At 54.8% G+C, this 69721-nt stretch overlaps 1 protein-coding gene across 1 annotated transcript; it reads left to right on the top strand.

Annotated features, from left to right (window-relative positions):
- Positions 1 to 42217: 42217 nt before the first annotated feature.
- On the top strand, positions 42218 to 67793 carry ELN (elastin). Its single transcript, XM_049788158.1, has 39 exons — positions 42218 to 42353; positions 47676 to 47726; positions 48853 to 48897; positions 49445 to 49477; positions 50824 to 50850; positions 51887 to 51925; positions 52233 to 52325; positions 52487 to 52618; positions 52707 to 52769; positions 53258 to 53305; positions 53873 to 53944; positions 54188 to 54217; positions 54535 to 54606; positions 55797 to 55838; positions 56071 to 56133; positions 56351 to 56395; positions 57691 to 57771; positions 57858 to 57911; positions 58219 to 58366; positions 59583 to 59641; positions 60028 to 60135; positions 60343 to 60381; positions 60691 to 60795; positions 61146 to 61205; positions 61394 to 61495; positions 61594 to 61653; positions 62013 to 62096; positions 62993 to 63187; positions 63279 to 63525; positions 63750 to 63874; positions 64027 to 64137; positions 64213 to 64260; positions 64514 to 64642; positions 65288 to 65326; positions 65510 to 65560; positions 65799 to 65840; positions 66031 to 66060; positions 66387 to 66437; positions 67000 to 67793. The coding sequence occupies exons 1-39, from the start codon at positions 42275 to 42277 to the stop codon at positions 67014 to 67016; spliced, it is 2919 nt and encodes a 972-aa protein (XP_049644115.1). The 5' UTR covers positions 42218 to 42274; the 3' UTR covers positions 67017 to 67793.
- Positions 67794 to 69721: the final 1928 nt, after the last annotated feature.

Below are 69721 nucleotides of genomic sequence, written 5' to 3'. Positions count from 1 at the left end.
AGGTACACACACACACACACACACACACACACACACACACACACACACAAACTGTCTGCCATGATGCATTGCTAACCCAGATGACCTCACAGGCTACATGGGGTGGACTTTAGATCAGTCAATCACCCTGGGTTTCTTCTGGGGCAGCATGGGGCACACAGACACAGCTTCCCAGGTGCCCATGGCATCTCCCAGGGCCTATCTGTGTGTCTGTGTGTCCTCCCCTGAGCTATAGTTGAATGACTAAGTTCTGCCCTGTAAGACCCTCCTGGTCGTATCCCTGAAGTACTTATCACCACCACCTTCAAACATTCCAGGGTCTTTGGGAGAAAGTTTCCTCCGAGGCTGAACAAGGCCATCCTGGGTTCCAGAGGTAAGGCCCTTGAGGGGCCCCAAGACCATCAGAGACCAGTGGTGCCCCTCAGGCCTAGCTGTGCCCTGAAACTGTGGGAGGCAGTTGTGCCCCCGCCATGAGGCTGGTTGGCTTCTGTGACAAAAGGAAGCTCCTCTCTGTCTGCCCCCTCTAGAAATCAGGCTCCAGAATCCCATGGGCTCTTTTGGGCCTTGGCTGAGGCAATAAGGGGAGGAGGATGGGAAGAGCCTACGGCAGTGCTTCTCAATTATTTTCTGTCATGCCCCCCTAGGAAGAAGAAAACATTTTCGCCCCCCCCCCCTGCATGGCTGTAAATAGTATCTTTATTTAAAAAAAAAAACAACTTTAACCTGCAAAACAAAAATATATAAAATAATTTGAGCTGATTTTTTTAATCAGAGGTGATGCCTGGATTAATGGCTACAATGAGCTGGTTTAGCAATGCATAGCTTTTCGAAGCGGAGTTTGAAGCAGGACGCAGCAACTCTTAGTTCCAGAGACTTACAGAGACATAAACACTGGGCTTAGCTTGTTATGACAGTGTTAGCCGAGGTCAAAAGAGCCCCCCTTTACGGAGCCTCGTGAGCCCCCCTGGGGGGCGCACCCCACTATTTGAGAATCACTGGTCTATGGAAAGAGGATGCTGCAGGTCTCTGGTCACTTCTGTCATTTTTAGAGTGTCCAATAGCATTTTGGCTCTTCTTCGGGACCTGAATATCCTCTGTCCCAAGGCCAATGGGACCTCTCAAATGGCCACTTCTGGGCCCCTCAAAGCAGACCTGGATGACTGGTTACTTCCTTAGACATTAGCTCCTATGGGCTGGTCCCCAGATCCCCTCTGGAAAGCCATGGCCACTATGTTTCTGGGGTCCCCCAGACTCTCTGGGTAGCACCCCTGAGAATATGGAAATAGGTGTGCTGCAGTGGCCCTTGGGAGCTGGCCAAGGAACTGGCAGGCATGCAGACTCCGGAGAGCTCTGGAGAAAGACCTGGGTCACCCCATGGACACAGACCTCAGGGCTGGGCCCCTTTATGTCAGCCCTTCATATTTACCACCAGGGAGGGACCCTCAAACCCTAAGGTGCCAGGGCCCTAGATAATCTCAGATTCCTGCACACCTCTGTCCACATCAGAGCCACGTGCATCAAGGTCACTGAAGAGCCAGAGCTATAGCACAGAAGAGACGGTGTTTACCTTGCAAGCAGTAGACCCAGGTTCAAGCCCCAGCATCCCATCTGGTCCTCCTAGCCTGCCAGGAGTGATTCCTGAGTGCAGAGCCAGGAGTAACCTTGAGTACTGCCAAGTGTGGCCCCAAAACAAATAAATAAAAAGAAGGCCCACAGGACCCTACAGGGACAATGGGTCTGAACCCACCCCAACACTGAGGGGCTGATCCCCAAAGAGTAGTGTGTGTGTGGAGAAGCCACTCCCTGATCCCAGTTCAGGCAGGAACAGCTGTTACGTGTGCCTGAGCCCCGCACTGGCCCCGGGTTCCAGCTGGGAGTCAGACATCTGTGAACCGGAGGCGGGTCGGGTCATGTCACACAGCTGAGTCCCCACCCCAGCCCAAGACAGCCCCACCCCTCCCTGTCAGAGGCCAACAACCCTCCCCTCCCTGGTGGGCCTAGGTCTCAGAAATCTGGGAGACCCCCCAAAAGCACCCATGGCCTTCTTTCTTGTCTGTGCCATGGACACGGAACAAAGCGTCCGGCTCACTGAAGCCCGGCCCGCCGCCACCCATCTGTCATCTTTCTTGAGTATGAGAAGCAGCCACATCTCTGAACCCACCCCCGGCCCCCCACCGGCCTTGCACCAGACGCTCATAAATCTGTTTGCTTGTTCCATGCAAGCTGCCTGGGGAAAGGGCCCGTTTGCCGCGTCCGCTCCTCGGTCCAAGCATTCAACGCCTTCAAGATTTTATGGTTTCGGATTATTGTCTTGGCCTCCCGGGTCCCCCGTGGTAGGCGGCTGTTAGAGAAGAGTGAAGAGTAGCTTGGGGGTGACCTGAGGTTCACCCCTTTGCCTGGCCCTGGCCAGGGAGGGCTAGGAGTATCATGCAAAAGGTCTGCAGCTGCTGGGGAGGGAACAGGGGTCTGCAGCCCTTTGTGGGGCTCCTGATCCTGATCCTGGACCCTTTTCCCAGTCTAAGTTCTGGGCTGTATTTCTGACATTTTACCCTGCCTAAGGGGCTATGTGGGGGTGATGGGTGGGTCAATCCACACCATGACCCAAATGCCCTTCTTTACTGCTGGAGCAACCTGAACACTGGTTTTGGAAGATGGGGACTCTGTCACTGAGCTGGGAGGAGACACTGAGTACCAATGGGCCCTGAAACCCCCCCCCCAATAAATAAAAGTGAATCTCTTTTGTGAATAGAAGGGACAGGGTTGGGTTTGTAGGGGTGACTTGAGCATGTGTAAACCCTGGAGGCCTGGGAGGGGAGGGGAGATGGAGAGGGGGGGGGAGAGGAAGAGGAAGATAGAGAGAGGAAGAGAGAGAGGAAGAGAGAGGAAGAGTGAGGGAAGGAGAGGGTGAGTCTGGGAAATAGCCTGCAGTGGATCCAAATCTGGGGCACAGACAGGGGAGTGGGGTGGATGGCAGTACTGAGCATAGTCAAATGCACAAAGCAGGATGGGAGCCCGAGGCCTGAGGCAGGAGAGTGTCGTGACAAGAGCTGAATGTTGGCGAAGCTTCCATGGAGCCATGACGGGACTGCTAGACTGACCCCTCCCTCACACCACACACCGAGAAAAAAAAAAGTGAGTTGGATTGCAGACCCGCCTGCACGAACAAGGTTGTGCCACTTCCCCAGAGAACACAGGGAAAGCCGGTGATTGCCTGGGGGTTTGGCAACTAGTTTTGAAATGCAATACAAAAGGCACAAACAATACAAAAAAAAAGCAATTGGGTTGCTCTAAAATTCAAAACTTGCGCTCTTTTAGGGCATGGTTAAGAAAACAATAAAGGCGAGACATAGACAGGAATGTGGATAAAAACCTGCATTCAACCAAGAGCCTGTATCTAGAATATATGAAGGATGTTTATAGCTCCAGAGACAGAAGGAAATGGCCCCTTTTCAAACAGGCCCAGTCTGGGACTCTGGTTCATGTTAATGGGAGAGTAAGTGGTGGACAGGGCATGGGAAGGTCTGTGCTGGTGTTGCTTGGAGCTCCAGAACTCAGCACCCCACTCCCAGGTCTTTCCCAAGAGAAATGAAAGCATTTTTACCTACACCCCCACATTATACATGGATATTGGCAGTTGGTTAACTTGTAAGAACCAATAACTGGAAACTGGAAACAACTCATTGACCATCAAGAGGTAAACAGAGGAGTCCTGGGATGTGGAACTCAAACACTCAACTCAAATCATTAAAAAGGAGAAAGAAGTTGGAGAGATAGCATGGAGGTAAGGCGTTTGCCTTGCATGCAGAAGGATGGTGGTTCAAATCCCGGCATCCCATATGGTCCCCTATGCCTGCCAGGGGCGAATTCTGAGCATAGAGCCAGGAGTAACCCCTCAGCGCTGCCGGGTGTGACCCAAAAAACAAAAACAAAAACAAAAACAAAAGGAGAAAGAAAGAGGGGCCAGAGTGATAGCATAGCAGGGAGAGGTCTTGCCTGCTGCCAACCCAGTTTCGATCTGTGGTATCCCCTATGGCATCATCACTCCTGAGTTTGCCAGGAATGATTTCTGATTGCAGAGCCAGAAGTAATCACTGAAAGCCTCTTGGTGTGGCCCAAAAACAAAAAGAGAGAGAGAGAGAGAAAAAGAGAGAGAGAGAGAGTCCTCAGTGAAAAGCATGCTTTGTGGAGGGTCTGGGTTTAATCCCCAACACTGCACGGTCCTTCAAACACCTACAGGTGTGACCCCCCAATCTTGGAGCTGGGAGATCTTGAGCACTGCCAGATGCACCCTTCCCCAAGAAGAATCAACTTCCCATATGATACTGACTTATTTCTTACTAACTTCTTTGAAGGAGAGTTGCTAGGCCAAACAAAAAGTATATAAAATCCTGGGGCCGGAGAGATAGCATGAAGGTAAGGCGTTTGCCTTTCATGCAGAAGGTCGGTGGTTCGAATCCCGGCATCCCATGTGGTCCCCTGAACCTGCCAGGAGCAATTTCTGAGCATAGAGCCAGGAGTAACCCCTGAGCGCTGCTGGGTGTGACCCAAAAACCCAAAAAAAAAAAAAAAAAGTATATAAAACCTTACAAAATTATAGGGCTGGAGAAACAGTGGGTAAGACATTGGCCTAGCACACAGCTGACCTGGATTCAGTCTCTAGCAGCTCGTATGGTCCTCTGAACACAGTAAGGAGTAATTCCTGAGTGCAGGGCCCAGAGAAACCACTGAGCACCACTGGATGTGACTCAAAAAAAAACAAACATGAATCAAAGTGATAGCACAGCAGGTAGGGCATTTGCCTTGCATGCAGCCAACTCGGGACTAATATAGTTTGGTCGCTGGCATCCCATATGATCCCCTGAGCCTACCAGGTGAGATTTCTAAGCACAGAGTCAGGAGTAACCCCTGAGTACTGCATGTGTGGCTCAAAAACCCAAAACCAAACAATAATCCTACAAAATGCCAATGCCTTTAAGGTGACTTGTTTGGAAATATTGAGGTATAGTTCAGGGGTATCTGCCTTTGTACATAAAGCTACAGATATGGTTTCTGTTTTTGTCTGGGGGATACAGATATGGGATGGGGGATGCAAGACAAACGCCTCACCGCTATGTTATCGCTCAGGCCCCCATCTGGAGATCCTCTTGACACAGTGCTTAGGGCCATTCCTAACAGGCCTGAAGGACCCTGAGGTGCCAGGAATGGAAGTCAATGTATCTCCATTCTACTGAGCTCTCCCCAGTCCTACTGGGGATGCTTAAAGTATAGCCAGAGTTGAGCCTGAAAATAGCCATAAAAGTCCTGGGAGATGAGAACCCAAGGATAGGGGTGCAGGAAGTGAACAAAAAGGACCTGAGATGGAGCCTTGACTTTAAGGAATGAAAGGGGAGAGTTGTGAGAAGTGAAAAAAACTGGAGAGAAAAGCCAGCCAGTGCCCATTCCTAAGAAGGAGAAGAAGGGGCTCACAGGAAGTGTCACTAGTGTCCCTGATAACATGGAAGCATAAAACGGTCCATATGAACTAACCAGGACACCTGGGGAGCCCACAGGACTTTGTTAAACAAACAGGGGTGGTGGAAGCCAGACCAGAGTGATTGTGGAGAAACTGGGAGATGAGGCTTGAAAACTGTGAGCTGGTCCAATAGCTTTGCTGGGAAATAGAAGGTAGTGGGGGAAAGAGGAAGGTAGGGACCTTGTATTGGGTAGGGGGCTCTAAGTGGGGGTCCTTTGGGCATATTTAATTGCTGATGGGAAGGAACAGACCTAGAAGACCCATTTGGGCACTAGATTGAGGATAGAGTCATCCATGCTATTAGGAAAGGAAGAGCTGGCCAGTAGATGCTGGGGAGCACTTGAAAATAATCGTTATCTGGAGGGATAGCATGGAGGTAAGGCATTTGCCTTTCATGCAGAAGGTTGGTGGTTTGAATCCTGGCATTCCATATGGTCCCCCGAGCCTGCCAGAAACGATTTCTTTTTTTTTTTTTTTTTTTTTTGGTTTTTGGGCCACACCTGGCAGTGCTCAGGGGTTACTCCTGGCTGTCTGCTCAGAAATAGCTCCTGGCAGGCACGGGGGATCATATGGGACACCGGGATTCGAACCAACCACCTTTGGTCCTGGATCGGCTGCATGCAAGGCAAACGCCGCTGTGCTATCTCTCCGGGCCCAAAACTTCTTTTTTGTTTTGTTTTGTTTTTTTTTTGGGGGGGGGGTTGGTTTTTGGGCCACACCCGTTTGACGCTCAGGGGTTACTCCTGGCTATGCGCTCAGAAATTGCCCCTGGCTTGGGGGACCATATGGGACACCGGGGGATCGAACCACGGTCTTTCCTTGGCTAGCGCTTGCAAGGCAAACACCTTACCTCTAGCGCCACCTTCCCGGCCCAGGAACGATTTCTGAGCATAGAACCAGAAATAACCACTGAGCGCTTTTGGGTGTGACTTAAAAACAAAACAAAAAAACAAAAACAAAAACAAAAAAAAGGAAAAGAAAAAGAAAAGAATCATAAGCCCTGACCCCTGCCTCACACACCACAGACACACACAGACACACACACACACACACAGACACACACACAAACACACAGAGAGGATCATTTATGTAAATGAGTTTTCAGTGAGAGCCATTCTGATGGGTGGAGTTGTCAGTAGTGATAGATGGGGCCTCAATCAGCTGGTCTTTGGCCTCCCTGCCTGGTTTTAACCCTGAACTGGGAGGTACCATCCAACTGTACTTGTGGCAATCGCTGGATGCACAAGGAACCCACTCAATGCTGTCACTCCTAGGCATCTAAGAGAATTGAGGTTGCACTTCTTTATAAGCCTTGTCCAAGCATATAGAAAGTCTCTCAATCATAAAACCCAAAGTGGGAAACAAGTCTCAGCAGAGACGATATGTTCATAAATTGACTCTTATCCATACAGTGGAATCCAAGACAGTATAGACAGAAGGGAATCACCAATACAAGCCACACAGAATCAACTGAACAAAATAAACCTGGCCCAGCAAAACAGTTATTGTCTGATTCTATTGCAGGCACATAGTCAAGGGGCTCTAGGCAATGTACTATTGAGAAATAATTATAAGAAGAAATGCCTAGCCTTGCAGGTATGAAGACCTTATGCCCTTTGGCACAGAAATCCAGAGTTCTTTAAAGGGGAAAAAGAAACTGAGACACCACCTCACTGCAAAAATCCAAAGCCCCACCCAGAGAAAGGAAGAGGCTCAGACAAGGAGGATCTAAAGGTTATGATGAGTCTAAAAATCTTGATGAGAATAGGAAAAGACCATCAACAAGGCAAGAGAAGAGGTTATGAAAAGACCACGGTAGTGCAAGGTGTCCCCTGTAACAGCATCCAGATTAACTTTTATGTATGCAGACAATTCTAGGAAAAATCATTTGGAGTTCTTTTTGTAACTGCCTCCAGAAAATCATATGGACCTTGTTCTCTCAAGCCTCACTTCTCCTTTGAACATCTCTCTCTCTCTCTCTCTCTCTCTCTCTCTCTCTCTCTCTCTCTCTTCCTCTCTCTCTCCCTCCGTCCCACTCTCTTTCACTCACTCACTCACTCACTCACTTTTTTCACTCTGGAGAAGTTCAGCTTGAACACATATTCCCCTCTTTTTCCCTCATTTTTTTTCCTCAGGAAATTTCATTTAATAAAAACTACTTCTCAGAGCCAGAGAGATAGCATGAAGGAAGGGCCTTGCATGCATAAGGAAGGTGGTTCGAATCCTGGCTTCCTATATGGTCCCCCAAGCCTGCCAGGACAATTTCTGAGCATAGAGCCAGGAGTAACCCTTGAGAGCTGCTGGCTGTGACCCCCCAAAAAAAACCCCTACTTTACAGGGGGCCAGAGCAATAGCACAATGGGTAAGGCTTTTGCCTTGCATGCAGCCCACCCAGGTTTGATCCCTAGCATCCCATATGGTCCCCAGAGCCTGCCAGGAGTAATCCCTGAGTGCTGCTAGGTGTAGCCCCAAAACAAAACTACTTTGCAGAACTGGAGTGATAGTATAGCAGGGAGGTTGTTTGCCTTGCACACAGCTGACCCTGGGGTCTATCCCTGGTACCCCATACGGTTCACCTAGCACCACCTCGGCGTAACCTCTGAGCACCCCTAGGTGTGGCCCCAAAACAAACAGAAACAAACAAACAAACAAAAAACAAAAATTACTTTGCTTCACCATTTTACCTTCTCCTGAAATTCTTCTCTGCAAGGCAAGTGGAAAGCCCCAGAAGGTCTGTGCTGAGGTTAGAACTATCTTTCCTTTCCTGCAAAGAACAGTTTCTCTGCCAGCCTGCGTGAGACCTGGGCTCTATGAGGAATAAGGGGCAGGAGGTGGGGGGGGGGGGGTATTTTCCACACTGTGTGAAAATGGTAAATTCCAGATCCAATTTGACAGCTGCCACTGGGCTGTGGGCATGTGTCTGAACCTGGTGGAAGTTCATAGTGAACCTGGCCCATCCTGACCCAAGCCACGTAGTTCCCAGTTGGCCGATGGTCAAGGAGGGTCAAGCAAAGGGGGGCACCCTCTTCTCTTGAGACTGCCTCTCTTGCTCCCCATTTTACAGAACTACCAGCAGCAAGTCCATTTAATAAAGTTCAAAAACAGACACAACAGGGAGAGTATTTGCCTTGCACACTGCCAACCCGGGTTCCATCCCTGGATCCCATATCGTTCCCTGAGCACCACTAGTATTGATTTCTCAGCACAGCACAGAGCTAAGAGTAACACCTGAGAGCTATTGGGTGTGACCCCAAAAAAACAAAACAAACAAAACCAGACACAAGCAAAAGTGGTGCTAGAGGGCCCGGAGAGATAGTACAGCGGTGTTTGCCTTGCAAGCAGCCGATCCAGGACCAAAGGTGGTTGGTTCGAATCCCGGTGTCCCATATGGTCCCCTGTGCCTGCCAGGAGCTATTTCTGAGCAGACAGCCAGGAGTAACCCCTGAGTATCACCGGGTGTGGCCCAAAAACAAACAAACAAACAAACAAACAAACAAAAAGTGGTGCTAGAAAGGGATAGGTGTTCCCCTTTCTCCTTCCTGATGACTGGGATAGAGATAGAGATATGATAGCTGAAACTCAAAGAGCCAGTTTGGGCCAACAGTGGGCTTCTCTCCTGCCATCCAGGGTGTCCTCCCTGCCGGGCCATCTCCCTTCTTCTGCTGACTGTGTCTGCCTCCAGCCCCTTTTCTTCCTCTGCCCCACATTACCCCAGGCAGTTCAGTCTCTACCCCACAGAGGGGGCCAGCCAAGCTGTGAAGCTGAATCTAGGGATTGATGGGGCTTGGAGAGTCACAAATGCACACCAAGATTGAGACCCTCAGGCTCAAGGGGGTGCGTGAGAAAGGGAAAAGCGAAGGGAGCCAGGACAGGAGCTGAGATCCCAACCAGTACCTTGTGGGGGGCTGTGATCTACCTGCTCCAGTCTGGGAGGTGCATGGAAAGGGGGTGTCATCAGTACAGCCAGAGAAGAGGCCCCACGGGGTTATCCCTACACGTGCCATGGCCACGGGGAATGAGAGAGACACACCACTGCTTTCCTCCCACAGTACCTCTGTCGGGGTTCTGCCAGGGTGGTTTTCGGGTGTCTTCAGGGTCAGGGAGGTTTTAGACAAGGAAACTCAGAGGCAGGTGGGTGAGAGCCCTAAGGGAGGAGAAGGGGGGGGGCCTGCCTTTTCGGGGACTTGGCTTCCAGGCCCAGAACCGCCCAACAAGCGATTACCTCAGCTCCCCCTCACCCCCTCCCTCGGAACCAGGGCCCCAAGCGGCATCTGGCCCCTCCGGTGCTCCCTCCAGGCCCAGTCCAGACGCGCTGACAGATCTGGTGTCTCTGGTGCCTGCTGCTGCAGCTAAGTGGCTTCCTGGCAGGGACTGGGGGCCACCTCATCGCCACTGAGCTGAGCAGGCTGTGGCCTCCTGGGATTCCCTCGGCATTCCCTCTGACATTGACCCTGACATCTTGCCCCACCCAGGGTGTCCTAGGCAGGCACCCTCCAGGCCAGGCCCTGGTGTGAGGGTGAGAGGTCAGGGGCCACCATGTGTGGCAAGCAGGCAGGCACATGCAGAGGCAAACAGACACACATGCATGCAGGAATTAACATAGACACATGCAGGAATTAACATGACACATGCTCTTTGCTGATTACACTGTGCTCTGGGCATAGGTCTGATAAGCCTGTCTTCTGGAATTTTATTTTGTTTTTGTTTTGGGCCACACCCAGCTGTGCTCCGGGGTTACTCCTGGCTCTGAGCTCAGGGGTCACTCCTGGCAGTATTCAGGGGACGAGTAGAAAACCAAGGATTGGGCCCGGAGAGATAGCACAGCGGCGTTTGCATTGCAAGCAGCCGATCCAGGACCAAAGGTGGTTGTTTCGAATCCCGGTGTCCCATATGGTCCCCTGTGCCTGCCAGGAGCTATTTCTGAGCAGACAGCCAGGAGTAACCCCTGAGCATCGCCAGGTGTGGCCCAAAAACCAAAAAAAAAAAAAAAAGAAAACCAAGGATTGAACTTGGGAGAGCTACATGCAAGGCAAATGCCGTACCCACTGTGCTATTGTTCCAGCCCTTCTTCTGGAATTTTCTTTGTCTTCACACAAGTGTCACCAACACAAGATCTCCTGGCCAACACTCTAGTAGTGATCACACTCTGGTAGTGTGGTCTGGGCTACAGACCACCACTACGCTACTGGTAGTGACCCTGAGCTTCCCTCCTCCTCCTCCTCCTCTTCTTCCTCTTCCTCTTCCTTTTTCCCCACCTCAATTCGTGGGTGTCTGGGCAGGTGGGCTGATCTGCCACGAGCCTGTTGGCTGGCCTTTAATAAGAGGTTCAGACTTGGAGGTGAGGCCCAGTGTGATAAGTGCCCCTAGAGCAGATGTTGAGGGAAACAGAGACTCAGACCAGGTAAAATAAAGGCTCTTCGGCTGGGAGACAGCAAAGGACTGAAGTACTCCAGGTTTGCGTGTATGGCTGTGGTTTGAGCCCCAGCATGGCAGGGCCCCTCGGTACCATGTCAGGAGCACCCCAAAGCACTGGGGGGAACTGCCTTCAAAGGCACAAAAGGCCAGTCCAGTGATGTGTATGTCAGTCAAGTGTGAGAAAGGGGAAGGATGGGCTGGTGGGGTCTCGGGGCTGGAGAGACCACAGAGGTCTCCTTAGTCTGGGAGTGACTTAGGGCCAACAAGAGCACCCCTGGAAAAGTGGGCAGCAGTCTGGGATTGTCTGATACTCAGCAGACAGTGAACATCGCTCTGAGAACTAGGGTGGAGCTGAGGGCCCAGGACAAAGCAGGAGGCTCGGATCTTGGGGAGAGAGGGGTTCACCCAAGATCCCAAGTTGTAATAGAGGCAGAGAACGGGGGTGGAAACAACCCATCTCAACCTGGACAGAACCGTAAGCAAAGAGCAGTAGAGTCCAGGGGCGCTATGGCAGGCCTGGGAGGCCCAGCCTAAGCTCATTTATGCCAACCTCCTGGCACAGGGCACTGGTGGGCACTCAGCACACAGAGGGTCCATTTACTCCACCTCTGCCTTGTGAAGTAGGAGGGGCCGGGCCAGGTCTCTGGGGTCACCATCCGGTACCCCACTGCAGGCTGCAGGGCCTTGTCTGGCAGACACTTACTCTTTGTCTGAGTCTCTGCAGGGAAGGTGCCAGGTTGGTGTCCAGGCTGGTCGGCATTGCCAGCTGCACCCCCCACCCTCTGCCCTACCCAGGTCCAGAGAGCAATGGGAAGAACCAGTGCTGGTCCCAGGGGTGGGGAAGTCTCTGAAATAAACAGCTTTTGCCCCCCTGAGGACCTGGCTGGGGTGCCCGGGGAACTGGTAGTGCCCAGTTCTGTTGACCCAAACTCCCTGGGGGATAGCAGCATTTGCACATCTGAGTGAGGCGCACCCCAGACCCACCCAGGCTCTGGGTTTGAAGCACTCCCAACTCAGGGAGGGGATTGAGAGGCCAGGTGGTGGTGGGACCCAGGACGGATGTGGGGGTGCAGGACAGGGCCCAGAGAGGCTGCTGGGGGCCATGGGGAGATCAGCTGATCCTAGGCTGGGCTAGCTTTGTGCCAGGCTGCAGGGAGGCTTCTTCCAGACGTTCCTTGTCTGCAGGGAGGCAGAGGGGGTTATGGGGTTTGGACGTGGCCCCTCCCATCTCCCCACTACTTCATTTGTTCTGTTTGTTCCAATCCTTGTTGATCTCACTGGGAATGCAGGGGAGGGTGGAGTTGAAGCCCAGCAAAGGCCAGACTCTCCCGGAGGACCCTAGTCTCACTCACCACATCCCTCAGTCCAGGGCCACTTGGGAAGGGTCAGTCCCAACACACACACACACACACACACACACACACACACACACACACACACTGGAGCCCTCTCCAGGCTGAACGGGGCTCAGCTCTCTATGTCTGTGAACTGGAGTTGGGCCAATGCTTGTCCAGACATTTGTGAGCCCAACACAAAAGGGGGCTCGGGTTCACTCACAGGGCTCAGCTCAGAGCCCCGCATGACCCTGACTGCCCTGCACTGCTCAGCATGTCCTCAAAACCATAATGATCAGAATGAGATGAACACTGGCCCGAGCAATAGCACAGTAGGGAAAGTCCTTGCCTTGCATGTAGCCCACCTGGGTTCAATCTCCAACAGCCATATGGTCCCCAAGCCCACGAGGAGTGATTCCTGAGTGCAGAGCCAAGAGTAAGCCCATAGCATCACCGAGGGAAGGAAGGAAGGAAGGAAGGAAGGAAGGAAGGAAGGAAGGAAGGAAGGAAGGAAGGAAGGAAGGAAGGAAGGAAGGAAGGAAGGAAGGAAGGAAGGAAGGAAGGAAGGAAGGAAGGAAGGAAGGAAGGAAGGAAGGAAGGAAGGAAGGAAGGAAGGAAGGAAAAAATGAACAAAATGACCATTTCCAAAGCCCCTATCAACTGCCCCAGGGCATTGCCAAAGCTTCCTACTCCCCTAGGACAGCCCCTGTCATAGTAACCCCCACCTCAAAAAGGAAGTGAGCCCTGGGGATGAAGATGAGGGAACTGTAAGGGCCAGCAGGGGTCACATCTGAAAGACCCTCAGAAACAGGGCTCTATATGGGTACCGAGCTGGGGCTGCTGGGGAATGGATGAGGTGACCATATTCCCCACCCCTGAACAGACCTCTCTCACTCTGAAAGATCACCCCCACCTCCATGGATGAGGTCAACAAGGGCCAGAGAAAGGACTCCGCCCTCAAGGTAGCTGTGGAAACTGAGGCTGGCAGGGACCCCCTCTAGGCAGCCCTCCAGTCCAGCGGCCAAGCTCTGGCATGGCTCCAGGGCAGAGCCCTGGTCCCTCTGCACCGTCTTGCCCAGAGATTCAGTTTTCCTGTCTGTGGACTGAGGGGGCCCATTCGCTGTCTCTGGAACCTCCTGGAACCTGGGAGGAATGAGGTCATGTTTGTCTAGGGCTGGAGAGGCTTGGAAGGCAAAAGCTCGGCAAAGACAAGGCCCCATTGTCCCCCCTTCCCCGGCCCCCCGCCAGCTCCCAGCCCAGTCACCAGACAAGGCCGGCCCTGTCCGCCGCCCCAGAGACCACCGAGCGCCAGCAGGCCCTGACTCAGGGCTCTGCTCTGCAGTGCCTTCATCTAAACCAGGTCCAGAGGGACCAAGACAAGGCCCAAGGGAGCCCAGCCTGGTTCCCCACTCATAACGGGCCTATGTGAGGGGCCAGCATCAAGGAAGAAGCCCCCATGGGACAGGGATGTGACCCAGGTCACAGGTAGGAGCATTTGCCCTCGACCTCTGGACTCTGCTTAGAGTGGAGTCGGTGCATCCAAAGACCAGCTGAGGCTCCACCTGGAGCTCATACCACACAGGGGCCTTGCAGAGATGGTCTCGAGTCTCGTGAGTGCAGACACAGGTTCCAGCCCACATTGGCTGAAGAATGAAGAATGGCAGAAGGGCCAAAGAGATAACAGAAAGGCACTTCCTGTGCCTGCGGCAACCCAGGCTCAATCCCCAGCATCCATATGGTTTCCAGTCTACCAGGAATGATTTCTGAGCTCAGAGTCAGGTGTAAGTTCTGAGCATTGCTAGGTGTGGTCCTGCCCCCACCTGCAAAAAGGAAGGAAGAAGGAAGGAAGGAAGGAAGGAAGGAAGGAAGGAAGGAAGGAAGGAAGGAAGGAAGGAAGGAAGGAAGGAAGGAAGGAAGGAAGGAAGGAAGGAAGGAAGGAAGGAAGGAAGGAAGGAAGGAAGGAAGGAAGGAAGGAAGGAAGGAAGGAAAAGAAACAGATCTGCCCCTTCCCCATAGATGTGGAAAGTCCTGAAATGGGGATGCTCCAGGACTGTGAAAGACCAAATGAGCCACCACTGGATAGGGGTTCTAGGGCTGGGACACCCACTCTTTCTGGCCTCCCTGTCCCTCTGAGGCTGCTGGCACAAGTGCCACCCACAATTCACCGCATTTTAGCTCAGGTTAATGTATCTTAAAATAAGCCCCCCTTGGGCCCTCCAAGCTTCTTGGCTTGGGGTCTTGCACACCAGAAACCAAGGAGTTGGGCTAGGGCTCTGATCCTCATCAACCATAGTCTAAACTCCTCTATCTGGTTATGAATCAACTCCAACTCACACCCCTATGTCCAGGCACAGCCCACCAAGGCTAGCCCACAGTGGGGGCCTCCAGTCTGCTCTCCTCAGCCCCAAACCTGCCTATATACTACAAGAGACAGAAAAATGGTTGAAGTCAGGGAGTCGAGGCCACAATAGGGAGGGCATTGGCTTGGCAGAAAGGCTCTAGCCTTGCAGGGAGGTTGCTGGTCTTGCGTGCAACCGACCTGGTTTGATCCCTATAACCCCATATGGTCCCCCAGCCATGCCAGGAGCGATTCCTGAGCTCACATTGGGTGTGACCTTCAAATCAAAGATAAAAACAGATTCTCCTCCTGCAACACTTTCTTCACTCCCTGTTGGTGTTGGAGCTGAACTTGTCACCTGTCCAATTCTCTTTCTTTTCCTTGGCTATGCCTGTATGTGTGCGCATAAGTGTGCATGTCTGTGTCCATGTGTGCACATGAGTGTGTGCTTATGTATGTGCCCTGTGTGTGCGCACATGAGTTTCTGTGTCTGTGTGCATAAGACTCTGTGTGTGTGTGTGTGTGTGTGTGTGTGTGTGTGTGTGTGTGTGTGTGTGTGTGTCTGTGTCTGTGTCTGTGTCTGTGTGTATGCCATCTCTGTCAGGAAAACCTTCCCTGCAGACCCACCTCAGCCAGGTCTCCTCAGTGGTTTCCCTCACCCGCTTTGCTTCTCTCCTTCTTGTGGAATCCCTTAATTCACCATTAGTTTCCTGTCCCTGTCCTGCTGGGCCCCACAATGATGCTGATTGGGTACCTGCTGGTGTCATCATTATGGGCAGTTATCAGCTCACCTCAGACAGGCCTGGTTGGTCCCAGAGCCACCCAGTGACTGTCCAGGGCTTGGGAGAAGGGCTTCCCTTTGCCTTGAACAGTCACTCTCACACTGCGCCCCCTTTGGTTAAGGTCAAGGTCCCTCCTAGCTAGGACATTACAGCCCTCCTCAGAGTCTCTGCCTGTGGAAGATGTTGTTCAAATGTGAAAGGGCGATAAGGCAGGCAGGAGAGATAGTATGGAGGTAAGGCGTTTGCCTTGCATTGCAGAAGGACAGTGATCCGAATCCCGGCATCCCATATGGTCCCCCAAGCCTTCCAGGAGCGATTTCTGAGCGTAGAGCCAGAAGTAACCCCTTAGCACTGCCGGGTGTGAACCAAAAACAAAAAAAAATAAATAAATAAAACAGGTGATGAGGCCTAGTGGGGTTCATTGTGCTCTGATGCTGGGTGTGTGGGTGCACAAACATCACAGAAGCTGGGGTTCGCTCTCCAGACTGTGGTAGCAGAACCTGCTGCCTTGGTCTTGGGGAGAACCACAGCTATAGTCCTCACAGGCCCTGCAGGCCTCCTTGCCTTTGCCAGCAGGGCCAATAAACCAGACACCCAGAACCCCAGAACACTGGACTATGAGCAGCTGTGAGGAAAATGTTTGGGGGAACTGAGGACAGGCAGCGTCAAAGGGAACCTACTCACTTGGGAACACCCAGGATGGGATCTCCATGGCTGTGACTGGTATCTGAGGACACTGGGGAGCTCCGAGAAGGCCCTCGAGGCCCCCAGGGAGCTGAGTTCAAAGCAGGACAAGCTAAGATGCCTTTTGGGTGCTGCGGAGAGGGAGATGAGGCCTTTGGGAGAGGAGGGACCCCAGCCATGCAGGAGATAGAGGTGTGGGGACAGCATGCTGAGGATATGGGAGTGGAGAACCCCAACATCTGGGCATACTTTGGTCCCCTTGGTGCTATCAGTGGGGTCCCACCAGCATAAGATGGAAGTGGGGAACCAAGTGGCCCTTGTGCCCTCCAGGGAGGGTGTGTGGATGCGCAGGAAGCCCAGCGGCCCCGAGGAGGCCTGGGAATGAGGGGAACATACTGTCAGCACCCCACTCCTCGACACCCTCAGGCAGGATGGGACAAATTGCTGGTCACACGCTTACACGTAGGGGCGCCCCAGTGGGTGCAGGGAGAAACCCGGGCAAGAGGGCAGCCTCCTCCGCCCAGGCCTGGGAACGTCCGGGCCGCTGCGAGCCCTCGGGAGGCTGGTGAAAGACCCACTTACCATGATGGATGGACCCCGTCAGGCCGGGCCAATTAAGAGAGATGGATGCCAGGAACGCGCTATAAATATCCCGGCCTCCAGGCCCAGGAATGTGTACGGTGGAGGGAACAGGCCTCGAGAATGTTCGGTGCAGACAAGACTGGCTTGATGTGTTTTAAAAACATGTTCTGGCCTCCACAAGGACCCACACTAGAGCAGCCACTGACCTAGGTGTCCATGGGCTGGTCTGCCTTAGGTCTGGTTGGTGTCCCAAGCCAAGGTGCCTTGGAGCTATACCTTGGGGCAGCTGGAGGAAAACCTGCTCACCACCTGAAGTTCCTTCTCTTGATCAGGAATTTGGGTGTCTTCCCTAGGTTGAAGGGTATTTGGGGGAACACAACTAGGCCAGGTGTTGGAGAGTCCCGGAAGTAAAGATGCCTCCCAAGGCATTCTAGGTTTCCCCCAGAATGGTGCATTCTATTGGGGCATCAGCCAGGACACCCCACACAGGGCTGGGACCACACTACAGCTGTTCTCTGAGGCCCAAGACCCCAATTGGAGTGTCCCACCTTAACCCCAATTCTTTCTGGAAGTCCAAGTATGATGGGGACGCCCCAAAAATCCAGACTCCACGGGAACCCTCAGCTGGTTTCAGACCCTGAATACCTAGGAAAGAGGTTGGGGGCAGCAAGGCCAGCTGAGAACCCCCCCACACCTTAATCAGGGCCCTGGGGAAGTCTGAGCCAAGCTGAATCTGAGAATGAAACACTTGAACAACCCCTCAAACCTTGAGAGACACCAGGACAGTAACTAGGACAGAGAGTCCTAGGCATGGGGCTAAGTGGAAGTGCAAGGGCAGCCTCGGGGTCCTCACCCCCTGAGGGGCCGCATCCTAGGGTAATGCTCCATTCTTCAATGAGTGGCCTACAGTTACTCCATACCTTCACCAGCTGCAGCTCCAGGAAGCTTTTTGGGAGGAGATTCTGGGATGTGTGAGGCCAAGGATAGGCTTGTCAGGAAGTAATCCAAGGGCATGGGAGAATCAAGGTTGGGGGATGGGTGTCCGGGGATGTGAGCTACCCTGTAGGGTGTGGCTGAGCTCCCATCCAAGGGTTGCCAGGCCCTGATATGAGAGATCACAATGTCAGCTCTGTGGCCTTCCATGTTGGTTTTCTCAGTGGCTTGTTCCCCACTGTCCACACCACCTTCTCCCACTTCCTAACCTGACCCCCCCAAACCCACATCCCATTGCCCAAAGAACCCACTTCTTGCTAGGTTCCTTCTACAGCTGGGAAACAGCTGGGTCCCTTCTACAGCTGGGAAGTTGAAGGGAAACTTACAGGCACCTCTAAGTTGAAAAAACGTCCAGAGGCTTCTAGAAGTGAGACATCTTGACACTGTGGATTTTTCCTATTGATTTTAAATGCATCATCTTTGCTCTGTTGTTTAGAAGTGGCTGGAGCCCTTGTTTCAATCTAATTCTTGCCCCTCTCCTGCTATAGACACCCCAGTCCATTTTACAGCTTTTGTTTTCCACATCCTGTATTTCACTCAGTCCACGTATAGAATTGCCACTTTGTCTCTTCTTCCAACTGCGTGTGTTTCTCATCACCACTCAATTATTGTTCTTGTAGAACACATTTTATTAGAGACTTTATAGTCTAGTAGTTAAGATCGGGGACTTTGAAGTTCAGTTGACTAGGGTTTATGTGGGAACATTGCCACCAAATGAACCTCATGGCCCCAGGGAGTTACCTCCCAGTTCTACCTCTGTCACCAAGAGTGTTAAGAGAATATTGATCATTTCTCTCACATGAGTTGGAAGGAGAAATGCCACAGGCATCAAAAAGAGAGAAACACACACTTTATTATTTGTCCCTGGCCACCTCTGCATTATCATATTGGCGATCCATGCCATTGTGATAAGGCAAGAAAAGTAAACAAAAGGTGCAATTGTTGGAAAATCAAGCCAAAAAACAGCCTCCTTAGCAATCTTGAACTTTATGTCATTTTGGGTCCCCTCAGAGGGGGTGACAGATACACCCATCCTCCCTCCAGTCCTGCCAGCCAGCCACTGCCCCTGGGAGGTTATGGCAGACTACCCAGATGTCTGGAGGTGCAGAGAAAGGATAGGAAAGTTGTCTAGTTGAAATTCACATTTAGAAATGTGAAGTGAAAAGAAAGGAAAAAGCAAACAAAGAATGTGAAATGAGGTGCCAGAGAGATAGCTCAGTGGTTGGTTCGAATCCTGGAATCCCATATGGTCCCCCATGCCTGTCAGGAGCTATTTCTGAGCAGACAGCCAGGAGTAACCCCTGAGCACCGCTGGGTGTGGCCCAAAAACCAAAAAAAAAAAAAAGAAAGAAAGAAAGAAATGTGAAGTGAGGATGAGGGTCTCCCCCAACTCTTAAGGGACAGGACAGAGCACAGAGGTGTTACCTGTCGGCTTAGGTACTTGCTTTTCCTATGTCCAGCACAAACCAGGTTTGCACACTGCTGGCCCAGGTTCAAGCCCCAGCACATAAGGGTCACTCCTGAATGCAGTCAGGAATGAATGGTCCCTGAGCACTGCTGGGTGTGGCCCAAAGCCCCAATTAAATTTTTAATTAATAAAATAAAATATAAATAAAAATAAATCAAATCAAGCATTTTCACTCTAGATATTAGTTCTGTCTTATTTTTTTAACCACAGCTGGTGGTTCTCTTGGTTTATTTCTGGCTCATTTCTCAGGGATCATTCTTGGCAGAGATCAGGTACATATACGGTGCTGGGGATCCAACCCAGGTCAGCTGTATGCAAGGCAAGTGCTCTGTCTGCTGTATTATTCCTCCTGTAGCAATTGTTCTTCCTTATAATTTAAAGTGTGATCACTTGGGGGGCCTGAGAGAGGAAGGGGGTTAAGGCACTTGTTTCCGAGCATCGATTTGATGATTCCCACACTCCTGAGTCCTGCCAGGAGTAACCCCAGAGCACAAAGCCAGGAGTCAGCACTAAGCACTGTTGGATGTGGCCCAGAATAATTGTGCAGCAGCTCTATGGGCTCTGACGCTGGTGCTGAAGCCATTTCTGGCTGTGAGCAATGGGTGTGGGGTCAACAGAGTTTGGGGGACAAGTAATGGCAGCCTGACTGGGAAAGGGGAGGGCTGGCAGTGAGACCAGAGGAGATGGAGTACAAGGGAATGTGGGATTGGAGGGCACAGAGCAGGTTGTGAGGCATTGGGGTGCTGGGTAGTGGCTGGATGGGGGCACAAAGGATCCAGGTGTACAGACCACATTATTGTCTCAGCTGTGTGGACTGCAGGGATATCAGTGGGGAGGAAGTCAGGATTTGCACCTCTGAGGAAGGTCTCTCAGGGACAGGCAGGCAGAGTTGAAGGTGGGGGCCTGAGTGGAGTTCCAGATCAAGTTCTGTCATATCCCATTGACTTGGGAAGGTCACAGGGCAGAAGCAAATGGATCAGAAGGAAGTGAGACAGGAAGTTGATAGGGCTGGAGAGATAGCAGAGCTATAGGGCATTTGCCTTGTCTGCGGTTGACCCGGGATAGACCTGGGTTCGATTCCTAGCAACCCGCATGGTCCCCCAAGCCTGCCAGGAGCACAGAGCCATGAGTAATCCCTGAGCATCACTGGGTGTGACCCAAAAATAAATCAATCAATCAATAAATAAACTGCTTTGAAAAAAAAAAGAGAAAGGAAGGTGAGCAGTGCACCCCGCTGTGTAGACAACTTTGGGGCACTATGGCTAGAAATTGAAAGTGAGGGGGCTAGGCAGAGGGGAAAGGGAGTGTTCAAGGTCAGCTACTGCCTGAAAGGTAGGTAGAGAAGGGAGGTAGGAAAGGGGTGACAATTGTGCCAGAACCTCTGGGCACAGTAGAGACCCTGGAGGAGGGGAACCCCACAGAGGTCACTTCAGGACCCTAGAATAAGCTGGGCTTATGATGGAGACACTGGGGGACAAGGTCAAACTAAGAGCTTCAGGTCAGGGGGTGCTGAGGTCAGAGGTAACATAGAGCCAGAGTTGGGGACCAGATTAAATATGAATCAGGGGCCTCTACCCTGCATGCAGAGCTGACAAAGACCCACAGTGACTCACCCACCTTAGGAGGACAAGGGGTCAGACTTGGGGTCCTATCAGCCTAGTATCCCCAAGGAACCTGCAGCCAGAGAGGAAAGGCCAGCCTGCCCCCGCCTTCCCTTCCCTCCAGCCCCTCAGACTGTGTCCCCACGGGGCACGGCCCGTCCTGCCCCACCCGTCCAGGGTGAGAATTCCAGCCACACGTCTCTGTGATGTGGTCACGTTGGAAAAATGTTAATCAAATATTCTCCTCCGTGCTTCCTTTCTTTCCCAGGCTGGATTCCTAGAAGACAGGAATTTATGGTGTGAGAGCTCCAGGCTGCTAGGCCCGGCCAAGGTCAACAACACCAGGGGGGCCGAGGCGGGCAAGGCGCCCGGCCCAGGACACGCGGTGAACATCCCTCTCTAGAGCTCTTGGTCAGCCCGAGGAGCCCCTGCTTGGGAAGAGCACCCTCTCTGGGCAGCATGTGAGAAGATGAGACCCACCCCTAGCGGGAACCCCTAGCCATGACCCCCTTTGGGCTCTGCCTATGCCCCATCCTGCTGCCAGCAGGGATAAGATGAGAGGAGACACTGGGACTAGGTCTCCAAGGCCCCAAGGGCATCCAGGTTTAGCTTCTCCCTCTGCCTCTGGGTCTTGACTGCCCCATCTAGTGCCGTGGAATAGGGGTGCCAAAGGCTTAGGAGATCCCTGAAGTTAAAGTCCAGAGTCTTGGACCATGCCCGACAGCCCCACCTGGCTGATTCCCACTGGGTGCCCCTGCCCAGAATACAGCTCAGAACCCCCCAGCCCAGGGGATAGTGGGAAGAAAGACTTGGGAAGTGGGGACCCCAGAGACAGTAGGAAACACATGGGGAGAGCAAATGCCTCCACAAAAGTGCCCCCCAGGGTGGCCCCAGAGCGGACAGAGATGAAGGAAAGGTTCCAGATGAATCCTCGTGTGTGAAGCCCAGAGGTTTACACTTGATACTACTTTCCACATCAGTAAGTGCTCAAACCCAGATGAGAGAGGGGGGCCTGGGGCTGAGTCCAGCTGTGTCTGGGGTCCGGGTGCCCTGTGTGTGTGCGTGTTTATGCGTGTGTGTGTGTGTGTGTGTGTGTGTGTGTGTGGTCAACACGTTCCTTTTCCCACCCTGTCCCCTCATAGTTCTACAGTGCATCCCCAAAGGGCCCCCTGTGCCTCATCTATAGGTCTGGTTCCCCAATTTCCTTCTAAGAGTCAAGAGGAGGGTGGAGGCCACTGATTGGTGTCCCAGGTCCTTCTGAGATGCCACCAGCAAATGTTTCTACTTGTGAATGTCTTTATGATGCCCAGAAGACAGGTCTCACCCCTTTGAACCCTATTTCAAGGCAGTTGGGTCTCTAATACCAGAATTTGGGGGCTCCTCTTACAGTTTATGAGCTTGGTCTCAAATTGGGGGGATTTGAGCCACACCCAGATGTGTTCAGGGGTTACTCCTGGCTCTGTGCTCAGGGATCCATCTTGGTGGGGAACGGCTAAATTAGATGTGGTGCTGGGACTCAAACCCAGGTTGGCTGCATATAAGGCCAGTGCCTTGATCCCTGGGCCTCAGGTGGTCAGGAAGCACCAGACAGGTCCCCCAGATATCTTCACCCCATCCACAGGGAGCAGCAAGAGGATGCTGCTCCCAAATGGAGGAGAGTGACCACAGGTCCCAGCTCACCCCAGTATGGAGAAGCATGGCATGCACAGTCCCTTAGATCTCGCAGAGGGCCAAGATTTCTGGAACAATCCCTCATAGCACCAAGGCGAAGGCGCAAACAGCACAGCTCAGGCCTTATCCAGAGGAAGTGGCGTTTCCTCCCGGAAGCCGGGCCCAGCCCTGCCCACCATGAGTCATGGGCGCTCTCGAGGCGGCCGGCCTGGCCCACCCTTCCCGTCAGTGCCCACAAGGTTGCTGAGAGCTACGCCACCTTATCTTGCCCTCCCCGCCGCCCGCAGACATGAGGTCAGGGCTGGGCAGGGGTTACGGAGCGGTCAGGGGTCCCTAGCAAAAATGCTCTGCCCAGGGCCAGGGGCAGGGATAAGGGGACCTACGCCAAGTGTGCAGGTCAGTGGGGCAAAAGGCCCCAGGCACCTGGCACCCAGCACCCTTCCCTGCCGTGCCCCTCCCAATGTCCTCCAGGCCTCTCCCAAGCTGAGTGGAGGGACCCACCTCTCCCATCTGTGTGGGTGCCAACGGGTGTCCCCAGGAAACTAGCCATTGCCTTGGTCATGTGACCAAGGGGCAGAAAATTAGCTCTGCTCTCAGAGGCCTTCAGCACAGCAGGATAATTGTGTGGGGGTGACCGACGTGTGGGTTCTGCAGCTGCCCGTTGCTGACGTCCAGTCCACATCTGAGTGTCCCAACATCCATCTGATCTCTTTCCATGTGTCCTTGAGTTGGCTGAGCTGGAACAGTTTTTTCCAGAAGGTTCCAGAAATGGACAAGCTGGTGCCCCAGGCCTGCCTTTGGGGTCCTGACCGGGGCTGGTTCAATATTTCTGGAGCTGCAGAGTCAGTCCTGATACCCTCTCTGGTCTCTCTGGGGTGTCTGGACCATGGGTCTTTGGGTGGGAGTCCTCCTCACTCCATCCACCCCAGAAGCAATGGGAGAAGCTGGAGGCAGGTTTGTGGGTGCCCCTGTTAGGCGATGGAAAGTTCCAAGTGGGAAACCTCATTGTTTAACAAGAGAAACATACAGGTCCCCTCCGAGTGTCTGGCAGCCCCAGAGCGTGTCCATGATTCTCCAGCGAGCAGTGCCAGCCCCACATATACCCAAGCCAACTCCCCTTGAAGCTACCCAGGCCTCCTGGCCCAGGCAGGGGTGCTTCTGAAGTTGTGTGGGGTGCGACCCAAGAACCAGGTCACCAGGACGCCAATTAGTGGGGTGTGTCCCAAGAACCAGGTCACCTGGACTCACTCTGGCAGTGCCAGGAGCGCCCAGACTGGCCTAGTGCACGGGCCCTGCTGGCGCCCACGCTGGGTGGGACCCGGGTGGGGTGGGAGGTGTCAGGGCAAGGCTGATTTAGGAGGTATGTGGTGATGGGACCACTTGGCAAGGTGGGCGCCCACGACAGACCCTCGGAGATAAGAACCCAGAAGTATGTGAGCGATGTAAACAGTGGGGGGGCACCCAGCTCCCCCGTACCAGCCGGAGACACTCAGCCATGCTGGGCCCCAGAGGCCTCGTGGCCTTGGGGATTAAATCTAACTTCCCCCATGCCTTGGCCTAGCCACCCCCTCCCCATAATGTCATCCCATACTGTGCCCCACAGCAACCTCACCCATGACCCTTCCCCATGCTGCAACCTCCACGGCCAAGGCTGTTCTGGAAGTTTCTTGGAGTCTTTAGGTCCCCCCACTGTTCCCAGCCCAGGTCTGGATGACGGGGTCTGTCTTCCCTTCTGTGCTTGCAGGAAAGCAGGGGAGCTCCCTGGTCTTGCCTGGCCTAAATCCTCTGGGTCCATCACTGCTCTTTCCTGACTTCTAGCCCTTCCATCAGAGCCCCGAGCTTCCTGCCTGCTCTAGGTCTTTGCGTCTGCTGGTAAACTCCTATTCAACCTTCAAAATCCATTCCATAGGGCCACTCCTTCATATTTATCCCTCTAGGTCAGATATGACCACCTCAGCTCCCACAGCCCAGCACTCTCAGCGATGGTCTCCAGCACTCTCACCAGTCAGCTCCTCAGAGCAGAGGGGTTCATCTTTTGCTTCTCTCTGGGCCTCTGACTTCCCTCTCAAGCCATTGAGGACTCAGAATTTCCTAGTTCAGGACTTAAGGCTCCTTCTGTGCACAGGCTCTGCTCAGAGAGGCTCTGAGAATCCAGCCCCACAGGCCCTCTCACAAACATGCTTCTCCTGAGCCCCCAGCCCAGCCCTGGGCCCTGGGACCTAGTGTGGGGGGGGTCTCTGCCCTTTCTCCCAGTCTGAGCAAGACAGACCCCTTTGAAAAGGAGGAAATGGGCTAAGCACGGTGCAGTATTGGGATCCTTGGCATCCCTCTGAAAAGTCCAAACTGGGCCCGGAGAGATAGTACAGCGGTGTTTGCCTTGCAAGCAGCCCATCCAGGACCAAAGGTGGTTGGTTCGAATCCCGGTGTCCCATATGGTCCCCCGTGCCTGCCAGGAGCTATTTCTGAGCAGACAGCCAGGAGTAACCACTGAGCACTGCCGGGTGTGGCCCAAAAACCAAAAAAAAAAAAAAATCCAAACTGGTAGACATAGATGGTCCTCGGTGCAGAGTAGACTGAGAGCCCAGCCCCACACTAAGCAGGCACTTGCCAGGGGATGCTCAGGCTACACAGAGATAAGGGAAAGGTCATTGTGGCCAGGGCAGGGCTGCCCACCTGCCCACACCCCTAGGCCATGTGGCAGGTCAGACTAGCTGTCCAGGCAGGAATGGGGTGGACAGCTGGGAGCCCAAAGCAGGGAATGTGTCGTAAGGCGGGAGGCTTAGGCCTGCTTGTGTGGCCAGAGGCAAAGCCACCAGGTGTGAGACACACTCTTGGGGCCCCGTGTACAGACAGGCCGGGGCATGAGGCCCCCGGCATCCTTCCACCCCACCCCACAGGACAAGGCTGTATCATCCAAGAAACATTCCATGTTTTCCTTGGTGCGTGCTCTGGGAACCAGAGGCGGAGAAGAGCCAAGTAACGGCCACACTCGGGCCACAGACTTGGGCGGCAGCCACAGCCCTGAACTGGCCCAGTCTGGGGCCTGGCCCAGCAAGCAGGTGGGGGGAAAATGGGCTGGAGGCAGAGTGCAAAGAAATGGTCATCCCCAGAGAGACTACAGAGCCAGAGGCTAGGACCCCGGTCCAAGCAACGAAGACGGTGAAGTTCATTCAGTCTGGTGGGCGTCTCCCACCCCCTTTCTGCAGGGTTAGAAACTGGGCCATGGGGCTGGAACGATAATAGAGCAGGGAGGATGCCCACCTTGCATGTGGCCAGCCTGCGCTGGACCCCGGCATCCTATCTTGTCTCTCAAGCCCACCAGAAGTAATACCTGAGTGCAGAGTCAGGAGTAACCCCTGAGCACCACCATGTGTGCCCCCCCCCCCCGCCAAAAAAATAAACTTTGGGCCATTCACACTGCTAAATAATAAGGGGAATCCCTTCTCCTCACCCATCCACCTTTGCTCCCACAGCCTGCAGAATGCCTCTACCCCCTTTTAGTACAGGCTCGTGGACCCCATACCCCTCTATTGAGGTCCCTATCACTACTTAGTCCCTGCTCTGTACAAAGTGAGGGCCCTGGGGGAGCAGTCTCTGGGCCCCCTTTCCTGCAGGCCCCTTTCTAGCACCAGACCCAGTATCACTTCAAGCAGGGGTGCGTCCTTCAGACCACTATGGTGGCCAGAGACTCCAAAGCTCTCCTTCTGACCCCCTCTCTCACCAGCTCCCAAAAGGGAGCTGAAGGGCACAGCCAGCCAGTTGCGGTCATGCCTGAAGGTCCTTTCTCCTGCCCCTCAGCCACCTGTCAGCCACTACGCAGGAGTTAATAGGGTCTCTGGATCTTTCAGGGTCCCCCCTCCAGGTGGCCATGGCAGAGCAGAGACCCCAAACACCACCACATCATCACCATCATTATTGTGGCAGGGCAGAGTGGAAGTCAAGCTATCACACACACAAGGCTGAACCCCAAACCCTGAGCCCAGGGAAAGAGGAACATGGCTGGACATCAGGGCAATGCCAGAGGCCAGAGTCGGAAGAGCCTGGAAGGGCAAAGACCAGAGGGGGGTCTTTACAGGGCTCCCCACATGGCCAGGGCATTAGGGGAGTGAGGGGCCTGACTCGTCTTACTCCTGTTCTAGAGCTGGAGTCAGACCCATGAATGACCTGTTTGTCCCCCCCAGAGGCCTCATCATTCCTGGGTCCTGACCCCCTAGACCTGCCCTACCCACTGTCCTCTGCCCCCTGCCCAGTGGGCGTTTGCTTTGGCCAGGCTCAGTCCCGGCCGACAAGCCGGTCACATCCAGCCCAGCCGTCTAAACAGGCCCCAGGCACCAGAGTCGGGCCCAGGGGGAGCCCAAAATAACATCTGAGTCAGTGTCCCATGGACCCCCCCTCCCCATGCTCCAGGGAGAAGCCCCAAGGCAGGCAGACGGGGCCGGGCTATCACAGCACCTGCTGGGGTGTCAATGCAGCCAGGAGCAGGCGAGCGAGGCCAGGATGCCTGCAGGGACACAGAGGGGTCTGCTGAGGGGATCACCTCAGAGAATCAAGGGGTTTGGGAGGGTCTGAAAAGGGCCCCAGAGGCGAAACAGCCCCTCATGAAAACCTGGGTGGGATAGGACAGAGAGGGACGTCCATGAGAGGGAAAAATGACTAAGAGGGGGCCACCAGTTCTGTGGCCAACAGACACTCACTATCCCTGTGCTCAGCGGGCCCCAGGATCCTGAGGAAGAAGTTGTCTGGGCTGGTGGTGACCCCCACTGAGAGGCTGAGGCAGGGAGAGAGCTGTGTCCCCAGGGAGAGGCTGGGCCCCACATCCCAGGTTCTGTCTGTCTGTCCCTTCACTTCACAGCCTGGCACAGCTGTGGGGCCCTGCCGGAGGCGGGTACCTGAGCCCGTGGCCTAATCCCCAGCTTTCCTGAGAAGGCTCTGCTGTTCTTGGCCCGAGGCCGCCGCTGAGCCTGGCACGGCCCCGGCTTGGCCCTGGCCAGCGAGTGAGGCTTGGCTGGGCCCCAGACAGGCCGCGGCCCTGCAGGAATCCCTGAACATGGACCTCAGGAGGGCAGTGGGGGTCCAGCAGGGGTTGGGGTGGCTGCTGTGTTCCTGATGCCTCCCGCACACCTGGGCAGCACCACAGACGTGACCTGCCCCTCACAGAACTCAGGACGGAAAGAATCGGAGACTTAACCCCAGCGGGAGGCCCTTTCCTCCACCTCCTTCCCGGCAGCCGTGATTGCAGTCCCCCCCCAACCATGTCCCCGGCTCTCTGCCAAGCTCAGGGTGGGGGGCACTGGAAGAATTTTCTCCAGAGCGCCCAGAGCCGGCCACACCCCTCTTTGCAGCCCCTATTCTTTGTGAGTAAGTGAGAGACCCCTGGGAGCCACTCCCACAGACATAGACCACACATTCCCCAACTCTCTGACAAAAGGGAAAACTGAGGCTGGGAGGCCTCAGACCCAGGTCTGAGAGGTCAAAGGAGTTTAGAGTGGGTTGAACCTGGATGTGATGGCTGAGACACTTGAGCTTCGGGCCTGAGCCAGAAGAGTAGAAAGACACGGCAGGTACCTATGTCTGCTTGTGGCCCATGGGTATGTCATATGTTCCTAAGGTGCCCTGTAGGTGCCCCCCGGGGTTCCCCGTGCATGCCCCCTTGGGTGCTTTGGAGGCAACAGTAAAGAGGTTTCCATGGATTTCAATGATAGGAATTAGCAGCCCTCATTTCACAGCTAAAGGAGGCAAAGTTGAGTTTTCCCTCCAAGTGTGTAGCTGACTTAAGCCCTAACTTCTTCCTTCTCTTTATTCCAGAAAATTGTCTTAGGTGTATTTTTCCAGAATTTCAGAAATCACTGACCAGGTTTTTGGACAGAACCAGGCTAAGGTCCACAGCCTGAGCACCCCTGGCTGTTACTAATTAGGGGGTTCACACCTGCTGGCTAACAGGCCTGGTTTGGGGTCCTCTTCCCTCCTGTTTTTGGAAGAGAGTCACACTGAACAGTGCTCAGGGCTGAATCTTGGTAGAGCTCAGGAGACCATTTGTCATGTGGGGCTGAAACCAGAGTTTGCAAGGCAAGAGTCTCACCCTGTGCTGTGTCTCCAGCCCTCTATGGGCCACCCCCTTCCTTTTTTTTTTATTTTTTTTATTTTTGCTTATTTTTGGGCCACACCCTGCGACGCTCAAGGGTTACTCCTGGCTATGCATTCAGAAATTGTTCCTGACTCGGGGGACCATATGGGACATGGGGGATCGAACCAAGGTCCATCCTAGATTGGCCAAGTGCAAGGCAAATGCCCTACTGCTGTGCTATTGCTCCGGCCCCTTTCTTAAAGGTGCTTGCAGAAAAATCTGCAGAATTCCCAGGAACCCTATAAACAGTTGCTTTCCATGCCAGAGAGGACTTGAGGAGTTTGTTGTGGGGGAAACTAAGGACATCCCAGGTGGCCAAATGAGTCTACAGAAAGTCTCTGAGTTGCCGAGTATTTTTGTAACTTGGAGGCACAGGTGTCTCCCTCGCACGGCTCAGGATTTTTATTCCTGATGAGGTTAGCCAGCAGTACAAATGGTTCAGGCCTTGCAGAGTCAAAGAACCAGGCCCTGCGGTGCTCAGAGTGGGGTAGGATGGGGACACGGGGTGGGGGGCATCTTCAAGGCTATACCCCAAGGATGCTCAAACTGAGGTCAGGCACATGCATGAATCCTGAGGCCTGTCTAGTGCCCCAGCTTGCAGTGGGAGGTTCTAAGCAATGGTGAGTGGGGTCAGGACATGGTGCAGAGCCAGGGAGATCCCAGACAAAGCCTTATGCACCGTGAAATCCTCCCGCCCCACCAGAGTCTGGCATTGTAAAGGTGCCCCACCCTGAGTTTCTGGACAAACAGAAACTTGTTGGGTGGATAATGCTGGTCTCCGGCTCATGGCTGTGAACCCATCAGCTGTGCACCCCTGACTGAGTCATTTAAGCTCCTTTTTGGATTAATCCTCATGGCATAATCAACCCAGATGAACCACCACACAGGCCCAACTCCCTCCTCATGTTCCTGAGCCTACATCACCCCCTGGGTTGCCTCAGAAACCGCCTTAGCAGCTTAGCAAGAGTAGGGTAGATGCATGCTGCTGTAAAAGGGTGCCAGAGCCCCCAAATGTGAACAGAGTCGGGGTCTGGAGTGGGAAATAATCATCAAGTTAGAGTCCCCAAGATGCCTGCCTCATCAGGTCTGTGGACCCTCTGGGTTGTTCGGCACATGGAGCAGGGGGGACCCCGTGTTTCCTGAGTTGTCAGAGGCTGGGAACAGTTCCCAGTCCCAAAGCCACAGGCGGCTTGGAGCTTGTATGGAAGCCAGAGTCTGGGCCAGGGAAACAAGCCGAGTCACTGACAGCCCACAAGGACAGGAGTCCCCATGCTGGGGCCACCAGGCTTGGGGAGGGCACACAGGGTGACCCAAGCTCTGCTCAGTGTCAAAGGTTCTGAGTTCAAAATGTCCCGGCTTCTCCACCAAGCTCCAAAAGAAATTTATGGGGCCCAATATTTCCCAGGTAGTCCTGACCTGCTGACCACTCTGTGGCCTTCTCAGAAAGGCGGGGACAGACTTCCCTTTTCTGTGTGAACTACAGTAGCCCAGCACCACCCCCTACACTCTCCAACCAAAAGAGCCCAGCTCCACAACTTAACCATCCCAAACTTCCAAGCCACCGAATTTATTTCAGGTCTATAAAAATCCTGGACACCTCAATATTTTTATGTAGCATCCACCCAGTAGGATCCCAGAAAATCTGCTCAATGAGCCTAACCTGCAGCAAGAAGCTAAACAGTACCAACCACAGCCCAGGGAATACTCAGCCACTGACTTTAGTATTAGCAATGCCATGGAAAGATAGACCAATTGTTGCAAACTGGCCCTTGTAGATCTAAGTTATGACATGAAAAAAGAGAAGTTGGAACTGGAACAATGGCAGAGAGGGTACCATGTTATTTGTCTTGCATGCAGCCAACCTAGGTTTGATCCCTAGCATTCCTTATGGTCTCACAAGTACCTCCAGGAATGATCAGAGCCAGTGGTAACCCCTGAGCACCACTGGCTGTGGTCCCAAAACCAAAATAAATAAATATTTTTTAAAAAAGTTGGTGAAGAGGGGCTGGAGAGATAGCATGGAGGTAAGGCATTTGCCTTTCCTGCAGAAGGTCGGTGGTTTGAATCCCGGCATCCCATGTGGTCCCCTGAGCCTGCCAGGAGTGATTTCTGAGCATAGAGCCAGGAGTAACCCCTGAATGCTGCCGGGTGTGACCCAAAAACCAAAAAAAAAAAAAAAAAAAAGTTGGTGAAGATAAAACCATAATGACATAGACTGCCTTGTTGTTCATTCGAGTTGCTAAAATTGGAGCTGGAAAGATAACACAGCGGTAGGGCATTTGCCTTGCATGCAACCGACCTGGGAGGGACCCAGTTCCATTCCTGGCATTTATGTGTCCCTCAGCCTTTGATGGGTGATTTCTGAGTGCAGAGCCAGGAGTAACCCCTGGGCACCACTGGTTGTGGCCCATGGGGAAAAAAAGAGTAGCTAAAATTGATTGCCTGACAATCCTAAGTGTTGGCAGGATGTGGTACAACCAGTCTTTTCATGTTTGGCTGGAAGAAAGGGAAATATTGCTGTTGCCTGGACAATGACCTGGAATCTTTGTCCTGAGAGTTCACAGATGTCACTGGAGGCTTCTCTCTGTGTGTACAGGCCAGAGCTCACCCATGCTGGCCTCCATGGCGACACTTTGACACCCACATGACAAACTACACCAAACAACACACTTCCTAGAGCACCTCGAACTGTGATGACCAGCCCTGCGAGGCCATATGAGGAGCAGGATGCCTGTCACCAAGGCAGAAACCAGTGTTTCAATTGTAACAAACAGGAAGTGGGTGCTGGGAGCCTGGGGAAAGTGCCAATGCCTGATGCCACTGGAACCCGAGTATGTAGGGGGAGGTTCTAGGGATGGATTTGAGGGAAGGGGACCCTCTGCACTCAACATGTGAACAAGCCTCAACCCCAGCCTGGCAGAAGGTTTAGGACCCAGCCACTGTTTTTCTATAGTCACCACTGGGACCAGCCACCAAACTCTCAGGGTGGACACCAGCTGCCAAATCTGTTTGTCCTGTTCTTGAGCCCAGAAGTTTTGTTTTGTTTTGTTTTGGGGTCATACTGACAATGCTCAGGGCTCACTACTGGCTCTGCACTCAGGAATCATTCTTGAAGGTGCTCAGGGGACCTGATGAGAAAGAAAGAGAGAAAGAAAGAAAGAAAGAAAGAAAGAAAGAAAGAAAGAAAGAAAGAAAGAAAGAAAGAAAGAAAGAAAGAAAGAAAGAAAGAAAGAAAGAAAGAAAGAAAGAAAGAAAGAAAGAAAGAAAGAAAGAAAGAAAGAAAGAAAGAAAGAAAGAAAGAAAGAAAGAAAGAAAGAAAGAAAGAAAGAAAGAAAGAAAGAAAGAAAGAAAGAAAGAAAGAGAGAGAGAGAGAGAGAGAGAGAGAGAGAGAAAGAAAGAAAGAAAGAAAGAAAGAAAGAAAGAAAGAAAGAAAGAAAGAAAGAAAGAAAGAAAGAAAGAAAGAAAGAAAGAAAGAAAGAAAGAAAGAAAGAAAGAAAGAAAGAAAGAAAGAAAGAAAGAAAGAAAGAAAGAAAGAAAGAAAGAGAGAGAGAGAAAGAGAGAAAGAGAGAAAGAAAGAAAGAAAGAAAGAAAGAAACAAAGAAAGAAACAAACAAAGAAACAAAGAAAGAAAGAAAGAAAGAAAGAAAGAAAGAAAGAAAGAAAGAAAGATATATACAAAGAAAGAAAGAAAGAAAGAGAGAGAGAAAGAGAGAAAGAAAGAAAGAAAGAGAAAGAGAAAAAGAAAATACTCAGGCTGAGGCTGGGCAGTGACAGAAAGGACTAGAGTCCTAATAGCACTGCATGATCCCAAGAATGCCACCTCTCAGCAATTCCGGAAAGGGCCCCAAAAATATTCTCAACCTGCATCCCAAACTTGGTGCTCTAGTCTGGATATGCTCTTCTTCCGGAACTGAGGCAGCTATGTGTGGTGAGCAGGCAGCAACAGGAAAGTCACAATGACCACATATGCATGCAGGGTGACCCAGGACAGCCTGACATGGACCTAGTACCCTTACCCTCACCTTCAGCCTCTTCAACAAGCCCACATCTCCTCCTGGGCTGGGAACAGCTGGTAGTCAGCAAGGCCAACAGGACTGTCCAGAGGGAGCGTGTGTGTGTGTGTGTGCTTGGGCTGGAGAACAGAACCTGGAGACAACCCCACTCTGCACACTTCCTTCTGGGGCCTAGAAGAAATGTCCAGGAAACTGGGTCTGCTGAAATAAACTACTTCATGCAAACCCAGGGCTCTTGAATCTCAGTCCCAGCAGAGAGAAGTGAAGATGCAAGCAAGAAGACAGACTGGCTGGGAAACGATAAAGGGAGAGGAGGCCAGAAACTGGTGCATTATCCACCTACTCACCCATTCTCCATCACACACCCACCTATCTACCACACATCCACTAGCCACCCACCCATCTATCTATCTATCCATCTACCCAACTATTCATCCATCTACCCATTCATCCACCCACCCATCCAACCATCCACCTATCCTTCCATCTACCCATCTGTCCATCCTTCTACCTTTATACCCACCCAATCATCCACCTTTCCATAATCCCCCACATCTTTGATCCATCCATCCACCCACCCATTCATTCACCCACCCATCCATTCCTCCATCCCTCCACCCACCCATGGATCCATCCATCCATCCACCCATACATCATCTACTCATCAATCTATCCATCCAGCTTCCCTTGCTCCCAGGTACATGGTCAGGCCAAACCATGACTATGCCAAGAGTATAGAGAGCTCCAGACAAAGCCCTGGCCCCAGGGGGCTCCTGAGAGGGAGACAGAGACAGAGGGTCCACACTCAGGCTTGTGTTCTCCTCTTCCCATAGGTGCTTGTCTCATTACCCCCACCACCACCCACAACACCCTCAGGAAGCCAGAGATGACATGAAGCCCAGAGAGCAGAAAGTGGTGGGCATTGTGACGAGGCACACACCTGGCAGGGGAGGGTCTCTCTCTCTCTCTCTCTCTCTCTCTCTCTCTCTCTCTCTCTCTCTCTCTCTCTCTCTCACACACACACACACACACACACACACACACACACACACACACACACAAGAAGGACCACTGAGGTGATGTACATCAATTCCCCGGAACTTCAACCCAGCTGCTTCTACTAGACTTCAGTCCTTGGTCTGTCAGTCTGTCTGAGAACAGGGTAGTCAGCCTGTCAGTCTGTTGGAGAATGGGGCTGGGGGAAGACCCAGTCTTGGGATTCAAGATGAAACTGCCCTTCAAGTCCTGTCATTTCTCTGGTTCTTGCCTGCTCATCTGGAACCCACAAGATTGTTTCCAATCCAGGTTATTGGGGCCAAAGAGATAGTACAGTGGGTAGGGAGCTTGCATTGCTCGTGCCTGACCCAGATTCAGTTGCCAGCATTCCATAGGATTCCCTGAGCATCTCTAGGAGTGATCCTTAAGCACAATCAGGAGTAAGCCCTGATCACAGGTTTATCACTGGCTGTTGAAGAGAGTTTGTTCTGCTCATGGTCCTAGGAAGGCGGTCCTGAATATCAGAGCAGTCAAAAACAGGAGTGGAGAGCTGGAAGGAGAGGTTGTGGTGGGGAGCTATCATGTCTGTGTCTGTAAGCAGCCCAGGACCCCCCAACTGGCCAATTAGGATGAATTAGGGTATCGGGGCTGCCCTGGAGACCTGATATTTGTCCTGCTCTGGTTGGGGCAGGAGGTGAAGGCTCTGACATGATCGGTTTGCTCCTGAGTTGAGCCTTTCCATGTTCTAGAATAAGCTACTTCTGGGCTCAATCTTCTCCAGGGTTCACAAAGACCTAAAATGTCAGACACCAAAAATACAGACTAAATAGGCACAATTAATAAAGAGGGGTAACAGCGCCCTGCCTTGAGTTGGAGAGTAATTGGCTGTTGCTGTGGAAGTTCCTGGCATGGTGTCTGCCAGGTGAGGGTGCACGCAGAACAGGCAACACACTGAAGTCACATGCCAGCTCCTCTAAAAAGTTGAATCTACTTGCACATCCATGAGTGTTAGGGCCCTGTGTTTCCTTACATTGGAAAACTCAGACATAGTTCTGGATGGTTCTGGAGCCCCCGGTGTGGTCAATAGGAGTGAACAACTCCATCAAAACAAAGAATATTTGCAAAGTGAAGGATGGGAGGACCCTCACCCCCAAGAGTATTAGACCTGCTCCTAAATATGTATGTGAAAGGTTGTCTGGGGGGAGCCTGCAGGTGAGGGGCCTCCTTCTGGCACTTCCTCCTTCCCAGCAAGCCCATCAGAAATCAAGTGGTTCCTAGGTGCTGTCCAAGAGGCATGGAGAGCTGATGCTTCCAGAAGGTTCTCTTGGGCATTGGCCCGGCTGCCACACCCAGCCCAGAGTGGGTGAAGGTGTCACCTGAAATGCCCAAGCTGAGCTGTAATGCTCCCTTATGGTGAGCAGAGCAAGTCTTCGGGTTCAGGGTGATGAAGATGGGAGGGTGAGGGCAGGCTGGGGGGGGGGGCATCCAGCAGCAATTCCTGCCCCTGTGCCACTATTGCCCACTTGTCCTGCCTCCTGTGGTCAGTTCCACAGGCTGGACAAACTCACCAGAAGAAGGAAGAGACTCTACTGCAAAGCTAAGGTTAGGGTTAGGAGATATGGGGGGGGGGGCATCCCCACAAACACACATACAAACAGACACACATATTTACACATTGTACTCACACACTCGCACGCATACACATGTTCACAGTCACACACATATACTCTCTCTCACACACACATAAACACACACACACACACACACACACACCATGTCCCTGCTGGCTTTATGGCCTCCCACCCCCACCCCCATCCCTCATATAGTGAGTTGAGAAAAGTCAGTAGAGACAGAGAATCCACATCTCAGGTGAGTTTAGACTTGGCTGTGTCGGGGCTGCAGACGAGCCTTGTCCCAAGGGCCAACTCGCTCTTCACGCCTGTTGGAGCCTCCAAAGTTGCTGGAAGCCTCAGACATAGGTACAGGGCTATGGCACAGGGGACATGAACAAGGGCACTGACTTTGCAGAAGGGAGCCCCCGGATCTGCCCACCACCACCTGATTCTGAGCACTAAGCCAGAATTAGCACCTGAGCAACACAGGGTGAAGTTCCTCCAAAGCCAAACCCCTGAAAATTCCATCAAATAACACCCCAGAAACACAGGTTTGAGTAGCAGCTCAACAAGAAGACTAAAGCTCCCAGACCCCAGCTAGGCCAGGGCCAGCATCCCCAAGCCCATGGGTAGGGCCAGCCCTATGGACCTGTCTCCCTTCATTCTTTTTTATTTTATCTCATTCTTTTCTTTTCTTTTTTTTTTTTTTTCCTTTATCAGTTTTTGGGTTTTGGGCCACACCTGGTGACGCTCAGGGGTTATTCCTTGTTAGGCACTCAGAAATCATTCCTGGCTTGGAAGACTATATGGGACACCAGGTGATCAAACCTCAGTCCATCCTAGGTCAGCGCATGCAAAGCAAATGCCTTACTTCTTGCACCACCGCTCCGGCCCCAGGATCTCATTCTTATGGTGTTTCCGGCCCCTAGAACCCCTGGACAGACCTCAACAACACCCCATCATTACTAATTGGGGTTCCAGGATGAACCTGCCCTCAGCATCTTCACCGCAATTCACTGATATCCCTATTTATCTTCCTGGGAACCCCCGGAGAGCCTGCAAGACTGGGGACCTGTGGGACCCAAGCTGGTAGGGAGACTGTTCTGGGCTTACAAGGCTGGGCATGAGGCCAAGTGAGCGGTGAGGGTGTTAGCATTGGGACACCCCCATTCTCCACATGTCCACCATCATTCAGCGACATAGGCACTGCAGACAGTGGACACTGTTGTCTGTCCATCCAATCTGCCCTCTGCACAGGCCCAACCAGCCACTCCACCTGCAAAGAGGCAGGGAGAGAAAGAGATTGAGAGAGGGAGAGAGAGGAAGACAGGGAGAGAGAAAAGGAAAGAGAGGATGAATGAGAGGAAGATAGGAAGAAGAAGAGAGGAGGAAGGGGAAAAAGATGGAAGAGAGGGAGAGAGAAGAGAGGGAGGGAGAGAGAGGGCAAGAGAGAAAGAGAGAGAGAGAGAGAGAGAGAGAGAGAGAGAGAGAGAGAGAGAGAGAGAGGAGGATCCGATGAGTCTCTCTGGGTCTCAGTAGGCAGGCACAAGTGGTAACAGGTGACATCTGTGTTCTTAAAATGGCCCCCTACTCACACAAACACATTCAGGCAGGCTGTGCCCGCTGTGCCCACTGTGCCCAGACAGGGCAACCTTGTGCCTGGCACCGGAAGTCATCTCCCTTCAGACCAAGGGATCAAGTAGTCAGCAGCAGGCTGGTGCCAACTCCTCCAGGAAGTCTTCCTGGTTGCCTCCATTTCCCATGGTACTGAGACTGGTGCCCTACCAGGCCCCCTCCTTGAGGCTTGAGGCCAAGCCTGAGTGGGCGGTTGTGGAATGTGAAGAACAGATCGGAGGAGGGCGGCAGAAACGAAGCCCAGAGGGAGCCCCTGGCCAGGCCCGCCTGCCCCCCACCCTGGATTCTGGCCGCTGCCCTGCTGTCCGGTGGGGCCCGCCCGGCGCCGCAGGGATCAGCCGAACTAAGGGTTCCGGGCCTGGGTGGAGGGTCTGGAGCCCGCCAGGACCCAGAGGAAGAAGTTCCCCGCCCCGGTTGCCCCAGGCTCAGGTCCAGCTCTTAGAAGGCTCTGGGTGGGACTGGAGGAGAAATATGATAAAGGTGCCAGGTGGGAAACCGCCCCGCCCACCCACCAACAGGTCCCTCCGCCCCGGGACAGAGCAGCCAGCCAGCTAGAGGCCTCCAAGGAAGAGGGCACCCTAAAATTGAGGCCATCACACACCCCTGGAGGACAAGAGGGGTGAAATCCCCCTGGGACTCTTGCTTTTTTCTTGTGACTCAGTTTCCTCCCCAGGATGGCTGGAGCCTGAGTGCCTGGGGTGTTCGTCCAGCTGTGCTCACAGTGACCAGCCCAGCAGGGTGGGAAAGTGGGGGAGAAGGGGGGCTCTGCCAGAATGTGCAAGGCCCTGGGCCTCAGCTCCAGACACAGCAGTGCCCTGTGGGGGACTCTGAGCCTCAGCGCCCTGGGTTCCTGCCTCTGGAGGGATTGAGTTTACACAGGCCCACGGGAGCCTGGACACTGCTCCCAGGCCCATTTATAAACCGAGATCATAATAACCCGATGCAACTGCAAACGTGCTTTGTAAACTGTTAAGTGTCAACGACAGGCTTGTCCAGGACATGCGGCCAGGGCTCTGGGGGTGGGGGTGGGTCCCCTGGGTCCCCATGTTCTCCCATCCCGGGAGTGAGGTGGGAACAGCAAAAGCAGAACAGCCAGTTCAGGACACCCACCCCCTGCCCCCCCACCCCCCACCAGGCTTGCTCCCGCCAAGGCCCCAGCCGAGGAATGACTCAGACGCTCAGCAGAGCCCCGAGGTCACTGGAGAGACGGACTCCGGAACAGGAGGGCACTGGGGAGCAATGGGGGGGGGCGGGAAGGGGCCTCCCCCTAGTTTCTGAAGTCTCAAGAGGACCCACATTTGATTCCCTTCCTCCAAGGCTTGCATGTTGGTCAGAGGAAAGGGTGCACGGGATGATGGCGGTTGGGGCCACGCTTTCTGCGCTTGGAATTGCCACCTTATACCCCTGGCCCCTGCCCCTGGCCCCCCACCCCAGCAGCCCAAGCCAAGCTGTACAGAGCCCCTCAGGGAGTCCCAGTCTCCAGACACACACCCCAGCACAGGCCCGACCATGCAGCATCTATTTTGGTCTGCGGCCTTGTTACCTTCAGAGTGACGCAGGACACCTGTCCAGGCGGCCCCGCTCCTCCGTGCCCGACGTGGCCTCACAGAGGTCCCTGGAGCCTCTGGGGAACCGCAGGCCGCACCCGGCCTTGGTCATCTTCCGGCCACAGGCCTGGCTGCTGGGGTGTCCCTCCCCTCGTGGTGGCCGCCCTCTCTGGCAGGGCCTGTTCCCCAGCGCAGCAATGTCCCTCTGTCCCCAGCTTCTTCCTGCCAGCCCTCCCTCCCCAGCCGTGTCCCCTGTCCTCACATTCCCTCTCACCTTCATCCGTGTCCCCTCCTGCCCTCTCTTGTCCCCTTTTGCACTGAACCCCACCACTTCCATACTCCATGCTGAAGTCCCCCTGCATGGCATGTCTAAAGGACAGTATTTTCCTAGACGGGCATAAATGCAGCCTGTGATGGACTTTTCCTTCTAGTTTATCTACCAGGCTCATGGGAAACTCTAAAGCAAAGGACGGGGGACTGCAGCAAGAGCCCAGTGAGGAGGGTGTTTGCCTTGCACATGACTGACCCAGGTTCTATTGCCAGCATCCTATAGGGTCCCCCAAGCCCACCAGGAGTGACCCCTGAACACAGCTGGGTGTACCCGAAAATAAAAGCCAGAGGACACCAGCTGAGACCTGCAGGTCTGGGGGTATCCCGGATGAGGTGTGCCCCTCCCTCTGCCCCTTTAATCCAGTGTGACTTCACCTTCCCCCACCTTCAGTCCCTCCCAGCCCTGTCTGGACCCCTCCAAGCCTGTCCGCTGCCCCGTGCATGTGACCTTGACCCCTTTTCCTGCGTCCGGGTTGGACTCTGAGGTGTGAATGACCCAGTGCAGAGTCTCCCACGCCCTGGGCAGGGACAGGGTTGTGGGGGGGGGGGAGCTGGGGGGAGGGGATGGCTCTTTCAAGCCAGCTCTACCACCAAGCGCCACCCCCCAGATGAAATGGCCTGTACAGACTGGGGGGCCCTAAGCCTCTGTCCCCACCTCAGACAAGAAGGGACAGACAGACACACACACCTGTTTCCAATGAGGGGGCACCATATCTGAGCAAAACAGAGCCCACCTGAGAACCCTCAGGGAGATAGAGGTCTCTAATTGTCATCCTTAGCACCCAGGGTGTCCCTCCTGGGTGGGGTGCAAGGATATTGAAAAGTACAGACTAGAACAATTGAGTTCAGGCAACCCACCACTAAGACCCAGCCCCCACCCCCAACATAAGTGGGGGGCCGGGGAGTAGCTCCAGAGCCAGCTGGGAGGAAGCTGGGCCGTGCAGGGTCTGGACACCAGGCTCTGAAGTCAGGGTTCAGCCCAGGACTCCCAGGCTAGGTCGTTTCCTGGGACCAGTGATCAGGCTTGGTGCTGGCCCAACTTAGCACAGACTGGGGACAGAGTTCCCAGGGTCACTGCTCACTAGGATACCTGGCAGCACATGGGAAGAATAGGCAGAGATGTCCTGGCATAGGGAAGTGTCACTCCCCTGCCAGGACTGCCCAGCCACTGTTCCTGAACAGCTCTATGAGTGACAAAGGCTCTCAGACTCTCTGTCCTCGCCTTAAGGGTCATGGCACTGCTATGGAGGGAAGGACCCCCATTCTGAATCCAGGCCCCTTCTGAACGTGTCCTGGGCAAAGAAACACCTGCAGAAAATCAGCAACACCCAGAAAAAGGGGACCTGATCTGAGGTGCTGGCCCTGTCGAGGAGGCCTTGCCCAGACCCCAGTCCATCCAGGAAAACACCCTTACCCCTCCTCGAGGTCCTGGAGCCCCCATCCTGCCCTGTCCCGCTGGCTCTGGCCCTGCTGCCACTCCTGGAATTAATCAAGACTCAGAACAGACTGCGGTTTGCGAGTCTGAGAACTCCAAAAGTCACTGCCAAGAGTAGTAGGTCCTCACTCACCGCTCCCCAGACACCTCCCAATTCCCATCACAGGTAGATCCTGGCCTTGGGCAGAGCCTCCTCACAAGGGCTGATGTAGACTCCTAAACTTCATCAGCCAGCCCACCCAGGCTTCTCCCAGCGTACAGGCTAGGGAAGGGAGCACTGTCTGCTGTGCATTCTAGAAGGTTCTCCTCTCCTCTCCCAGCCCAAGCAGTCGTACAAGTAGGGTATTTATTTGCCTTGTATGCTGCCAACCCAGGTTTGATCCCCAGCATCCCACATGATCCCCTAAGCACTGCCAGGAGTGATCCCTAAGCCAGAGTAAGCCCTAAGCACTATCAGGTATGGCCAGAAACTGAGTTTAAAAAAGATTCCTTCTACCACCTGATACAGCTGGGATGCGACAGTGAGTCACCAATACAAGTCCCAGGTCTCAAATCGAACCAAGAGTTGGCACATAGTGGGCACAGCAGGGAAATCTCTGGCCCCTACCCTACCCACCCTTGAGGAGACCAGTTCCAGTAGACAGATGATGAAGCTGAAGTTTGGGGGAGCAGTTACAGCGCTAGCAAGGAAGGGCTAAGCCCATGGTTAGCCCTAAACCCACTGGGTCCTCCCAGCTGCCCTCTCAAGTGGCCTGGTGCCTCTCCTGGAGCTAGACCCAGACCTGTCCCCCCACTCCCTATCTCAGCCCCCCTGACCTCTCTTACCCCCTTGTCTTGCCACCATTGGAGGCTCAGACATTCTCCTCTTCTATCTCTGGCTTCAAACATGACGTCATCCTCCCCGGCGCCCCAAAACTCCCCCCTGCCCTCCCCAACTCCCCAAGCAGAGAGCAGAGCCCAGAGTAGGAAAAGCTGCTCCCAGCTGTTCCGGTGCAGGGCCGCCCCCTCCTGGTCACCAGGGGAAGGTCACCCCGGGTGTCCAGCAGAGGCTGGCCTGGGGCTCCTGCTTCCTAAGCCCGGCCAAGCAGGCTGGTTAACCTGGGGGTTGCCTGTAGTATAGACAGCACCTCTGCTCCCTAGTCCCCAGAAAAGGCACCTGGGGTCCTGCCTGCTGTTCTGCAGACACTGGCTTTGGAACTACTATGTGGGCCTTCCAGGCTCCTTGAATATGAGCTCTGGGGTATAGCAGGGCCCCCCACTTTCTCCAGAGGCCCCAGGGCAGACACCAACATAGTCTTACCTCCCTGCTATTCCCTGCTGCAGTCCCTCACCCAAACCCCCAGACATAGACCCCAGATTTACCCAACACTCACACACACACATTCACCTGAGCTCAAACAGACCCCTCAGCCACCCCATAGTGCCCAAGGGCTCCTAATACTGTCCCCTAGGGCAGCACCACCATGGAGTTTCCAGATGCCCCTGCAGCCCCTCAAACTCCACACCCAACAGCCCTGATCCCCACCCCTCCCCACCCCAGACTTGTGTTCCAGACCCAGGGCTCTGGCTGGGGGTGGGGGGTAAGAACCTGCCTCAGTCGAGACCGAGAAGGGGGGGTGCATGCGGGGGGGTGAATCTGTAGGGCTGGCTGGGGGCAGAGGCACGGGACAGCTGGCCCGTGTCCCCACACTGGGCCCAGGGCCCAGTCGAAGGGGTGGGGGCCTGGCCACTCAGGCCTTGGCTGGGGCTGGATTTTTGGCGGGGGGACCGCCCTCCCTCCCGCTTCCTCTCCCGAGGGCTGTGTTGGCACAGCCCCTCACACTTTCTGGTGGGAATGGGGCCAGCGGTGAGAGAACAGCCACAGAGGGAGAGTCGGAGAGCCCGGCGCTGGGGTGTGTGCATGGTTGCATGAGTGTGTGTGTGTGTGTGTGTGTGTGTGTGTGTGTGTGTGTGTGTGTGTGTGTGTGTGTGTGCATATGCGCGTGGGGAGGGAGGACGGTCCACAGTCCATCAGCCCTGCCTGTCCGAGAGGCTCTGGAGCAGCTTTCGTAATGCCCCCCTCCCTGGGCCCCCTCCCCTGGCCCCTCCTCCAGCCCTCCTCCCGCCCTCTCTCCCTCCCTCCTTCCCTCCAGCCGAGGCGGCAATTAGGCTTTGGGGATAAAACGAGGCTCAGAAAGCAAGCTGGGGCATTTCTCCCCGAGATGGCGGGTCTGGCATTGGCAGCGCTGCGGCTGGGACTCCTGCTCCTCCTCTTCGCTGTGCGTCCCTCGCAGCTCGGAGGTAGGCCCCCCTTGCCATCTCTGCCTGGCCCAGGTGCATATGCTCCGGGCCCTGGAGCACCCCATGCTGGAGCCTTTTAGCCCCCCAATTCCTGAGCAGCCCAGACTGCAGAGGGACCTGTCACAGACAGATTGGCTCAGGGCTGAGGGACTCCTGCTCCATCCTAGCTGCTCGTCCCCAGGGGTTGATGGGGGGCAGGTTGGTTCGTGGTCCCATGGGATGGGCAGGACCCCAACACTCGCTTGCTCACCAGTGTACGCACCTGCCTGGGGTGCAGGGGTGCAGATGGAACTCTTGGAACGGTCACCTCACAGAGTCCCTGTTCCCAAGGGTGTCAGGACCTCCCAAGGAAATGAGGATCCAGGGGATAAGAAGGTGGGAAGTTGCCAGGTGAGATCCACTCAAGTGAGTGTGGGGGTGAAGGTGCATCTGTCTTTGGTGTGTTCCCAATGCTGGGGACCTCAGGGAAAGGATAACGACGTCCCTGAGCTCACACTGGACAGGTGTCACGGCTGTGAGCCGGAGGGTGTGCAGAAGTGACTCCTAAGTGCCGACATGGCCCACCACGTGCAACCCCACTCATGAGCATCTGTGCCCAGGGGTGTCACTGAGATGGGAAAGAGGGGCAGCCGAGCCCTCTGCTGTGAGCTCCCGAGTCCCTGTATCCACTCCAGGAAGCAGGTAGGGGGTCTGGGAGCATCACAGTTCCTGTCGAAACTCTTGGCAGAGAGAGAGAGCAGAGATGCAGACTCAGGAGCTGTTTGTGGGGAGACCTGGGCTGGGCGTGGTCAGGCACCAGCAGGCCCTGAGAACCAGACCTCCAGCAGGAGGCCAGGGGCATGGGGTGGAGGCAGCACCAGGCAGGACTAGAATGGGGGGGCCGGGAAGGAGCCGCAGCTGTTTCCGGAGATTGCGAGGCCGAGAGGTTTCCTGCACGGGCGGGACTGGACATGCTGTTAGGGGGGTACCCACGAGACCAGCACCCCCCAAGCCTGAGAGCAGCAGCTAAGAGCCCCACACCCTATTGGGTGGGGCACAGACCTGCACGTGGGGGACCACCTTCTGTGTCCCAGAAGTAGGGAAACTGAGGCTCAGACAGGTGAAGACTGACCTCAGGGCGCATGCCAAGGCCTCCACAGTCCCAGCCCCACCCGCCTGCTCAGACGGCCCCTCTGCCAGCACCGACTCCACTTGAGCCGGAGCAGCTGGGCAGGATAAGGGTGTGTGGATGGATGGGGTGTCCTGGGTGAAGGCTGGGGTGGTGGTGGGGTGGGGCCGCCCTCACACACATTCATTCATACTCACACTCACACTCACAGTCTGCAGTTCACAGCCACTCACCCACACCCTCACACCTGTCACACTCACTCATCCACCCCTCACACCCGTCCCTCTGTTCACTCTGTTCACACACATACAGGGACACCCACATTCCCCTCCCCGGAGGAAACTCTCACCTCATCAATACCAACTCCCAGGGATGTGAGAAGGCCATACAAATTGGAATGAGCCAAAGTGCCTCTGAGGACCCGTGTTCCCTACTCCCAAACTGTGTGTGTGTGTGTGTGTGTGTGTGAGAGAGAGAGAGAGAGAGAGAGAGAGAGAGACAGAGACAGAGACAGAGACAGAGACAGAGACAGAGAGACAGAGAGAGACAGAGAGACAGAGAGACAGAGAGAGACAGAGAGACAGAGAGAGACAGAGAGAGACAGAGAGAGAGAGAGAGAAGGGGTTAAGGTATTTGTCTTGTATGGGGTAGACCCTGATTCGATCCACGGCACGCTATATGGTCCCCAGAACTGCCAGGAGTGATTCCCTGAGACTAACCTCTGACCCCATAGCCAGGAAAAGCCCCTGAGCTCTGCCAAGGTTGTCCCAAACACGCCCCACCTCAGTTTAAAAAATAATTAAATAAATACAAGAAAAGTTGAATTGGGTCCAATGCAGTCTCCTGCCCCAGAAACATTTTAGGGCTTTTTTTTTTTTTTTCCTTTTCTGACTTGAGAAGCCAGGCTGACTTGGGACAGGGGTCCAGATTCTCTGCAGACTAAGATAACCCTAGAAACTTCCATGACCCCAGGAATTCCTGCTGCCTGGGCTCTGGGGAGGGGCTGGGAAAGCGGTGCACTTGACTGACTGGGGTGAGTTCAGTTTTGGGGTGCTGCTGCTACTCCCTGAGGTTGCTGTAGGGATGCAGACTGGCCAGGGAGGGAGAAACCACTCCCCCCTGCCCCCCCCACAGCTTGTTTTTGAAGTGCCGTGGCCACCCTTTTTCCTGCAAACAACAAACAGCTTCTTTGGGTACTCTTATCTGTTGCCCAAGTGCCCCCTGGACTTAGCCTTGGCCATGCCCCCTGCTTGGCCACAAGCCCCTGGCCTGTGTCTCCGTCCCTAGTCCCTAACTGACGCCGCTGGGGTCTTTGAACCTAGAGCCCAGACTGGCAGGGAGGACACTTTATATGTCAAGGACATTGTAGCTCCCAGCCAGGGGTTTCAGCTCAGTGGCTTTTGTTTTCCTGCTGTGAAATGGGGAGACACACCCCGACCCCACCTCTAGCCCGGTAACAGCTGCAGCAAATGTTGCCAATCCTAGCCTGGGAGCATTTTATCTGAGTCTTTTCTTCAGAGGTCAACCAACCCAGCCCAGTTTTCCACACACTTTACACAGTTGGATTTTACCACCTGCTACTCACAGCTGTGTTGTCTCCTTCTGTGAGATATGCACTTAAATAGCCCTTCATCAGGGCCTGAATGGGAGAGCATTTGCCTCCAACACGGCTGACCCAGGTTTGATCCCTGCCACCCCATAGGATCCCCTACCCCTTGTATTATCTCTCTGACCCAGGTTTGATCCCCAGCATCCCATAAAGGTCCCCCAAGCACTACCAGGAATATCATTTCTGAATGTATAGCCAGGAGTTAGTTAGCCCTGAGCACTACTGGGTGTGACCCCCCCTTTACCCCCCCAAAAAAAACAGAAAGAAAAAGCACAGATTCATTGGCAGCAGTGTTCCAAGGCATCACAGCAGAAATGATGCCAGACTCCACAGAAAAGAAGGGTCCCTTGTAACAGGGGAATTAGGGGACAAGAGGCAAGTCTCCTTAGTCTTGTGGGACTCGAGGAGGCAAAATTCGAGATACTGGTGCTATCTCTGTTCTAATGGCACTGGGAGGTAGTGAATTCTCCATCACTTGAGGCATGTAAGCAGGAGCACAGAGCGATGTTGGCGAAAAGAGTCGTCGCCTGGGCCAGAAAACTGTTATGATCCCTGCAAGGCGAGGGCCATAACTCAAAGATGCAAGAGACAAGTTCCACCCAGGCTGGCCAGTGGGACCAGCCAAACCCACATAAAACAAGGGGAGATGCTCCAGGCCAGCTGCTTAGGGCCAGCCGAGGGCCAGCAAGAGAGGAAAATGAGTTTGGAGGGGGCGGGGGACGGGTAAAGACAGGGGGAGTCCGGCCCAAGGGTTGTCTGGGTCAAGGAGCAGAGATGGGGAGGAAGTGTCACTGCGTCATCTTTAAGGGTCTCTGGAAGGCCCATCTCTGCTTCCTCTCCTCCCTTTAGTGCTGGAGAAACACCCGCAGGCAGAAACCCCCCTGAACCTTCTTTGCTGCCACACTGGCCACCCAGACCTCCCGGGACACCTCCTCATTCACGGTTCAGGCAGAAGCTGGCGAAGGCTGCAGGGTCTGAATCATGGGGTGAGGGTGGAGAGCAGAGGAGGAAAGAACTGGTCATGGGTGGGGTGAGGGGCAGCAGGAACTCAGTTGAGAAAATGGGGGCCCTAGGTAAGAAGACCCCATAGAGGAAAACCCAGACTTGCAGGCAATACCTTGCCTCCTTCACCCCTAAGCTACCTACCTGGCACTTACTGAGTACCTGCTGTGTACCTGCCCCCCACTGTGAGTACCTACTGTATACCTATCCCTTGCACAGTAAACCATGCAATCAAGACCAGACTTACGGGGCTGGAGCGATAACACAGGGGGCAGGGCTTTTGTCTTGCAGGCAGCCAAACCAGATTCAATCCTTGGCATCCCATATGGTCCCCCGAGCCTGCCAGGAGTAACTTCTGAGCACAGAGCCAGGAGGAACCCCTGAGCGCTGGCAGATGTGGCCCAGAAACTAAAAAAAAAAAAAAAAAAGAATAGGTTTACTGGGAGGTGGGAGAGAGGTTGATAATGACCACGCACCCCATCCAGGGCATAACAGAGCCTTTTGCTCGAACCTTTCAGGAGTTGTCAGCAAGGCAGTGTAGCTTAGGTAATGTGGGAGGGGGCTCAGAGGGGGGCAGGGGGGCTATGGGGCTAGGATCTGGGGCCAGATGAGTGTTCAGGGGACACAGCTCCCCGCCCCTCCAGGCTGGGCAGCGAGGGGCAGGGCAAAGGGGTGGCAAGGGGCGGGACAGAGCATCAAAGGCCCATGATGCCATGTGTGTGCCTGGCGCCCGACAGACCCGCGTGCTTTCCCAGGACCCTGCACGGAGCCCCAGACCCTCGCCAGATCTCTCACACACCCCAGGTCCGGATGGCAGCTCCCAGGGTCTGCCCAGGGAGGGGGGGGTTGGCGCCAGGGTCTTGGCATCAGGCGGTCATGACAGTCTGACACTCCCACCCTGCGTGCAGCGGCTGAGAGAACAGGGCCAGCCCAGCTGTGCAGAGACCAGACATTCTGGCCCCAACGTCTCTGGTATTACAGCAGGGTGGACACAGAGGCCCCCACTGTACTAGGCCCCCACTCCAGTCACCGGGGTTCTCTTATGGCCTCAGCACGGCAGATGGGTGAGGTCCAGGTGCCCTGTGGGGTGGCGTCAAGGCCATGACCCCGCTAGGCCTGTGTCCAGGGACCAGCTGGACGGGGTTCTCATGCCTTCAGCCCTGTCCCCAGGCAGCCCTTTTCCTGCAGAACTTACTCACTTTATTCTTTCCAGAGGTCCCTCTGTAAGGTGCCAGTGCCCCAACAGGGCTCTGTTCTTGTTCCCAGCAGCCAGGGCTGCCCTATCAGTGTGGAGGTGGCTGTTTCCTTCCGCTCTCCCGAGCCCCCAGACCCATCCTCCCAGACCATGGCTACCCAATCAGCCCCGAGGGGCCCGGGCTACATTCAAAGAAGGGTTGGGGCACTGCTTCCACTCCAGCCTCCAGACCTTGCAGCTGGGTGGCCGTGGCGCCGGCCCTCACATCTGCTCAACTTCAGCCGGCCGGGCCAAGTTCACGGCTGTTCAAAGAGCCGGGGAGACCAGGGCTCTGCAAACAGAAAAGGCTTTGTAGCCGCATTACAGAGTCCATCCACTGTCCTGACCGAGTACCCATCTCTCCCCCAGGGGTCCCGGGAGCTGTTCCTGGTGGAGTTCCCGGAGGAGTCTTTTATCCAGGTAATGGACCTGAAATACGGCAGATCGGGGTTCCCTTCCCAAAAGAGTCCTACACCCACTCAGCATCAGGGAACATTGCTGGGCGCTAGAGTCCGTCCCAGCACTGCCAGGAGGGAATCCTGAGCATCACTGATTCACCTTCAAAATTTCAAAGAAGAATTAAGAATGTAGGCTGCCCATCACAGAGGGCCCACAGCCAATCAGGGCACTGTTGGAAAAGCAGGGGACTGGGAGCCTCCCTGAAACTCAGGCAAGGGAAATCATAAGGCATTTGCCCCTTGTGGCCAACCTGGGTTTTGATCCTCAGAACTGCACATGGTTTCCCAAATTCCACCAGAAGTAATCCCTGAGTGCAGAGCCAGGAGTAAGCCCTAAGCACTGCTGGGTGTAAAAAGAGGGAGGGAGGGAGGGAGGGAGGAAAAGAGGGAGGAAAAGAGGGAGAGAGGGGCCCGGAGAGATAACACAGCAGCGTTTGCCTTGCAAGCAGCTGATCCAGGACCAAAGGTGGTTGGTTCGAATCCCGGTGTCCCATATGGTCCCCCGTGCCTGCCAGGAGCTATTTCTGAGCAGACAGCCAGGAGTAACCCCTGAGCAACGCCGAGTGTGACCCAAAAAAAAAAAAAAAATCTAAAAAAAAAGAAAAAGAAAAAGAAAAGAGGGAGAGAGGAAGGAAGGAAGGAAGGAAGGAAGGAAGGAAGGAAGGAAGGAAGGAAGGAAGGAAGGAAGGAAGGAAGGAAGGAAGGAAGGAAGGAAGGAAGGAAGGAAGGAAGGAAGGAAGGAAGGAAGGAAGGAAGGAAGGAAGACTCAGGCAATGACATTCAGGGAAACCATTGCCAGCCCAGAAGGACAGGCAGACTGTGAGGACAGTGGCCTGGGGAACCTCACTTTAGCTGAAGAGAAACAGAAATTCAAGGAAATGCTGGGAATGGCTGAAGACTCAGTGGGCCCAGAGCATCTTCTCAGGACTTAGAGTTAAGGCTAGGGGAGGGCAGCCAGTGAGGATGGGGAAACTGAAGCTGGAACCAGACCAGGGCAGGAATGAGCAAGAATGGGTGTGGTTAGGGAAGGGGAGGTTCCAGCCCATGCCTCACTGTCTCTCTTTCTCACTCTTGTCTCTTTTCCCCAGGAGCTGGTGGTATTGGTGGTCTGGGAGGCCTAGGAGCCGGAGGAGGTAAGCTCAGATACCAGGTTTGGGTCCTCATTGAGAATCTGGGGGTCTCTCTAGCCCACATGGGTCCCCAGACTCAGCACCCTCAGGGGAAAGCCATACCTGAAATCTGGACTCCGCTGTCCTTCCTACCCTCCCAGGTCTCTGCCTCTTTTCTAATTCTCTGGGTCTCCTCACATCCCTGCAGTCCATTCAGGGGCAATCCAAGACCCCAAGCCCCTCTTCTCACTCTAAAAATTCTCTGTACTGGGGCTGGAGAGCTAGCGTGGAGGTAAGGCATTTGCCTTGCATGCAGAAAGTCGGTGGTTTGAATCCCGGCATCCCACGTGGTTCCCCGAGCCTGCCAGGAGCGATTTCTGAGCATAGAGCCAGGAGTAACCCCTGAGCACTGCCAGGTGTGACCCAAAAACCAAAAAAAAAAATTCTCTGTACTGAGATGGGGTGTGCCTAGGAAGCCCCTGTTAGGAGTCAGGATGCTGTGCATCTGCCTAGGGGTCAAAGGAAACAACAAGACCCTGGGCTGCCCTTCACTGCTGTCCTTTCTCCACAGCACTGGGGCCAGGAGGCAAACCACCCAAGCCAGGTAAGAGAGGGGCAGCGGGGTGGAAGGCAGGGAAACAGGGTGGGGGGCAGTGAGACTTGACAGGAGCTGGACCCCCACAGGGGGCTGGAGGGAGCCCATGTCTCTGGAGACCTCCATAGCTTTGTGCCCTGTTGCCCCAGAATACACACACACACACACACACACACACACACACACACACACACACACACACACATACACGATCCTGCCCACACCTCGACTTGGCCAAAATTCTCCCTGACATTGACCAAGCCCAGACTGAACCCCAGACTGAGCCCTGCCCCTGTCCCGAAGAGTCCCTTCAATCAGGGCCATGCAGCTGGACCCAGATAAGCTTTCCAGAAAGCCCCTGAGCCCGATCCCCAGGATCTAGCTAAGTCCCTAGATTCCCTCCTTGCTCACTCCACATAAGAAGGGTTTCAGGGAAGCAGGTGGAGGCTGGCAGCTGTGCAGACCCGCTGGGGTGAGATGCACCAGATGGGGCCTGGGTGCACCCCCGCCCGTGTCTCCCCGGCTCTTGAGTCCGAGGACACAGCCCGCATGGCCAGCAACAATTTCGCAAGCCCCATCCTGATCCAAGAACAAATGAATCCCCTTCTCGAGAGTCTCGAGGGTTGTGAAACCTCAGGGCCAGGCAGGCGGAGAGCAGCCGGGGGGCAGACGGCCTGGCTGAGGTTCTGGACTCCGGGAGGCCGAGGTGGGGAGCTCTGAAGATGGAAAGAACATGCAGAGAAGAGTGGAGGAGGGTGGAGGTCAGATTGCAAAGCTACAGGGGGCAGGTCAGGGAGTCCCACATGGGGCAGGGCTGAGCACAGCTGAGCTCAAAGCCCCACAATTCAAAGATAAAGTTTAGGCTCCCGGAAGAGTTTCTGGCCAGCCAAAGACGGGAAGCATAGGAAAAGTCCCGACATCTGCAGGACAGGCCTGGGGTGTGTGACCCAGCTTAGAACTCCAGAGCTGACCAAGACCATGACTGTACCCCCTTCATGCAAAGCTTCCCACTTCCAGACCCAGGGTATCTAGGCCTGCCCAGGTGCATGCCTGGGGCGCAGAGGGCATGCCCCGTTTGGAACAATAAATTCCAGAGTGGGGCAGAGGTGAGCTGCCCAGGATAGAGAGAGGCAGGGAGCCAGCTTTAGGACACCTAGTGCATGCTGAGACCCAGCCACTCGCCTGTCCTTCATACACACACTAAGCCAAGGAGTGAGGACACTGGGTGCCCTGGTCTCTGGAAGGTCTTTGGGCAGGTGGGGAAACTGAGTCTCAGAGAGGCCAGTACAGCAGAAGAGGTTTTTTACTTCTGACCTTCCTCGCTTGGGCAACTCTCATGCCTTTCTTCTCTCCAGGAGCTGGACTGGGCGCCTTTGGGCCAGGTGAGTCCACAGAAAGAGGGAACACAGGAGTGGATCTAGGAGGCATGCCCCCACCCCCAGACAGCAGAGGAGGAAGCATAGGAGAGGGACAGAGGGACCTGCCCACTTTTTCCTCACTTCCTTCCCAGCCTCCTCCGCTTCCCAGTCCTGCTGGACTCAGCAAAACAGGTCCCCATGAGTTGAGTCCCCATCTAACCAGGAGCTCAGGAAACAGCTCAGGGGTGACCTGACAAGGGGCGGGGCCTTTAGGAAGGGGCGTGATCCGTGTTCTGGGAAGGGAAGGGGCCTGCATGCTGGGAAGGGGTGGGGTCTGTCTGGAGGGGTTTTGGGGGTGCTGGGTGCACCCTGACATGTCTACCGCACCTGCCCAGACTCAGAAACCCATTGTCCCGCAGAGGGGGCCCGGCTGCTGAGTCAGGGAGAGCCCACCCAGGCATTTAGGAAGTGGGAGGGACGAGGGGACCCATCCAGGGAGACCCATGTCCGTTCTGGGGGCAGCCCTGGGGTTCAGAGCCCTGGCAGCCTGGGCTGCGGCTTGTGGATGAGCCTTGCACATAATTGGAAACAAAGCCGGCGTGATTGTGAGCTGCGGCTTGATTGCCAGGCCGTCAGCGGGCCAAGGCCCTGGAATGTCTCCTGGAGGGAGAAGGCTCGATGGGGCCCAGATGTGGGGAGGAGCGAGCCAGGCGCATCCATGTGTCTCCCATAGACTGTGAGCGGCTGCCTGCGAGTGAGGGAAGCCTGGATAGCAGCGCAGATCAGCAGATGGGGACAGGCTGGGGTGTGGGGGACAGGATGACTCCAGACATAGAGGCTGGGCCCAAACAGTGGACCCCGTGAGAGCTGGGAGAAAGGCCAGGTGTGGGGTGCCGTGGCAGCAGGCAGGGCTGGGGCTGGGAGACAGGGGGCTCAGGCAATCACTCCAGGGGTTCCCCCAATAGAGCTCCTGATCCCAGAGCCCCCCCCCCCCCAGGGCTCTAGAGACTGCATCTGCTCAGGGACTCCATCCCAACTTCACTGTCTCCTCTCCCAACAGGTGCTGGAGCGCTGGCAGGCGGCGCAGGGCCTGGAGCAGGTGAGTGTCCACACCACACACACACACACACACACACACACACACACACATCTCTGAGCCATCAGCCTGGGATCAGGGTCTCACCCCGCAGGGCCTAAGTTGTTCTCCTGAGGGTTGAGGGGCCACCGGGGCACAGGGAGCTGCCAATTCAACAGGGCTTCTTGGAGGAAGCTCCAGTTTGACCCCCTGCAACTTAGGGTTGTCCAGCAGAGCCACCTGGTAGCCAACACCGACACTCCAAACCCCATGCTGGGAGAGGGGGTGCTGCAGAAACAAAACCATGCAAACTCTCTTCTCCCCTCTGCAGGTCTGGGTGCTTTTCCTGCAGGCACCTTCCCGGGGGGCGTGGTGCCTGGTGGAGCAGCTGGTGCTGCAGCTGCCTATAAAGCTGCCAAGGCTGGTGAGTGGCTCAGGGACTAGCCAGGGGGCAGTATGGGGCCCTGTGGTACAGCCCTGAATCCTCAACCCACTGAGGTTTAGCGGCATCTGCATCCACATCTCAGGGTCCCCTGTCCCTTGCATAAAGTCTTGTCTCCCCTTCTCCCCTCTCTGGTTCTATAGGTGCTGCTGGGCTTGGGCCAGGAGGAGTTGGTGGTATTGGTGGTGTTGGTGGTGTTGGTGGAGTCGGTGGCATCGGTGGTGTTGGCGGTATTGGCGGCATTGGCGGCGTTGGTGGCCTCGGAGTGTCTACAGGTATTGAGACAAGACCTGAGCCCCCTGGGGGCTTCCTGGGGGGAAGCAGAGGGGAGCTGCACCTTCTGATACACCCCTTTCCCACCAGGTGCGGTGGTGCCCCAGGTAGGAGCAGGAGTAGGCGTTGGAGCGAAGCCTGGGAAAGTGCCTGGTGAGTTAGGGCAACTGAAAGTTGTCAGGAGGCCTCAGAGGGCAGAAAGCTGAGAAGCCCCGTTCCCTGGGATCAGAGAGGCTATGCACACATATACACATATATGCATACATAAAAGAGATGTGCACACATATGATAACACATGTGCTTTCACACATTCATGTGCACACATACACACACATACACACACACACACACACACACACACACACACACACTGGTTCCTCTGTGGTCCTGGAGGAAGTGACTTCAGGTTAAACAAAAGGCCCCTGAGCCACACAGTCAGAGGGAAACATCTGGAAACTGTTGCCCTGGGCTGGGCCAGCGTGTCCACAGCTCCAAGGAGACAAATACTGGCTCAGAGGGCAGCCAGGACATCTCGGCCCATCCACATTCTTCAGCACTGGGGAAGCCGGAAATTCGGGGAGCCCCCCCCCCCCGTGGAGGGGTGCTGGTTCATCTCACAGTGCTCTTGCTCTCTCCCACAGGTGTGGGGCTGCCCGGAGTCTACCCAGGCGGTGTGCTCCCAGGCACAGGTGAATTTGGGCTCCTGCCCCCTCCCAGTACCCCAGCCTGGGACTCAGCACAGACCCACACCTGACATCACCACAGCCCAGGGGAGCCCCAGAGAACTTGTGTCCTGAGTCCAACGCTAAGTCCCAGGGTCCTGGCCTGTGCAGCCTCCCCATGGGGGATCCCTCCAAGCCCCCGCCTCCCTCACCAACAAGTGACCTTTTGAATTCCCCCAAAAACCCAGATCCAGTCATTGGGGCCCTCCTGGCCCAGTGACAGATGCGGGAGCCCAACGATGATGGATGGGGTGTCCCAGCCTTGCAGGGACTCCCTTATTTAGCAGCAGGTCGACAACAGCCAAAGCCCCACCCAAGGTGCAGGGGGGCTGTTCCTGCCTTCCCAGTGTGGGGGGAAGGGCAGACTGGGGCCAGCTGTGGCAGGAAATGAGGTCACAGAACTGAGCCCAGGGAAGGAAAGCCCCCCCCACCAGGGAGTTGTGCTCCTCCCTGTGCTGACGCCCATCCATCCCAGCATGGCTCGAGGGTGCAGAGACTAAGCTGGACTCACTGACAACCCCTTCACCCCTCTAGGAACTCGGTTCCCAGGTGTGGGGGTGCTCCCAGGAGTTCCCACTGGCACAGGAGTCAAGCCCAAAGGCCCAGGTACAAACTAGACTGGCTGGGGTGCTGGCTGTGTGTGTGCGTGTATATATGCTTGTGTATCTGTGCCCTGTGGACAGGTGTGGACGTGTGCCCTGTGTCTGTATGCAGAGGTGGGTTACCTGTGTGTATATGCCCACACATACATGTACACATGAGTTTGTGCATGTATGTATGTGCTGTACCATGTGAGGGCAAAAAACTCTCAGGAGACACTCAGACATACCACCACTCTTGTCACCACAGGGGCAGGCGGGCCATTTGGCGGAATCCCAGGTGAGCACTGAACCCCCTGCTGTCACCTTCCCTTTTAAGTCACCCGAGGACACTGCATGGCGACCAGGCTCAGCCAGGCTCCATGCCCACTCCCCTCTGCAGAGCAGCCCTGACCCCTAGGTCTCCCTGGGCCCCCAAAAAAGATCCCTGAGGCCTCCAGGAAAAAGTGGCCTGCCAAAGCACTGGGGGGGCACAAATAGGAGAGGAAGCAGCCCACCCTGGGCAGGGGCTCCCTCAGAAGCAGGTGGGGGCATGAGGCTGAGAGGGCAAGGCTGGGGTTGGAAGCTGGCACTTGAATGGCTCTCTGGTTCTCACAGGAGTTGGCACATTTGGGGGACAGCAGCCTGGAGTCCCTCTGGGGTATCCCATTAAGGCCCCCAAGTTGCCAGGTAAGTCAGAGGATTCAGGGGGCTTCCTTGGGATGTCAGGTAGAAGAGAAAAGCCTTGTGCACAGGCCTGTCTCTGCAGAACGCTCCAATCCGTGTCAGAGAAACCTTGTCCACACATGTGCTCACGCTCATGCATACTCACAATCACACGTTCTCACACACACACACACACATACAGGCTCACACGTGTCACATGTTCACACATTCACATTGTTCATGCCTGCTTGCACTCGCACGTGTTCGCACACAGGCAGTGCTCACACTCACAACTACTCTCACAACCACGTGTCAGACATACACACGATCACACCTGTTCACATATTCCCTCCTCCCCCAAGTTCACACACTCATGTGCTCATATACTTTAATGCAGAATCACACACATGCTCATGCACTCACAATGTGTTCGCATGCTCACACTTTCACACACATTCCCACATGTATTATTTACCCACCTGTACACATTCACAATTCACCCACCTGTATACGTTCACAGGTGCGTATGTTCACACAAACTCAACATATGCTCATGGATACGCTCATGCACACATATTTCCTTAAGATTATTCTTTGCCTGTTGTCCCACCTTGACCTTCCAGGTGGGGGCGCTGTGGAGAGCTCAATCAATAGTTTGGGAGCGAGATGTTTGGGGTCTTTTGCCAGAGTTGGCTGGCTGGCTCTAGTAGGTGTTTTTCGGAGCGTGCAACAGGCTGACAAAGGACTCTCTTTGCCCAACCTTTTACCCCTTTAACCCTCCTGTCTGTGTGGATTATTTGCTGCGGATAAATATTACCAATATCTCCCCCCAAAAGGGGACAAGGGGATGGGAATCGATTTCTCATTCTGGGAGCTCTTTGTGGATACACAAATAATCAACAAAGGAGTAAACGGAACCCAACAAATAGGGCAACACACGCTCACAACCATACCTGCCCCCAGAGTCCTGCACCTGCCATGTCCATAGTCTGCAGGAAGCTGATGACATCTCCCCAGAGAAACCCTCCACCAACTAGATTAAGCATGGTTTCCGGGTGTGGGGTAGTTGGGGCCTCTGCTCTCAAGAGTCTCTGAGTATCCTGGGGCAGGGTCTAAGGTCTCGGAGACTGTGGGGGTAGGTCTCCACTCAGGGAGTGGGACCTCGTGAGGTGTGGGGTGTGCAGCGCCCCTGAACTTGCCCGCTTTCCCTGCAGGAGGCTACGGTCTACCTTACAGCACCGGCAAACTGCCCTACGGTGAGTGAGCGAGTGCCTGGCCCCCCTCAGCTTTCCACACCCCAACCCAGGACAGGAACAGTCAGGACAGGAAATTGGGACTAGCAGGTCTAGGTCTGTGCCTGAGCCTGGTTCCAGTCCCATCTGTGAAAATGGGAACTACCACCCGTGTTTAACTATGATGGGGCTCCTGGAGTGAGGTAGGATGGGGGCAGCATAGCCATAGTGACCCCCCCAAATTGCTCTTTTGCAGGCTATGGGCCTGGAGGAGCAGTCGGTGCTGCGGGGGCCAAGGCTGGGTACCCAACGGGGACAGGTAAGGAAACACTCACCTCACCTGGGATGCTGGTCTTCCAGACTTCAGGGCCTTTGAGAAGGAGGCGCTACTGCTGGCCTGAGCCTAGAGAATGGGGCAGGGGTGAGGGAGGCAGCTCTGCTTCCACTGAGCCCCGAGCCACAGTCATCTCCCCTAGATCTGGGGCACTGGGTTTGGAGACACAAGAGCACTATTCTGAGAGTCTCTCCTCCCTTAGGGGTTGGCCCGCAGGCAGCATTGGCAGCTAAAGCCGCAAAATATGGTGAGTACAGAGCAGAATGTGCCTGGGCGCCTAGCCCTGACCTCACAAGTTACTCTTCCCTCCACACCCCTACATAGCTGACTCATCACCACCAATTCCTCCATTCTCTCTCCAGCCACCCAACCACCCATCTATCCTTCCATCCATTCATCCATCCATTCAACCCTCCCTGCATCCTTCCTTCCCTCCACCTTTCTCTACCTCCTTCCGTCTCTCCTTTCCTCTCCTTCCCTCTTTCTTCCCTCTATCACCCTCCTCCTATTTCTGAGCTCTGCTAGGCAAGATAGACTTTGACATGATTGCTGATAAGAAACATTTCTATAGGGCAGACTTCAGGAAGCTGCTTAGACACAAGGGCATTTGAGTCAGACCTACCTAAAATATAGGCAGTTTGCTGTGTGTTTGAGAGGGGATCTGGAGTGATGGCTATGATCCCTTGAGTATAGATGATGCACATAAGAGTTCAGGGCTGGAGCCTTGAGCACTGAGGCAGGAGTCATCCCCAAGCATGGTTGGATGTGGTCCAAAATTCAAAAATAAATATATAAATAAATAAAAGGGAGGATACAGTTCAGTATAGTACAAAGACTTGAGTGTGATCCCCAAGATGCAAAATAAAAAGAGGCAGGTTTGGGGGGGTGTGGAAAGCCTGGTAGTTCACTTAGATGTGCACTGGAACCACTTGTCAGTCGAGTGTGGATTTAATGGGCTCCATAACTGTTTTACTGGCTGCCCAAGTCCAAGAACCTGGGCAGCTGGTTGCCACAGTGAGGACCGCTCAGGCCCCTATGCCAGGCTTACCCCGCACTCTGACCCACGAGCTCCTTCCTAGCCATGGGGGATAGAGGTCTTTCTCCTAGCAGGGGGCAAGGGGTTCCCCTAGCCAGAGGGTCACCCCACAGAGACTTGTGTCCCAAGACTGGCAGCAGGGAAGCTCGAGAGCCAGGGAGGGACAGGCGGGAGGGGTGGGGTGCAAGAGAGGGTTGGCCAGAGCCAGGCCCGGCCACTCGGATTACAGACTTGGCCGAGCTCTTGGAACACAGGGGGGGGAACATTCCAACAGGAGCCCCTTGGCTGGGCGCTTGTGGTTTCTCAGTATGTGGCAACGATTAGAGGGGATTTGCCTGTGTGGAAAGGGACGCTCGGAGGCTGAATAAAGGAACATCCCCAGCCAACTGAGCTGGACCTGTCTGTGCCTGTCCCCGGGACTGGGGCCACTGGTCCTAATTGGGCCTGCTTGTGGCCCCCCTGCCTCGTCTGCTGGGGTTCACACCAGCCTGTCCCTGCCTCTGCAGGTGCTGGAGGAGCCGGAGTCCTTCCTGGTGGAGCTGGAGTTCTTCCTGGTGGCGCCATCCCTGGCATAGGAGGACTCGCAGGTAGGGCCTGTTGTTCTGGGCCACAAAGTGGGTAGAAGAGGGGGTTTTGAGAAAGGCCCTCACTCTTGGCGACTCTCTCTCTCCAGGGGTCGGGGGACCTGCCGCAGCAGCAAAGGCAGCTGCTAAGGCAGCCAAGTATGGTGAGTGCCCAGATTCACCTGGTACTGGGAGGCCACTGGGCACCATGACCGCCCCCTCCATGTGCCCCGAATGCCTTCATGTTTGCCCCTCTCCCCTAGAAAGCAGCCTTGGGGGCAGCATTTCTATTCTCCATTGATTGGGTTCCCAGAGGAGGGCCTTGTTCATGTAGGGGTCCCCACTTGACCTTCAGTGTCCGGGTTCTAGATCTGTGGCCAATGGGTTCCACAGTGCCCTCCAAGTCTCCACTCAGGGTCTCTCACCCCACCAGGTGCTTCAGACCCAGATAATCCTCTTCTCCTCCCCCAGGAGCTGCCAGGGGCTTGGTGCCTGGTGTGCCAGGCGTTGGAGTCCCAGGCATTGGCGGGGTCCCAGGCATTGGAGGGGTCCCAGGCATTGGCGGGGTTCCAGGCATTGGAGGGGTCCCAGGCATTGGAGGAATCCCAGGTGAGGTGGTTGGGGTGTTTGTGAGTATGTGTTATTATGTTTATGAGTGTGAGAGTGCCAGGGTGAGTGTATATATGTGTATAACTTACACTCTTACGTGTATGTTAGTGCATGCGAATGTGCATATAAGTGTGTGCATGAAAGATAATGTTGAAAGTATAGCCAAGACTTCTGGGTTCTCCCTTCCCTCTCACACTCCTCTTCTCTCATAGCTTGGGTGAAATCTCATGGTCCCTCTCTAGGCGTATCCCCAGAGTTCTCCTCTTCCACTCCCTAGTGATGCCTCTGGGGGTAGGAATCATGGCTTCTTCATGCTTCTGACTCTTGATTGATCAGTGTAGTAGATTGTGGCGAAATGGAGGGGAGGTGGGTGTGTGCATGGTGGTTGGTGAAAACACAAATGGATGAATGGACAGATTGGTGGATGAGGGAGAGTGGGTGGGAAATGAGTGTACAAACACAGGGATGCGTAGAGACATGGATAGATAGATGAATAAAACAGTGGATAAAGAAGAGAGTAGGCAAATGGATGGATGGATGGATGGATGGATGGATGGATGGATGGATGGATGGATGGATGGATGCACAGATGAATGGATAGATGGGTGGGTGGGTAGAAAGCATAAATTGGTGAAGGGGGTGTTCTTTACACGACTGTAATCATACAACTATAATCATATTTGTAATCACGGTGTTTAAATAAAGATAATTATAAAAAAAAAGAGTATAAATTGGATAAACTGGTGAAAGAAAAAAAGACCAGTTGGAGGACTGGAGATATAGCACAGAAGGTAGTCACTGGCCTTCCATGGGGCCAACCCAGACCCAATCCCTCACATTTTATATGGCTTCCCAAGTACCAACCAGGAGTAATTCTTAAGTGCATATTTAGGAGCAACCCCTGAGCAACATGTGTGGGCCAAAAACCAAAGAGAAAAGAAATAAATGAGTTAGTACTAAACCAATACAAACTGTACAATTGGAGACAGAAATGGTGATGGGCAGGGGGGTGAATAATTGAGTAACCTGTGGGCACATAACTATAGGACAGAGAGTAGAATGCAGATGGGTGAAGACATAGCTAAAGGTAGACAGACACATGAACAAACCAATGAACAGATGGACATATACTAGCTAGAGAGTTAGAAAGAAGATGAACAAGTGGCAGGGGGACAGGGGTACCAGTCAGCACCTTGTCCCTTCTCCCCTGAACATGTGTATCTCCCTCCAGGAGCTGTGTCGCCTGCTGCTGCTGCTAAAGCTGCCTCCAAGGCTGCCAAATACGGTGCGTCCTGTGCCCTCCTCTCCCCCACCCTCTCTGGTTCCTCATCTTTGGGGCTCACAGGATGCTATATCGCCAGCATGTGGAGTAGGGGCAAAGAGCCCCAGTGTAGCCTCCACATGGGGACAGTACCCCCAGATCAGCTCATCCCAGGGAATCCAAGCCCATGAGGATCTCATGGTCTGTCCACACAGCAGAGACCAAGAGCTCAGAGCAGAGAAGATAAAGTAGGGGAGAGGGGCTCAGCTGCTACTGGAAATGGCTAGGGGCTCCCCTAGTTCTGTCCCTCATGGACGAAGCTCTGAGGGATGATCCTCTTTGTCAGGCAGTCCATGTCCCCAGGAAGTCTCCAGCTCTCATGACCCTCCCGTCTCGTCATGTCTCCGCAGGGGCCAGAGCCGGCGTGGGTGCTGGCGGCCTGCCCACCTTTGGGGGTGTTGGTGCTGGGGGCTTTCCTGGCTTTGGAGCTGGAGCTGGAGTCGGAGCCGGAGCTGGAGGTGAATCTGCAGCTGGACATTCTTGGGGCCTGAGTTCCAACTGGAGGGTCAGGAGGGAAGCTGAGCACCCCTCCTTTATGGGGATGGAGGATTGGGGGAGGTGCTGTGGGTTTCATTGTGCCGGGAAAGGTGGGGGGACACGAGGGCTGCCTTAGAGAGCCCAGCTGAGACCATGAAAAACTGAGGTCTCCCCCTTCCCTCCCACAGCTGCAGCACAGGCCGCAGCCGCCAAGGCAGCTAAATATGGTGAGTTCCAGGCACACCTGTACCAGCCCAGGGTACCCCCCATACCTTCCTCTGGCACCTTGGCACCTCCAGCCTGAGGGTAGAACCAGCTCACACTCAGGCCCCTAGGACCAGATGATCTGTGCCAAGGATGGGGCCCTGCACCCTAACTTTTGAAGCATACTTGACTTTTCTGCCCTTGGCAACTGGGGTGCTCCATAAAAGTAATGGGGACCCTACTTCTAGCCACCCCCTTCGTCTGTTCTGCTCCCCAAGCACAGCAAGTTTGGTGCTTGGTGCAGAAGGAGTCTGATGCTCCCATTTCTCCAGGTGCTGGGGGAGCAGGTGCCCTGGGAGGACTGGTGCCAGGTGCTGGAGGCGCAGTTCCTGGCGTGCCCGGAGTCGGAGGTGTGCCCGGAGTCGGAGGGGTTCCAGGTGAGATGTGCAGGAAATTCCCATGGAAGGACGTAGATCTCCTGGGCCCCTAGAAGCCCCTAATGGCTTCACATGATCAACCCAAGATGCGCATTGGGAGGGACAAAGAAGTGAGGCTTCAGCCCTGAGGTGGGGGAGCCCCGTGTGGCCCCTCTGCCTCCTCTTAGGGAACTTTCCCCCTGGGAGTTTCTCTTGGACTGAGGCCACGAAGTTTGTTCTGGCCAGAAGCTCCACCAACCCTGAAGGCTTCAGGGACTTCAGCCTCAGCTGCTCCAGTTCTGCCCAGGGCCCTGCAGCTGAGAGGGCAAGAGGGGTTACAGGAGTTCTCTGACCTGCTTGTGCCCTCCCAGGAGCAGGAACTCCAGCTGCAGCCGCTGCTGCCAAAGCCGCTGCCAAAGCCGCCCAGTATGGTGAGTACCCTGGGCCACAGCCCTTACCTTAGGGCCCCCAGCCCTCACCCCAGGACTCTTCAGTGCCAGTCTAGGGCCCATCCAGGGAACAATGGCCTGATGACATGGCAGTTCTAGATTTGAATGCTCCGTCCTGGACCTCTAGCTGCCAACAGAAACTAATAAGGGCACTTCTCATGTGGATGTAGGTACAGGTGTGGCACCTGGCGTGAGACCTGGCGTGGTCCCTGGCGTGGCACCTGGCGTAGTCCCTGGCGTAGTTCCTGGTGTGAGTCCTGGTGGAGTTGCAGGTGAGCTGTGTGAGGACTTGGGGCTACGGGGCCATGAAACTATGCAGGTGCTGATGGGTCCAGCACCCACCTTGCTGAACCCTGTCCTCTCCCCTCAGGAGTAGGTGCGCCGACTGGAGGCAAATCTGCAGCTCAGCTGGCTGCTAAGGCCCAGCTGCGTGAGTAACCCATGTTCTCTGAGCTGGGGGTCGGCGGGACCCCAGGATGGGCACCTCACAGCCAGCCCCGCAGCCCTACTATGTTCCCTACAGCTGACAAGGGGCTTAGAACACAGATTTCTCAAGAGGGTGACTGGGGTCTCCTATCCCATGTGTGGCCGGGACCCACAGGCTTTGGAGTTGGAAGACTGGGGAGGTGGGGATGCAAAGAGAAAGGGGTGCCCACAGAGTACCCTTCGAATGCCAGTGGGGATTCTAGGAAGATTACCCACCTGGGTGACCATGGAGCGGGCAAATATGGGAGATGAGGCCCCTTCCCAAGGCCCTTCCTCCCACTGCTGTCCCTCTGTCTTCCTCAGGGGCTGCAGCTGGGCTCCCTGCTGGCCTTCCTGGATTCGGAGCAGGCGCTGGGCTTCCTGGATTGGGAGCAGGTGCAGGTGCAGGTGAGACTCCCAATTCCTCCGCCCAGCACCCAGAGTGAATTCCCGATTCTCCATCCTATCCTCTAAATACTCTGGTAATATGTAGGGGGACAATCAGGGTGGATCCAGAACTTCAGAGGGTGCTGGGTTCCAACAGAAGAGCATCAGGGGGCCAGAGAGATAGCACAGAGGTAGGATGTTTGCCTTGCAAGTGACCGACCCAGGACGGTTCGAATCCCGGCTTCCCATATGGTCCCTCGAGCCTGCCAGGAGCGATTTCTGAGCTGAGAGCCAGGAGTAACCCCTGATCGCTTCCGAGTGTAACCCAAAACCCAAAACAAACAAACAAAAAAACAAACCAGAAGAGCATCAGGGCACAGGGAAAGGGAACCAGCTGCACCCAGTCGATCAGAGGGAGAGAGGTCTTTCGAGCACCAGTGCTTTTCTGAAGGCCCTTGAGCTGCTCACCCAGGAGGGGATGGACTGGCTGTACAGCTCAGGCCAGCAGGAGGAGTCCCCAGATCCCAGAGTCCCAGTGCCTGATAGCAGGGTAGGTGGGGACTGTGTGTGGGCAGAATTTTAGGGCTTTGAAAGGAGCCAGGCAGGTTCAGGACGTTGGGAAAAGCTTCCTGGAGGAGACGAAGCCGGCGGAGACAGAGCTCAGCTGCTGCTGACCCTTCTTTCCACATTTTTCTTTCTTTAGTACCTGGATCCGCAGCCGCTGCTAAAGCAGCCAAGTATGGTGAGTGTCACAACTTGTTGCTCTTCGCCACGCCTCCGTCGCCTCTAGCCACGCCCCCACAGTCTCTGACCACACCCCCAGTATCACTAGCCACGCCCCTGATGCATCTAGCCACATGCCTCTAGCCACACCTAGGCCACACCCCTACGATCATAGGCACGCCCATTGTCTTTAGCCACGCCCTCTTTTGCCACGCCCACGCCGCGATGGAAAAGACCTTTTTCTGAGACGTTCAAGACCGTCCCGCCGCCCTGGCTCCTGCCCACAAATGCCTGTCATGCCTCCAGCCCCCGGGGCAACCATAGCTCCCCTCGCAGTTCCAGTCCTGGGGGTGGGGATTGTGGAGGCATCTCGGCCACCTTTGTATCCGGCAATGCGCAGGTTTTAGGGGGCCCTGCCCCATCTCCCTCTCATCAGAGCCAGGGACCCCCTCCCTGGCCCGGCCCCCTGTCCGGGTGCAGCTGCCCGCCCCTCCATTTGGCGTTCGCTCAGCAACCGGCCTGGCCAGACAATCCGTGGCCCCCGCATTCCTGGCAAGCTCCCCCAGTTCACAGAGGGGCCAGTTTCCAGCTTGGAAACTCCCTCCTTTTCTGTTCACTCTGGAAGCCCGGACACACCAGCCCCGTCCTGTGCCTCCAGGCTGCTCTTCCCGGGTCTCCAGGGCCTGCCCAGAACCCGGGACCCAGCACTTAACTCTATGGAGAGACTGTCAGTTCCTCTGCAGGGAGGCATGAGGGGAGCAGGGCTGGAGGGGACCCGGAGCCCAGAATCAGCTCAGCAGGGCCTAAGGCCACTGTGCCTGGAAAGGTCCCAGCTCAGTTGGAGGGGTTCCCAACACCTGTAGGGGAAACAGGACGACCATTCCTGTGGGGACACAGGGTTTAGGCTCAGGAGGCCTCAGGAGGTCCTAAACTAAAGCTGTTGGATTACAGACAGGCCTCCACCCGGAAGCTCTTAGCCATCCCTGGGACCACCATGTCCTACACCTATGGCCCCAGCAAAGGCCCATGCCAGGGAGTGCCCAGCCATGGGTCAGGGCAGAACCAGCTCAGCCTCAGTAACAAACTCATACCTGTCACTGGATACCCACAATCCCACCGTCCTTCAGAAAAATGGTCTCCCCAGGACCCACTGTCCTTCAGAAATGGGGGTATCTCCCCACCCCCACTATCTTTCAGAAATGGGTTATCCCCCATCCTTTCTTTGCAGGAGCAGCAGGAGGTGCAGGAGGTCTTGGCGGTGTGGGAGTCCCAGGCGGCGTGGGTGTCCCAGGCGGCGTGGGTGTCCCAGGCGGCGTGGGTGTCCCAGGTGGTGTGGCAGGTGAGTTGAGGTCCCAAGGACTGGAGAGGGAGGGAGTTAGCTGAGAGGACCCCACCCTGAGCTCTCTTTCTCTAGGAGCTGGACCTGCTGCTGCTAAAGCTGCAGCCAAGGCCGCCAAGTATGGTGAGTTCAGGGTGTGGCCCAAGTTGGGGGATCCTGACCCCAGCTGAGAACCCCCAGTACAGCGAACACATAGGGTGTGGTCTGGAGTTGGGGGGCCCTGCCACAGGACAGGACACATGTTCCATCTCTCTTATACTCAGGCACTGTCCCTAGCCTTGGCCCTACTTAGAACCTGGCAGCCCCATTTCTCCCACAACCCCCCTAATGCCCAGGGTTGGGGTGAGTTGGGGGCTCATGCTCACACTCTCCACAGGTGCTGGAGGACTCGGAGCTGGAGGACTTGGAGCTGGGGGACTTGGAGCTGGGGGACTTGGAGCTGGGGGACTCGGAGCTGGAGGGTTGGGAGCTGGCGGCCTGGTGCCAGGAGCTGGGGGCTTTGGAGGTAGGTAGAAACTACTCTGGGGGTGTATGTTGGTTTGTGCACATTGGTGTGTACTGTGTATAAATGTGTCCAAATGTGCATGTGGTGGTGAATTGTGTGCACATGTGTGCTATGTACGTGTGTGCTATGTATGTGTGTGTTCTCTGCATGTGGAGTGGCTATGTGTGTGCATTTGGGTTTTGCATGCTTGTGCCTCTGTATGTCTGAAAGGCCCCCTCTTTCCCTTCTTTCCCAATTACTCAAGTTCCTCCCTACCTCCAACACCCCCTCCCCCGCTTTAATCTGAAGCCTTAATCCCTGGACTAGAAGCAAACCTAAGCAGCCCCTTACCAGGGGGCTTCAGGCCTCTCCTCTTCTAGGAGGTCCTTAGACCGCAATGCAGGGCCCCCTTTCCTGAGAAGAGAGGCAGGGCCCAGGATAGGGTGGCCACCTGTCGCCACCATCTGCTGCCTCTTTGGGAGGGTCACTCTGATCTGCTTCCTGAGTGATCTCTAGAACACAGTCCTCTGCACTGCAGAAGGACTTTGGGGAACATGGTGGGTGAGGAATGGGTAGAGGCAGCCTTGGGCAGGTAGAATGTGGGGGAGAATAGACATGACTCCAGGAAGGGGACTCAGGACCTTTATGTTCCATCTGCCCCCACAGGTGTGTCTCCAGCTGCAGCTGCTAAAGCAGCCAAATATGGTGAGTGACACCAGAACAAACCCTGGCCACTCCCCCTGGTCCCTGCCCACTCCCCCTGGTCCCTGCCCAGCTCACCCACCTTCGATCCTGATCTCAGGATTCTGAAAGCCTGTCTGGAGACCCCTAACCCCAGAAGGGACAGTCTCTGGCCCTGTCATGACCCCCCCCCATGCCTATTTACAGGTGCTGCTGGTCTTGGGGGTGTCCTGGGAGCCAGGCCCTTCCCTGGAGGAGGTAAGGGGCAACCAGCAGGGCCACTTGCGGGGACTGCCTTTAGCATGGACAGAGGAAGGGTGGTGGACAGGGTAGAGCAAAGCACTTGGGAAAGGAGGGCCAGAGCCTGGGTGGACACTGGGATCCACAACAGGCTGAGAATGGGTGGCAACAGTTTTGTGAGAAACTGGGGAGGGGAGGGCAGTGCTGGAGTGAGAGGCCACGGGCGGCCATACCAATCCCATCTCTCCTGCAGGAGTGGCCGCTCGGCCTGGCTTCGGCTTGTCCCCCATTTTCCCAGGTAAGCCCCTCAACACTGTCAGGAGCTGGGCAGGGTTGAGATGCATCCCCCGTGACCACAGCCTCCTCCCTGGGCCAAGATGGCAGATGCTGCCAGCAGAGATGAAAGAGCCCAGGATGGCACCCCCAAACAAGGCCACTGGGGGGGGAACCCCAGACGCCCACTCACAGCCCTTCCCTCTATCTTGCAGGTGGTGGAGCCGGAGGCCTGGGAGTTGGTGGTGAGTCTCCCACTGAAAAGCTGTGGGGGGGGGGGGCTGGTGTGACTCCAGCACTGGTCTCTGACATGGGGAGGTTTTAGGACCCCCAAGGGATTCACAGCTCAGGGCTCCCTGGGTTGAGGGGTTCAGGAGGGAATTGAAGGGAAGATGTTGTGGTCAGGAGTCAGGGGTGGCTGAGCAGGGCCATACATAGGGCAGCAGCTGGGCTTGGGCTGAATGGGGGGTGTCCCAGCCCCCTGGGATCAGGAGGGGCCCTGGAATGGAGGATGGGGTCTTCAGGAGGGAGTGGGAGCATCTGCCTCTCCAATCCCTCTTCTTCCCCACAGCCAAACCACCCAAGTCCTATGGAGGGGCCCTGGGAGCCCTGGGGTTCCAAGGTAAGTGAAAGAGGTGGGGCGGCCACAGGTTGGGAGGGGGAAGTAGTGGCTCAAATGCCTCCCACTTGTTCCTGCTGGGGGTTCTTCCTGGCTTGGCCCAGGGTCCTCTCAAATGGCGGATCAGAGGGTGGGACGATGAAGGACTGAGAAGAGCTATGACAGGTGTAAGGGAAGTGGGGGAATAGCAGAGGTGCCCCCCCCCACCTGCATAGAGCCTCAGTCTGACTCAGGGACACAGAGGAACCTCTGTAAGTATGGCATTAGGGCATCTGGCCCCTAATGGTCATTCTGTCCAAACTGCCCCCCCTGGGTTCCCTATCACTCCCCTTCTGATCGTTGCCACCAGGCGGCAGTAATATGCCACTTCCCTGCAATGGGGCGGGACCCACAGGGCCTTAAACCCAGAGTGTTCTTGGGAGCTGGATTAAGCCCAGTTCTGGGAAGAAGCAGAAACTGCTGGTTCAAGTCCCAGCTCTGTCACTGAGTTTTGCACTATCTGGGGCTGAGCTTCCATTCCCTAAGGGGTGGCTCTCCATTGACTGCTCTCTGCCTCTCCTACCAGGTGGAAAGAGAAAGTGAGTTCCCCAGACTCCCAACTCACGACCTCATCAACGTTGGTGCTACTGCTTGGTGGAGAATGTAAACCCCTCGTGCCCCCCCAGTCCCCACTCCCGGAGGGGACAGGCAGGCAGGCCGGCAGTGCCTGGAACCCACAGGACGAGAAGCGAGAGCGGCTGGGGGGCCCCCACTCCCCACCCGCCCAGGACCTCCCCCCACGCCTCCATCTCCAGAAGGACTTGGTGCTAATCCTGGTGCTCATCTTTGGGGGGAGGGAGGCGGGAAGGACAGCCCTGGGGGGGGCCTTTAAAGTCGCAGCCCCCCTCCCACCCACCCTGGCTGCCTCTGAGCGGCCCGCTGGTACCCAGGCCCACAAAGCCTCAAGCTGGATCCCGACCCTTGAGCCCAACTCCCCCACCCTGGTATACCTTAGGGTGAGAGGACCAACCCCCATGGGGAAGGGTCTTCTTGCTCTTCTGGGTTTCCTCTGCCCATCTGTCCTAATGCCCATCCATCCATCCATCCCTCTGGTCCCCATTGGACCACCAGGTGCCGCTAGCAGGCCGGTTGCCCCCACCTCGGCCTGGATAACCTGCCTCCCCTCCCCCATCCTGCCACACACACCCCTACAGGGCCCCCCAAAAGAGCCCCAAGTGAGGGGCTGTGCCGGCCTGGGGGGGAGGGCTGTCCCCCCCATGCAGTACTGTAACCCCCTGAGCCACTGTTCTGACCAGTGCCTGCCCGCCCATCTCTGTGTCTCGCTGTGATAGATCAATAAATATTTTATTTTTTGTCCTGGATATTTGGGGATTGGTTTTGATTGTTGAGGTTCCTCTTTTTGGTTTTTGTAATTAATTAACTATATATATCCAGAGAGCTCTATCTCCAGCTGAAAAGTCATTCTAATCACTTTCGGTATCACTCTGATGAAACACACTTAAGAAAAGAAAAGAAAAGAAAAGAGAACTAACTGTTTCAGAAAAGACCAATAAATGAAAACCTTTCCAAGGAAACTGTCTCGGCCTTCTAAGTATCTTCTACCTCCAGTGGCCCCACTGGGGTATGTTGTGGGATTTAGGGACTCCCTACTGTCCCCCATGTCTGGGGCACTATTCACCTAAATATCTGGACCAATGAGTCTGTTAGTAATGAAAGCTCCGGGGCTTGAATGCTTGGACAATAGTAAAACAGGGAGGGTGTTTCCCTGCACCTGGCCAATTTGAATTTCATCTCAGACACCCCATATTGTTCTCCAAGCCCTGCCAGGAGTGATCCTAAGCGAGAGCCAGGATTAATCCCTGGGCACTGCTGGGTGTGACCAAAAACCAAAATAAAACAAAACAATGATCACCCAGTGGCCTGACTTGTACCCTCACAATAGAACCCATCCAGAAGTGGGGTTCATACCTGGTCCCACCTCCCATCCTGCCCCAACAGACACAAAATTCTAGAATAGTTAGGTGCAGAGGTGGAAGGAAAGAAGGGGACACCTGCTCAGACCACATGGTTGCCTTGGCAAGCAGCAACATCCAGACAATCACAGGCTTGGGGGACCATATGCGATGCCAGGGATCAAACCCAGGTTCATCCTGGGTTAGCCTTATGCCAGGCAAACGTCCTACCACTGTGCTATCACTCCCAACAAGAGTATTCTTTAGTGAAACTCTCTTCATCTTTTTTTTTGGGGGGGGCCACACCCATTTGACGCTCAGGGGTTACTCCTGGCTATGTGCTCAGAAATCGCCCCTGGCTTGGGGGGACCATATGGGACGCTGGGGGATCGAACCACGGTCCGTTCCTTTGTTAGCGTTTGCAAGGCAGACACCTTACCTCTAGCGCCACCTTCCCAGCCCCGACTCTCTTCATCTTTACACAGCTTCACTTTTCCAGGGTGCCACACCCAGCAGTGCTCAGAGTTACTCCTGGCTCTGTGCTCAGAATCACTCTTGGCAGTCTCAAAGGATGCTATGGGATGATAGGGATTGAACCCATGGCCAGCCACATGCAAGGCAAAAGCCCTTCCTGCTGTGCTATTGCTCTGGCCCCAACTGGCTAAATGTTTACATATCTGAGCCTCAGTCTATCAGGTAAACATCCTTATAATGGGTTTATCCAGAGGGGTGCGTTGTCTGGAAGGAAGAGACAGAGTGATATCCACTTCCCACCCAGGGCCCTACCACCAGCACACTCTGCCTTTCTTCTCTTTTGTTCTCTACACAACACCAGGAAGACAGTGGGGTGCTTCAGGGGACACCCTAGAGAACAGCAAAGCAGAAAGTAAGATATTCAAGGACAGATGAGAAGAATAGAAGGAGTCCCAGGATGAGGGTACATACCTGGCACATATTTGACACAAGTGGAACCTTGGGCTCAGCCCTGGTACCACACGGCTCTCAAACCCACCCTAAGTCTCTGGGTATGGACTGCTGGTCTCCCATCTCTGCTAGGCAAAGGTACCCCTTCCCTTCTTCTGGGGCACTTTCTCAAACAGGACTTTCTGGAGCTAGGAACCATCACAGTCCCCAGAACCTCTCACCCTCAGACCCACCTTGTGTGAATGTCACTGCAGATGTGATGATGCAAGAGGCGTCCCCACCCAGCTCACTTTCCTGAGTTTCAACCACAGATGCTTATGCCTCAACTCTCTGGAAGCCAGAAGCCAAGTAGCCCTGACTCTGTGGTCTGGAGTGACCAGTGGACCAGACACAGGGACACCCAAGACAAGA

The sequence above is a fragment of the Suncus etruscus genome, chromosome 15 (assembly GCF_024139225.1).
Source record: "Suncus etruscus isolate mSunEtr1 chromosome 15, mSunEtr1.pri.cur, whole genome shotgun sequence".
NCBI lineage: Eukaryota > Metazoa > Chordata > Mammalia > Eulipotyphla > Soricidae > Suncus > Suncus etruscus.
The sequence above is the reverse complement of the archived record's forward strand: the minus strand, read 5'-3'. Positions and strand labels throughout refer to the sequence as shown.

Excerpts from the sequence above, each read along its gene's own strand:
- ELN (XM_049788158.1), top strand. The coding sequence starts at position 42,275 with ATGGCGGGTCTGGCATTGGCAGCGCTGCGGCTGGGACTCCTGCTCCTC. Across the intron at positions 48,898-49,444 it reads AGGCCTAGGAGCCGGAGGAG|CACTGGGGCCAGGAGGCAAA; the intron begins GTAAGCTCAGAT and ends CTTTCTCCACAG. Across the intron at positions 54,218-54,534 it reads GCCATTTGGCGGAATCCCAG|GAGTTGGCACATTTGGGGGA; the intron begins GTGAGCACTGAA and ends TGGTTCTCACAG.